Source organism: Urocitellus parryii, chromosome 5 (genome assembly GCF_045843805.1).
Source record: "Urocitellus parryii isolate mUroPar1 chromosome 5, mUroPar1.hap1, whole genome shotgun sequence".
Lineage (NCBI taxonomy): Eukaryota > Metazoa > Chordata > Mammalia > Rodentia > Sciuridae > Urocitellus > Urocitellus parryii.
The window spans coordinates 99,878,873-99,950,961 of record NC_135535.1 but is presented as its reverse complement, the minus strand read 5'-3'; the positions used below and the strand labels follow the sequence as shown (position 1 = coordinate 99,950,961).

General features: G+C 34.8%; 2 protein-coding genes and 1 pseudogene across 2 annotated transcripts in view; all 3 read left to right on the top strand.

Annotated features, from left to right (window-relative positions):
* The first annotated feature begins 9,412 nt into the window (after window positions 1-9,412).
* LOC113198227 (poly(rC)-binding protein 2-like) lies at window positions 9,413-13,682 on the top strand (annotated as a pseudogene).
* Window positions 13,683-17,259: 3,577 nt separating this feature from the next.
* On the top strand, window positions 17,260-33,786 carry Clec2d (C-type lectin domain family 2 member D). Its single transcript, XM_026410883.2, has 5 exons — window positions 17,260-17,596; window positions 24,467-24,592; window positions 29,315-29,493; window positions 30,055-30,161; window positions 31,639-33,786. The coding sequence occupies exons 1-5, from the start codon at window positions 17,518-17,520 to the stop codon at window positions 31,784-31,786; spliced, it is 639 nt and encodes a 212-aa protein (XP_026266668.2). The 5' UTR covers window positions 17,260-17,517; the 3' UTR covers window positions 31,787-33,786.
* Window positions 33,787-65,842: 32,056 nt separating this feature from the next.
* LOC113198226 (killer cell lectin-like receptor subfamily F member 1) overlaps window positions 65,843-72,089 on the top strand; it is an 11,863-nt gene continuing 5,616 nt past the window's right edge. The window contains exons 1-3 of the mRNA XM_026410875.2: window positions 65,843-65,948; window positions 66,804-66,902; window positions 67,953-68,084. Of these exons, the coding sequence (XP_026266660.2) occupies window positions 65,843-65,948; window positions 66,804-66,902; window positions 67,953-68,084 (337 nt within the window). The remainder of the gene's footprint in view (window positions 65,949-66,803; window positions 66,903-67,952; window positions 68,085-72,089) is intronic.

Genomic DNA, 72,089 nt, shown 5'->3' with positions numbered 1-72,089 from the left:
GGCTTGTGTCTCCCCCCACACACACACACACAAATCTTCATGCTCTAGACAGTGTGATGCTGTACATCATAAGGTCTTCACCAGAGACTAAACTGATGGGAGCACCTGAACTTGGACTTTCAGCCACCCAAACTGTGGGATAAGAAAACCTCTTTTCTTTATATTTTCCCCAACCTCAGTTTTTTCACCATAGGAACCAAAAATGAATCAATACAGATGACATATCCAAAGTGCTGAAAAACAAATTAATGTCAAACAAGAATACTGTGTTCAGCAAACTTCCCCTCAAAATAAAGGAGAAATTAAGACTTTTTCAAATACGCAAAATCAGAGAGAGTGAGTTCATTATTACTAGACCTGCTTCAAAAGTAATGATAAAGTATTCTTTGGAATCAAAACAATAATAAGCAGCAAAACAAAATCATTAAACTACAAATATGAGCAAATATCATAACCCATGCAATTATCATTTTGGTATAGAAATTTCAAATGAGAAAACTATACAAGAAGTATAGTATTATGCTGTACAACATAAAAGAATTTTCAATTTCAATAACATGAAGTGTTGGAGTGGTGGATCTGCAAAGATGTACTGTGTTTGTATGTGATTAAATTGCTATCAGTTTAAAACAGAATGTTATATCTTTAGGATGATTTAAATAATTGCAACCATAATCACAAATTATCTGTAGAATAAACAACAGGAAATAAGAGAATTCAAGACTATAACTACAAAAAATCAATAAAGAATATCAGTAAAAGAGTAAATGAGTGAGGAAAAAAGCCACAACTCTACACAAAACGAACAAAATGGCAGAACAGGTCCTTTTCCATGAGTAATTACTTTAAATATAAGTTAATAAAACTTTGCAATCATAGGACATAAGCTTGCTGAATGGATAAAAAAGCAAGATCCAATTAAATGCTAAAAGATTTACTTTAGACCTAAGAATATATTGAATATTGAAAAATATTCTATGTGAATTGTAACAAAATGAGAGCAAGATTGGTGTATTAATATCAGGCAAATGACCTAAATAAAAACCATTACAAAAGACAAAGAAGGACATTTGATAAGGAAAATAAGGCTAGTTTCTTAAGAATAATGTCAATTATGAATACTTAGGTACTAAAACTATGATTCCTGAATATATGAAGCTAATTTTAAAAGAATTAAAAAGTGAAATAGATACAATACTAGAAGGAAATCCCAATACCCCATAATCAATACTTGACAAAAGAACCAGACAGAAGATCAATAAGGAAATAAAGGACTAGAAGAACACTAGGATCCAACTGGACCTATCAGACAAGTACAGAATACTCCAACCACCACCACCACCAGAATATACATTCTTTCTTAGGGCACCTAGAACATTCTGCAGGATACAGCATATATGAAGCCATGAAAGAACATTAACAAGTTTAAAAAATTTGAAATGAGGGCTGGGGTTGTTGCTCAGCAGTAGAGCACTTGCCTAGCATGTGCAAGGCCCTGGGTTCAATCCTCAGCACCACATAAGAATAAATAAAACATAAAATAAAGGTATTGTGTCCCACTACAACTAAAAAAATAAATATTAAAAAAATTGAAATGATACAAAGTGCCTTTTCCAGTCATAGTGAAGTAAATTGATAATCCATAGCTTAAGAAAAAGTGGAAATTCCACAGATTTTTAGAATTGAAATAATTCACTCTTAGAGCTGGAGTTGTAGTTCAGTGGTGAGGCACAGGGTTCAATTCTCAGCACCACATATGAATAAGTAAATAAAAAAGGTCCATTAATAACTAATAAAAGTATTTAAAAATATAATTCATCCTTAAGAATTCAAAGGATCCAAGAATAAGTCACAGTGTCAATTAGGAAATAACTTGAGACAAATGTAATCAAAACCCAATATACCAAAATTCATTTGCAGTAAAAACAGTGTTAAAATGGAAGTTCATAGCTGTAAAGGGACAGATTAAAAGAAAAGAAGAAATATATTGAACACCTACTTACTGGTTTACAACTCAAGAAACTAGAAAATAAGAACAAACTAAACTCAATTTTAGGAGAAAGAAGCAGGGGAAATAACAAAGATTAATAAGGAGATAAATATAATAGAAAAAAAATAGTAGAAAAAAATCAACAACATTGAGACTGTGTGGTGAGCCATTTCTGTGTACTGTGGCCGCCATTACAAGATGGCGCTGGTCTCCGCTGTAGTCTGTGACAAACAACTCCTTATCAGAATGAGTTGGCACGCTGTGATTTGGCACCCTATGAGAAAAGTCCACGTGGCAGTTGTGCATTGGGGCTTTATCTGCTTTATTAAGGCTGGGGCACACGGGAGTAAAAAGAAACAAGCTAAAAGACATGTCAAAACAAAGGCCTGAATAAACTGCTGAAGGAAGAATCCTGTGTCGTGTTTCCTTTGCTGGCGAGGGGTTGTGGCAAGACTGTTTTTGAAAAAATCTACAAAAGCTTTAAACCTTTAGCTACAGTCTGATTAAGAGAAAAAAAGAGAAGATTCAAACAACTGCAATCAGAAACAAACAAACAAACAAAAAAGGACATTAGAACAAATGTCACAGAAATATAAAGGATTATATGAACAATTGTGTGACAAAAACTGGATAAGTTAGATGAGAAGAAAAAATTCTTAGAAACAAACAAACTACCAAGAATGGAACACGGAGAAACAGACTATATGAATAGACAAATTACTAGTGTGAAGACTGAATCAATAAAGAAAAACTCCCACAAAGGGAAAAGTACTAGACCAAATGGCTTCACTGGAGAAATCAACCAAACTTTTAAGAAAAAATTAACATCAATCGTCCTGAAATTTTCCAAAAAAAAAAAAAAAAAAATTGAAGAGGAAGGAATGTTCCCAAGTAGTACTAAGAGGTCAGCATTATATGATACAAATTCAAGCAAAGACACCACAAAGAAAGAAAGTTACAGACCAATTTCCATGATAAATGGATATGTCACTACATTGTTATTACTACAACAAAATATCTGAGACTGTATAAGTATTAAAACAAAGAGACTTATACTTCTGGAGATTGGAGGGTTGCATTGGATACAAAGTATCCAGGTGGAACAGGGCATCATGTGACAAAAGGCAGACAGTGTGCCTGTATATGTCTCTTCTGTTCTCCTCCATCTTCTTATAAAGCCACTTCTAACAATCATGGAACCTCCACCCTGATGAACTTGTCTAATTTTACTCATCCCCTGAATGTCCCACTTCCAAAACATAGTTGGACTAAGCTCCAATCCTCTTGCAATGAGTATTAAATTTCAACATATCAACATTTGAGGAGCACTAAAACCATAGCCAAACCATAGCCATGCTGATGGATAAGTACTCAACAAAAGTTTAGCAAACCAAATTCAGCAGTTTAATAAAGGGTTATGCAACATGAGCAAAATGAGATTTATTCCTGGAAATCAAAGATGTTTCATCACATGAAATTCAATGTAATACATGACATTAACAGAATGAAGAACAAAAATCACATATTTTTTGATGAAGAAACACCATTGGACAAGATTTAACAAATTTAAACTTATTTTCATGAGAACTTATTTTAAACTTATTTTCATGAAAAAACAAACTAGGAAAATAACCACATATAAAAATAATGCAGACCATTTATGAAAGGCTAACAATTAATATTAATGGTAAAAATGATAGCTTTCCCTTTAAAAGCAGAAACAAAGTAAGAATGCCTACTATCACTACATCTATTCAACCTGGTGCTGAAAGTTCCATCCAGAGAAATTAGGCAAGGTGACAAAAAGGCATAAGATTGAAAAAAAAAAATGGTCTCTATCACCAGAGATGATCTTACACCTAGAAAACCCTAAAGATTTCACTCACATACACATACACAAAAAACTTCTATGTAAAAAAAAAAAAAAGAACTAAGGAAGAAATTCAACAATATCACTGTGACAAGAACAATTTTGCAGTAGAAAAAGTTTACTTGGGAGTTCATGGTTTCAGAGATCTCGGTCCATAGACAGCTAACTTCATTTCTAGGGCCTCAAGGTGAGGCAGAACATCATGGCAGTAGAGTATGGTGAAGAGAAGTGGCTTAAGACATCACATCAGAAAGCAGAGAGAGGAGAGAGAGAGAGAGAGAGAGAGAGAGAGAGAGAGAGAGAGAGAGAGAGAGAGAGAGAGAGAGAGAGAGACTGACTCCACTTGCCAGATAGAGAATATATATCCTTCCTAAAGGCACTCTCTCCCCAAAGACCTACCCCTTCCAGCCACACCCAATCTGCTTTCATATACCATTCACTTAATCCCACCAGGGGATTAATTCACTGATTGGGTTAAGGCTCTCATAACCCAGTCATTTCACCTCTAAACCATCTTGCTTCATCTCACACATGAGCTTTGGGATACACCTTACATCCAAACCATAATAACAGAACACAAAATCAACATGAAGTAATAAAGTGTGTTTCTATACACTATTATGTATAATTATAATTCATCTATTAAAAAATCAGCCAATGAATTTTGAAGAAAAAAAATAAAAATAGAATTACCACAGGAGCCAGGATTACCACCCCTAGGTAGATACTAATAATAATTGAAAGCAGGTTCTCTCTGTTATGGTTTGAATATATCCTACCCCAAATTCATATTGAAATGTAATCCTGTTATGGTAGTAATTAGTCATGAAAACCAAATCATAAGGACCTTGCCTTCATGAATGGCAATACCTTATATAAGGGCTAAAAGTAGTTTAGGCTCTTTTTGCCCTTCTGTTTTCTGCCATGTGAGGTCACGTCATTTATCCCTCATGCCTTTCACCTCTTCCATCATGTGAGGATGCAGCAAGAAGGCTCTCTCAAGACACCAAATACTGGCACCCTGATCTTGGACTTACAAGCTTCCAGAACTGTAACAAATAAATTTCTGTTCTTTAGAAATTACCCAGCTTGGGATATTTTGTTATAGCTCAAAAAGAGAATAAGTTTCAGAAAGGTAGTTTCATATCCTTGCTCATTGTAGCACTAGTCATAAGAACTGAAATGTGGAGCAACCCAAGTATTGTTAATTGGTAGATGAATGGAAAAAACTTAGCATCAACATACAATGGAATATTATTTGGCCTTAAAAAGAAAGGAAATTTTGACATTTGCTCCAATATGGATGAACCTTGAGAACATTATGCTAAGTGAAGACTTAAAAAAAAGTCAAACACTGTATGAACCTACTTCTATGAAATACCTAGAGAAATTTAATTCAGAGACAAAAAGTAGCATACTGCTTTCTGGGGGTTTGCCTGCAGTGGAGTGAAGAAGTATGTTTTAAAAGGTACATAGTTTCAGTTTTGCAATGTGGAAGAGTTCTGGAGATCTGTTTCGTAGCAGTGTCAATATACTCAACACTACTATACACTGAAAAATGGTTAAAATGGTAAATTTTATTTTGTGCATTTTTGCCACAATAAAAGATTTACAAATGAAATTTTTCATAAATGAGGGAAATCTAGTGTTTTGTAATGACAAATAAGGAAAGATAGGCACATTCTCTGAAAATACTGAAGATGTAAGAACAGTGTAGTCCCAGCAGCTCTTTCCTATTCACATATTTGAAAAATGACTCATTGAAGGAGTGCAATAGAACAATGGAGATGGAAGAGTGAGACTTTAAGGAGTATGTGGAAATCTCACCTTGCTCATGGTCTACCTCATTTGACATTGACCCAAGAGTCTGTGTACACCATAACTAGCTCATTCAAATATGGGATTATAAGCAAACAATTCCTTCTCTCTGTGTATTCCTACATTTTGCACATACAACATCATATGATTGCAATAGAGTAACTTCAATTTTTATTCATTTTGCTGTTACATCAAAAATTTCCCTTGACTCATGTCTGTCTTTATAGTGCCAAAAATAATTGCACAAATCAAGTTGAAAGAAGAAGAAATACGTGAGGGAATATGTGAAGGAGGAAGGAAGTGAAAATAATAAGCATAAGATAAGCACATATTCTTATATGTGGGAAATGGATATAAAACCCCTTCTTTATCTGTTTGCTAGGGCTTACATAAAAGTATCACAGATGGACTGGCTCAAACAACAGAAATTCTCAGAGTTCTGGAGTCTAGACGTCTCAAACTGGAGTGTGGGCAAAGTGGGTTTCTTCAGACACCTTTGTCCTGGGTTTTAAGTGGCCGTTTTCTCTGTGTGTCTCCACATGGTCTTCCCTTTATGTCTCTGTGTCCTGTTCTCCTCTTTTTTGGTGTGTCAGGATGCCAGTCATATTATGTGATAGCTCACCCTATCAGCCTCATTTTAACTTAGCCTCATTTTAAGTTAATGAAGCTGTTAAGGGACAGATTCTTTGAAGTTTTCATTTCAATTTACAGTCACATTCTGAAGTACCAACATATGAAGTTTGGGGGGAATGTGACACGATTTAGTTAATAAAATATTCAAATGAATTTTACACATTTAAGCCAGTCTAGTAATTATATTTGTCTGAAAAAGCTGATTTTTGTGTACATATGTGATTGGGTATTATAACTGAATTTACAGCTATTAATATAAGCAGATCCTACAGCAAAAGTTCATGGTTTCTGGCCAGCTGCAGTGACTCATGCCTGTAATCCCAGCAGTTCTAGAGGCTGAGGCAGGAGGATCATGAGTTCAAAGCCAGCCTCAGCAAAAGTGAGGTGCTAAGCAACTCAGCGAGACACTGTCTATAAATAAAATACAAAATTGGGCTGGGGATGTGACTCAGTGATTGAGTGCACCTGAGTTCAACTCCCAGTACCCTCCTGTCAAAAAAAAAAAAAAAAAGTTCATGGTTTCCAAACACCACTGAATAGCCTTCAAGTTCTTAGAAATCCTTTCAAATAGATGACTCTTCTACAGCTTGTTCTGTAATAAATTATGTAATTATTCAGAATATTTCAAAATTAGGTTGACAGAAAAAAACATTGCCTATATGATTTTGCTGTTTAAAGTTCATAAGTTTCTAACTGTGAACAAAAGGAGGTCACTTGCCTTTATGTTCAACAGGAAATACTTACCACAAAAGCCTCTAGAGAAGTCCCAGAACAAGCCACCAAGAGGCTCTGGTTTTTAACATCATACAAGGTAGAAAAATACATAAAACAATCCTCTATATTGTTTATTAATATATATTTATGGCAAATGTATACAAAGCAAGCACACAAATAATATGTAAAAATCTCATTAGATACTATTTCTGAGAAAAAGTAAAGGGGAAATATCTTTATTCAGATATATAAATTTTATTTGTTCATTTTCACCCTGACACATAGGAAACATTGGCAAATGTGTGAATACATGTCATATGGGGGAGCCATATTGTTTTAAATCTCTCATTTATCTGTAGTTTATTTTCCTTTGAGTCCCAAGTATGTACTTATTTTCAATATTTTTGGTGATTTGCTTAATGAATTTTATAATCAATAATGTCTCTTTTACACAAGCATCAATTTAAATTAATATGTGATTTTATTCCATTTACTGTTGTCAATATTTCGGTTTCTCCATAATTTTATCACCTTATTTTTTTTGTGTGTGTAAGTGTGTCTGGGTGCATATATATGTTTGCATATGTGTATTTTAGTTACCTTTTGGTATGTTATCTCTGCTTAATATGTGTGCATTGTGTGTTGTTTCCATATACTTCTTTTCAAAATTTGAAAAGTTATGTTGCTAAAGTTACCACCTCTGTAACTATGTCAATTCTTATCTATTTTTATTACTTCCTAACATTATATTTGTATTTCTCTAGTTTCATAATTTAACAGGCAAAAATACTACTTACTAACTTTTGCATTCTATTCCATGGAATCATACTTCCTTTTTTTTTTTTTTTTTAGGTCAACTTCATACATGCTTTTGACTTGAATGGACTAAGACATTCTAGCGCAACGAGTTTGCTGTTCTAGAAAGAGCCCTATACAACTGGTTTGGGTTGCAACTGTTAATGGTATCATAAGAATTCTCTGACCATAAGTTTTTATAGACTCGATTGTATGGGACCAAGGCCCAGTTTTCCCATTTACTTTTTCTGTTAGCTTAGGCAAGATATTGAAACCCTTTAAATCTGCTTTTTGTCAGAACAAGCTGAGGTAATAGTGCTCTAGGAAAACTGAGACAATATTTGTAATAGAGCTTCTGGCCTATGGTAGGCCCATGCCTAGGATGCTCAATGTATATTGGCTACACTACCTTAAGCAGTCCCTGTAAATTAATACATGGACAGAACATGTGGAACATTGCAGTCATTCAAAAAATATCATTCAATAAATTTGTAAAGCGGGAGACAAAATCATATATTCTCTCTCTCTCTCTCTCTCTCTCTCTCTCTCTCTCTCTCTCTCTCTGTCTCTCTCTCTAATCTGGAAGGAGTTTCTCAGTTTTAGTTCTGTAAAGGAAGCACTAATGTTTATCACAGGACATAAAACCTGGTTTGAACAGTCAACAACTTGATTTCTGTCTGCATGATGTGGAGTCAGGGAGCTAAATCGACACCTTGTCCTGGTTGCTCCAACTCCTGCCTTGTCCTGTAACCTGATCCTGGAGACACCATCTATTGAAAATCCCATAAAGCCTTAATTCTCTCCATCTATTTGTGAGATGAATTTTTCTTTATTCATCGTTCAGCTACACCAGAGGCAGGAGGGAAGCCCCAGGACAGCTCACCACCCCTCCATTATTTTCCTAAAACACTCCTTCCAACCAGGGAAGTTTCTTCCCACATTTAATCATCTTTGAAGTCACACAGTTGCTCCTTTCTTTTTGCCCAGTGCCAGGCTCAGAAAAAGTCAAGCTTTGGGCAGAATAACTCTTCATCTTTGAAGAAATCAGAGTAAAGATTCTTAAATCAGTCCCAGGTCATTGGTCTGAGACCCTTCTTGGGCCTAATCATAAGCCCTAGGATGTGGGGTGTGAGGCAGGGAGGTGGAGCCTAATCACATGCTTGCTTCACCCTGGGGGTATTTCCCCCTTCATATTGTGCTGTACCCCACTTCCTTACCCAAAGCAGATTTCTACTGATCCCCCTTTCTCCTCCTGCACTGGAGGGTGATTCTTCTAGGGTCTATGGGCATTGGTTTCTTTTACCAATCTGGCTGCAAGTGTTTCTGTCTATTTCAACCCTGGAAGTTTCTGCAAGTTCCTACCAGCAGGGTAGGCCTCACCTGGATGGTTTTTCATAATGTAGAATTCCATACCCAATGAATATAGATCTGAATTAAAAAATTAGATCTCCAAGTGATTTGCAAGTTTATTGACCTTTTAGAACCCTTATGTAAATAAAAAAATGATGCAAATCATCTGGTCCATTATTTTCACTTAGTGGGATCTCTGGCTGCTTACCTGAGGAGGTGGATGGGTGATAGGGAGCGGGGACATGAACACTGACACGCTCCCCAAGAGTTTGTAGTTGATGTTTGTCAGTCCATTTGAAAGTATTTGTACGTAGAGAAATGGAGAAGTTATCCCCAGAATGAAATTTCTTTTGTGGATGTTCAAAGGATCATTGTTTTCTTTTCTTTTCTACAGAACATGTAGACCAACAGTTCCCAGCAGAGGGCGCTACAATGTCCTTCATTCTGTACACACACCTGTATACTGAAGTCAGAGAGTTGAAGTTATTGGGAAAACATTTAAATCATCATTATTGTTTTTGATGAAACAATATCTGCATTATTTGTGGATTGTTTTCTTGACTTTATCAGTGAGTGAATAACAACAGTAAATTATGTTTTCTAACTCTAAAATTCTGAATTCTTTCACAACCTACAGTACCACTTGGTTGCTCTTAGAATACCAGAAATACCAAATCATAGATATTACCTACTTCCAAGATTTTTCTGAGCCTGGGATTCATGCTTAGAAAGGCTTCTGTTTAAATAGTCAGCCTAAATTCAAGTAAGTTAAAACAATATTCATTATGTTGCTTTGCTAATAGTCTGTGGCTTCTGCAAAATGTAACCCATACTATCTGGACTTTATTTATTTATTTGTGGTGCTTGGGATTGAACCCAGCCTTGTGCATGTGAGGCAAGCACTCTCCCAACTGAGCTATATCACCAGGCCCTATTTAGACTTTATAGAGTTAAATAAAATAGTCTATCACATCTTTAGCTAGAAACTTTTAGGGAGAGTTAATAACAGGATCACTCTGAGCAAGATTTAAACATGTATACGATGATCTGAATGGCCTTAGGTACCCTTAAAATGGACTTCACTGTAGACAGTTTTCCTCCGGACTGTATAGTTTCTGAATCTCTTAGAGAATTTACTTGAGAAAATTTACCATTGTAAATTCTTTTCCCCTTATATTTTGAAATGTAAATCTTTAGTCTTTGGACAGAAAGATTGCAGGAATATTTCTCTGCAAGCCATCCCTTTGAAATATAATCAACAAAGATAGTTTCTCTGTCAATCAGTGTAGGAGGGTAGAATCTGATTTACATAAGTCCCAGTCAGTCAACACAGATGGTCTAATCATGGAGCCCTTCCTCTAGCTCTTAAAATTATCCAAGACTTTTCCATAAGTACCCCCTAGGGCTTGTGGACTCTACTATCATTTGTCCAGTGGAGTTGAATTTCATCTTTCTCCCCTTTGCTCCAGCTGATCTCTAGGGATGGAATGCTCACATCTCCATGCTTTACATTCTCAAGGAACCTTCCCAGACCCTTCAGTCTAATGTTGCTTCCAAGATGTTCTATCCCAGCCATGTTTGTCATGCCTAACACTCTCTGAAATCACCTTCACTTTGCTGCATTTTTAGTATTGCCCACTTCATAGCTGCTGGAATGAGATTTCTAAGACAGCAGCACATTTCCTGTCTTATTCACAGCTCTTTATAGCCTAGTACCCAGCAAGCACACAATAATATATATGGATAAAATAACTGAATTGCATTTCCAAGCGATGTGACAGCACATGATACACAGTAATAAATAGTGAATTTTGTTTTGTGAGTGTTTGATATATTTCAGTTTAGTAACACAAATCTTGTAGCTATCTAGACTTTTACTAACTAGAATTGATTTTATGAATGACCCATTTTTTTTATAAAGACAACAGTTTGCTCTGCAAAAGTTCTGCAGCTTCAAAGAAAGCTCTCCTCTTTCAGAATTAATTTCAAACCTAATAGACTAGCATGAAACTAAAGAAAAATGGGAGAGTCCAATTGTGGTGTAGACAGTGACTCCTATGGCATAGTAGTAGATCTTATATGCTTTAGAGTCAGATAGACGGAATGTTGAATCATACATAGCTGTGCGGTTAGTATCTGTAACATAAGAAAGCTATTAAGCATAAGCTTCAATTTCTTTCATAAAATGAGACTTTGTGTCATTGTTGCAAGAATTAACTGAGATAAGAATATCATTATGACCATTTAATAAACAGCAATCAAACTTCTATCTGTAATAAAATATCTGTCTTCCCTCCAATACATCACAGGCTGACACTTTTATAAAACACAATAAAAAGGAACTGTTACAGAAATACATTTTTCAAAAAGAGAAAAGAAGACCAAGAAAATAATTCATTTTAAAATTATATTCCATAGTCATAAAATTATATTTCAACAGATATGATCAGAACAAAAATACAAAGAGAAAAGAATATAAAACTATGTGCTTATTGATAACTGTTATGAAGAATTACTATTACATTCCAAACTTTAACATTCTGAAACTATAACTGTTCCTAAGTTGGAGTGAAGTTTTATTTCTCATAATAAATGTATACCTCTGCAGTTTTAATGAATTTTATTTTATTTATAAAAATATGTGAAGTTTTAATTTGACAAATGAGTTTGACTACAGAAGTAATAGTTTGTTTTTAAATTTTAAAAACTTTTAAATTATTTATTTTAAATTAAGAACTAAAATCTGTACATATTAATTTGTACTATGTGATATTTTGATACGTGGATACAATATGAAATGTTTAAATCAGCTTCAGCAGGTTTATCTCATCAACTTTTGTGGTGAAAATTTTCAAAATATTTTTAGCTAGTTTTCTGAAACATTTAATTCATTATTATTATTATCTATAGTCACTCTCCTCTGCAATGGTATTCGTTTCATTTCAATGCCACTCATAATAGAGGAACCAATTTCAAATATATATATATATATATATATATATATGTATATATGTCTCCAGGAGACTAAAGCAAGATGCTTTAAGATAATTTCAACAAGCTAAGATTATTTATCTTTAAATCTTATTAAAAGTAATTTGAAATAATACTGTATTTTCAAATTTTGTCTTTAATAACTTATTAATTACAACTTACAACAAATTATCTTTCAAATTTTATAGTTAATTTTTACTGTCTTAAGAAAATGAGAGACCAGCAGAGGTGGTGGCCTGAGCAGCCTCAGTCTGTGCCCTCTCCCTCCCGCCCAATCTCCCTCCAGCCTTCCCCCACCTGGGCCTCTTTCCCCCCTTCCTCCTCCACCCCATCCTTCCTTTCCTGCCCTCCCCTGTTGGTGGGTCCCCTGTGCCTTCCTGCTCACTCTAATTGTTCCTCTCCTGGCCTGCAGCCTTCCTTTCTGGCCAGCTCCCCTCTTCCCCCCCCCCCCCCCCCCCCCCGCAGTGGTCTCTCATCTGCAGTGTTTGGCTTTCACCCCCACCAGTGACCAAAGACTTGACCACTCAAAGTCCAGCTCCCCATAACGCTGCTCACCAGTGTGACTGAAGGTGGATTCAATGTCACTCTCACCATTGGGTACTTATGCCTGGAAAGGAAGCTGGCAGTCTCATGGGAAAGAAAGCAGAATCAGTTAGGAAGATGGACGAGGAGAGTGATGCCCATATCAACATCTCAGAAGGGAATTGTCCTGGGAGAATTATCACTTTGGCTGGACCCACTAATACCATCTTCACAGCCTTTGCTATGATGGTGGACAAACCAGAAGGGACATCAACAGCTCTCTGACCAATAGCACAGCTGCCAGTTGAACCCCTATCACTCTGAGGCCCTGCAAGTCAGTGTGGCTCTCTCATGGGAAAAGATTAAGGAAATTATGAGAGTGTACAGGGACTCAAGTCCAGGTGGCAGGGGATATGCTCCCCAATTCATCTGAACCGGCCATCTCTACTGCTGGTATTCCTCAATCCATTATTGAGTGTGTCAAAACAGATCTGCAATGTCACATTGGAGACTCTCTCCCTGTCCCCGCCCCAAAGGACGTGACCGTCTTCTATTGGCCCAAGCCCTTAAATTCTCCCATCATCTTTGCCGGTGATCAGGCCTGTATTATTCAAGGATGGTATACTCCACAGCCAGATTTGACCACGCTGCACCAGTTGGCAGTGCAACAGTCTCATTTTCCTATGACGCATGACAACACTGGATTCAGTGGCATTGGACCCAGCTCTCTGAGGTGAAAGGCTATGGGCAGGTTTGTATGCATCTGCTTAGACTACTTCTCATGAACTCACCATTCCAAACAACTTGATCAGCTGCATAATCGGTCATCAAGGTGAGATCCATCAGATGTATGGGGCGCAGATCAAAATTGCAAACCCCGTGGAAGGATCTACTGATAGGCAAGTTACCATCCCTGGATTTGCTGCCAGTATTATCTTGGCTCAGTATCTAAACAATGTCAGGCTTTCCTTGGAGATGAGTGGCATGAGGAGCAGCTAGAATAATGCAGATTCATCCGTAATCCCTTTCTGTTGTTCACCATGATCCATCTGTGTAGTTTCTGGACAGTCAACGATTCCAGGTTGTAAATAATTTGTAAATTTTCAGTTTCTACACACTTTATCATTCACTTGTGATTTTTAAGTTAAAGCATTTTAATTCTTTTCTCTGTTCTGCCATCAATGCTGAGATGTATATTTAGTTTTATAAGCTTCTCCTTTTTTTTGGCTCATGAATTTTTCTGTTTGTCATGGAAATGTAAGAGTGGACTATTAACATATTTCAGTTTAGTGCTGTAATGTCAGGAATTTAAAAAAAATTAATCTTTGATATAATGAGAGCAACTATGAAGAGAGTAGGAAGGAAGAGCAGGAAGAAAAGATTAACTTTAAACAGAGACATGAGATGGGAGGGAAAGGGAGAGAAAAGGGAAATTGCATGGAAATGAAGGGAGACTCTCATTGCTATACAAAATTACATATAAGAGGTTGTGAGGGGAATGGGAAAATAAACAAGAAGAGAAATGAATTACAGTAGATGCGGTAGAGAGAGAAGATGGGAGGGGAGGGAAGGGGGGATAGTAGGGGATAAGAAAGGTAGCAGAATACAACAATTACTAATAGGGCATTATGTAAAATTGTGGATGTGTAACCGACGTGATTCTGCAATCTGCATTTGGGGTAAAATTGGGAGTTCATAACCCACTTCAATCTAATGTATGAAATATGATATGTCAAGAGCTTTGTAATGTTGTGAACAACCAATAAAAAAAAGAAAAAACAAAAAAAAAAGAATTGAATCAACCATCAAAAAAAATAAAAAAAAATTAAAAAAAAATAAAAGATGGAATGGAGCATCACACTTTTTAGTATGGCCTACTGCTCATGCCTCATGTGAAACTCATGCCGATAGTGATCCACCACTGACTAAAATAGTATTGTGTTAGTTCATATCATGTTCAGTAAAGTGAGTCCACAGGCTTAGACATCATGAAAATGTCAACTTGTTATTTACTTTCAATTCTGTATTTAACTCATCTTTAACTGGTAATATAGTTTTATGGGTTGCCACTGGTCCACGATTATACTTCAAACTCTATCACTCTAAGGCAAAAAAAGAGATAAATAAATTGTTATTTCTATGATAGGATCTTTTTTTAAATGTATTTAATACCTTTATTTTATTTGTTTATTTTCCTTAATGTGGTGCTGACATTCGAACCCAGTGCCTCACACATGCTAGACAAGCATGCTACCACTGAGCTGCTACCAGTGAGCCACAACTCCAGTCCCTGATGAGGCTCTAATTATCACAGTAACTCTGGATATGCTACTATATAGGCAGGTCAATAAAATCCCAGAAATGTTTTTTTATTCAATGAAAGAAATTTTAGTTTTTATGTACTCTTTTGTAGGCCTTTTTATTAATTTCACCATCTAGCACTTTACATATCACCTTTCACACATATGTTTGCAATTTGTTTACTTGATTAGATCATAAGAAATAAAGCAGATTTGAGCCAGCTTCCACAACCTTTTCAAATAATTATTTCACTCAAAATCCATTTACATTTTGTGGGTCTGTCATAAAAAAATCTGTGATCACATGCCATTTATGTACCCTCCTCCTTATAAGCAAAAGATTATAATACATGAGGTAGAACGTTGCCTTTCTTCTGAGGACAAGAGAATTCTGAATGCAGCTCCAGGAATTAATATTGCTATGCCCATGAAATAATTTTTTTCTGAATTTATAAAATAGGCATTGATTAAAACTGCCTTCCCTGATGATGTTCCTGAGAAGTGTAGTCAACATGCAAGGCCTGCAGTCAGATCCTTTATGCCAGTCTTCTGGAGTTTCAAAAAAGACAAAACAAAAAAGGTTGATTTTAAACTATTGTTATGCACTCAAAGTCAGTTCCCATAGCCACTTTTCTTTATAAAAGGCATGCTATACTAGGTATACCTATAGAATTTCATTATTTTTATAGAGAAATGGGTGAGTTTTCTTATTTCTGAAAAAAATTCTTACTCAAAAAAGTGAAAAATCCCTAATATGCAATAATTAAACAGGTATATTTATATGTATTATATAATGAAAAGTATCTTTCCCATTTCCAAAAACAATCAGGAGAGGAACGAATAGCTAAATACCATTTTTTAAAATTAAAAACGGGAACAAAAGTCTATGTTCCAAGTAGCTAATGAGTTCAACTATTGGATAAAATTAATATTATACATACATATAAATAGTAAAATATTTCATAGGGAATAAACTAATAAATTTAATTTTTAACATCATATTTACTTTCCTTCACCTCCCACGAGAATAAAAAATTACAGCAAGTCATTGAGGTGCTACTTCTGAAATGTGACAGAAACCAGTGCATTCCCACTGAATGAAATTGTAATCTGTATCCCGTGGCAGAGGACATCTGTCTTTCTATTTACAAGCAGCAGCAAACTACAAAGTGGAAGATGATTAGAGGTTCCTATGTCACAAGGCTGAAAACAACTCACTGAAAGACATCTGCTTTTCTTTCTTTTTTAAAAGTGTAATAGACTTTATTTTAGAGTAGTGTTACAGTTTGGATATAGATAGGCTCCTGTGTCAAATTGTCCCCAGGGCAGTAATTTTCAGAGTCCAGGAAGTGATTGGATCATGAGGGCTCTGACCTCATCGGGTCAGTGATTGGTTAATAATATAAACAAGTGGGTAAAACCACAGAAGAGATGACTGTTGGTGGCTCACTCTCTCAGTCTCAAGATGAGTAGCTGTGCTCCACCAGCAGTCTGGCTTCATCAAAGGCCCACAGTCACGGCGGTAAGTGACCACAGACTGAACCTCTGAAAACCTAAGCTAAAATAAAATTTTCCTCCTTTAGATGAATAGTTTCACCGTCTAAAATGTAATCCCTTGTGCTCCACATACACATTTTTCTCTGCTCCCAGTTCAGAAATCTGGCCTGGATCTAAGCCTCTGCTTGGTTTCCCTGATTCCCCAGGGTCTGCCCCCAAATTGGGACAGGGGTGTCCCTCCACCATTCCTCATCACAGGGTTAGGGGGTCCAGCAGATCTAGGAACAGGAGCTGCCAGACAGAGGAGGGTTAAGTGTCCTTGGCCAGCCTACAAAGCCTTGCCTCCCTGTTTTCCAGTTTCCAGGGTTTTCTCCTCATCCAGAGACATGAAACACAAAAATATGGAAACCGAAAGCAAACCCACCACGGAGTGCTGGTGAGACTGGCAGGCTCAGCCCAGAGGGCAGAGACCTGTAGCAGGAGTGTGGACCAAGAGAAAGGTCAGGATGAGTGACTTGGACACCTTAGGCTTACCTATTCCCCCTGTCCCTGAAGATCACTTCCTTGATTGCATGATACCTGAGCTTGAAAGGATATTTAGATACATTTTATCCTTTCTCTAAAAGCTGATTTCAGAAGATTAAAACTGGCCCTTTTTATTTCATCTTGGAAGGAGAGAGGTCTCTGAAGTTAAAATAAATAAACAAATAAAAATTAAAAAAAACATTTTAGAAAAGTTAAAAAAGCATTTTAAAATCTTAAAGCATTCATCAGTTTAACTTATTTTGTTTATATTCCTCTTAATTTGCTTCCCTAGTTCCTCTCTTTTGAAATGTTCCTTCTCTCAGAGCCAGAAACTTGTCAGTTAGTAAATCATTCTGATAATTTGCTTGAATAAGTCGTTTCAAAGTCCCTCCCAGGGCGGGGTATCGGTTTCATAGTGCTCTTCAGTTCCTGCTCTGAGCAGCTGTGCTCCACCAGCATACCTTCTTCACCAAGAGATCACTAGAGATCTCCTCCCCTGTCTGAGCACCAAGATGACAGCTGCAGAGGCTTCAGTGGAAATGTTAAAGACAGACCTTAGATTCACGGATGGCCTGGAGAAAGCAGGACCTGGTAAAGTAAAAGATGACATTTGAAAAATACTGAAGGGGATATTTTTACTCTCCAGCCTCCAAATCACAAAGGGAGCTGAACTTCAGGCATGTTAGTACTTTACAGACTCCATAGAAGGTGATATGTTGCAGGAGGGACAGGGTAGGTGGGAGGATAGATATAGAATTGTTACATTGGTTATTGTATCATGGTATATGTTACTTAAATATTTCTGAAGCAAGATAAATGAAGAGTGAAGTTGATTACAAGAGGAGGAGGAAACTGTTCCTTGTGTTCAGACCTCTAGTACTCACCTTTGCCTATGTCTCTGGCAATTTACACACTGTTAAGTCACACTGTGACTTTCAGTAATATGCTCTTTATATCCCAGGGTGATGGCAGACTCCAATGCCAATGACTGTAATACATTTACCAAGACAATTTACCCTTCGAAAGCTGGGACATTAAGTTTGCTGATCCTTTGTAATTAAAGAGAAATGTAGGGATTTCAGAGTGAGGGAGGGAATCTGAACTGTTCCATCAGCAAATCCTTTGTCATTTTCACTTTATGGTAAAATATATGAGATGTTATATGAGAAAGAAGAACAACATAATGGATACTTCTATTGCAGTCCAGAAAAAGGGAAGTGAACCTAGCAAAAAATGAAGTGAAATACCTGTTTTTCTAAAAGAAGAAAATGAACTAAACATATGTATTCCCTTCCCCCCTGTTAGTTTATCAGTTTATTTTCTTCTTTTGTTTGAGTGCACAGGATTTTGGATTTCCTGGAAAATGAGGTGGGTTCAAACTTAACAAAAAAGAAAATTCTTGAGGAATATTAATGTTTATCAGCTAAGCCCATAAGTGTTTCCATAAGGAGAACTTAGTATTTCATCAACCATCAAATTGGTCAAATGTTGACCAGTATTAACTATTTCAAATGTGAAACTTATGTTTCTAAATACAAATGTTACAAAATTGCTACTAGTTTGTAATTTCCTCATTACTAAAACTTAACTGCTTTTATAAGCCAAGTAAGTTGTTTGGATCATAAAACTATAAAATTAAAATTAAACCAGTAATATGGTTCATTTTTTCCTCTGAGAGATGAATTCTATTCTGTTTTCTAAGAATTTGAAGATTATCAGGTACAAAGTATCTCTTGAGAAGAGATAAGAAAAGTACACAGTATAAGGAAGGTAAAAGAAAAATAAATATTTACAATTACTATGCATTAATTAAAAGTAAAAATTCAATGTCAAATATGAACATCAAATGGAATAAATGCCAAGTATCATAAATAAGTATCTTTCCAGCTGTTAGTAATATGTAAGAAAGTTCTAGTGTTGAGTCCTATTGGATATTTGAAATATCTGTTAGAAGACATTTTAGGTACCTGTTTTTTAGCATTACCCTCAAAGTCTCCAGCTTTTTGACTTTTAGCTTTTTGATTGATCCATAATAATTATATGCACTTATAAGGTACACTGTGTTGTTTAATTCTTGTATACATTGGTAATAATAAAGTCAGCACAATTAGCATATCCATCACTTTAAACTTTTGTGTTCTTTGTGATGAATATATTAAAAGTTCTCTCTTCTAGCTACTGAGACATATACTGTGTTTTTGTTAACTATATCCCCTCTGCTATGCCATTGAACACCAGCAGTTCTTCCTCCTATCTGTAACACTGTACATTTTCCATCTTCTTCCCACCACTCTCCCCAGTCTCTGGTAAGAGACATGAGCCCTCCTTTCCTCTTATATGTCATTTTGTATAACCCTGAGGATCGCCTTCCATTTCCATGCGATTTCCCTTCTCACTCCCTTTCCCTGATGTATTAAGAACTATGTAATGTTTTGAACGACCAATAATAATAAAAAAAAAATTAAAAAAAAGAGACATGAGCATTTCAAAGTTATTGCAGCATTATTCACAATAGCCCAGATATGGAATCAGCTTAAACATGCATCAAGGGATGAACTGTTAAAGAAAATGTGACATATACACAATGGATTACTATGCACCAACAAAAAGGATGAAATAATGTAATTGGTGACAACATAGAGGAACCTAGAAAACATTATTTTATGTGAAATGTCAGGCCCAGGAAGACAAACACTGCAAGGCTTTGAACATATGTGTAATATCATGGAAGTTTTATATTTTAAAATAATAGACTTTAAACTCTTTAGATTACAACCAAAGAAAAAGTTCATACAGGGACCAGATAGAAAAAAAAAAATTAAGAGCCAGTATTACTTTCTTGGAGTTGGAGAGAATATTTAAACACAATGCAAAAGCCATCAGTCATAATCAACTCCATTCCTTTCAAATTTGAATGAGTTGCATTAAATTAATTCAAGGACTATGTGTGTGGGGGGATGATGGGGTGAATAAGAAATGCATATGAAACAAGATTGCTTATATGTTGATAATTTTGAAAATTGTTGAAAAGGTAATAGATACTTAAGCACTTATTGTATTTTTTTTCTTTTTGTATATGCTTGAGGTTTTTTTATGTCAAAAAAGTAAGTAGAAAAAAGCAAGAAGAGATACATTACAAGGAAAAGGATAAGAGAAAGGAGAAACTTTTAGAAGACTAGTCAGAGGAGCAAGTAGGAGTTTTACAGAAATTCAAAGGAAATTTTTATACTATCTTAATGACAATGAAAAATATACTAAAATTAGGATGCACTGAGTTGTTAAGATACTTTTACTATAGAACTAAAAATAATGAATGCTGAGATTTTTATGTCAACCTAAAATCCAAATGACATAACACCATGCTTAAAATCAGATATCCTACATATCTTTGTTCTTGTGTATGGTTTAAGCTGAGGCTCCCTGGTTTCTTTGGAGTTGTTTGCAGAATGAGTATAATGTAATAGAGAAATGGAACTCATTAGGAACTTTTCTAAAAGCATAACTTATATTCAGTAAAACTAACTTTTTTGGTGTATGGATTTTGAGTTTTGACAAACACATATAATCATGAAGTCACTGTCACAATCAAGGTAAAGATCCATAACCCACTCCCAATCCCCTCAGGCCCCTTTAGAGACATTCCCCTCCTCTGCTCCCAGCCCTTACCAACTGCTGGTCTGTTTTCTATTTGCTTTTCCAGAACATTACATAAATAGAATCCTGAAGTAGAGTCTGCAGTAATGCATTTGAGATTGATGCACATTATGGTATGGATGGATAGTTTGTCATCTACAAACAAATTTGGATTTAGAAAAGGAGAGACTTAATTCAAAAGGACCAATGATACAGGAATAATACTCCAATTTCAAAACATGCAGTGTCTCAAAAATCAAACAGGAAGAGGCATTGGTTTTATAAAAGAGGTTAGAAAATGTTAGCAAAAAATATGTGAGTGAGAGAGCGAGAGAGCAGCTTTGTAGTTAAGATCATCCAAGTGAGCTTGTAAAGGATTTTGCACATTGCGGCTCTGGTGCTTGTTTAATCTCTTGAGCAAGTCTGACTTTAGGAGCCCCTGGGAAAGAAACTTGAAACTTGACACAGATTTGGTCAAGTCTGTACAAGGTTGTAATAAAGTGTTTTTTTTTTTCTTTGCTTTGCTTTTTCATACCCCCCTCCCCTTTATTTTTAACTTTTTCTCATTTTTTCCCCATAAATCCTGGTGATTTTTTAATCTCTCTGCAGCTGAAAAATATTTGAATCATTGCAAATTTTTCAGTTTTTAATGATTATCAATAAAATAATAAAACTTCAATAAATATTTATGTATAGGTTTTTATGTAAAGTCAAGTTTGTTCCCCTTGTGTAGAATACCTAGGGGCAAGCTGCACAGGACATATGGCAAATGACTGTTTACCATTTTGCCTTTCTAAACACAGTAGAAGGACATTCCATTTGCATCTGTTCTTCACCAACATTTGCTGTTGTGACTTTGTTTAGTTTTGTTTGCCACTCTGAGAATCATATGGTGATTCTCAAAAGTCTTTCATCAAGCATTTCTCAAAAGTCTTAACATCAAGCATATTTTATGTGTTTATTTACCACTATGATATTGTCTTTATTGTTGTTACTTTGTAAGTCATGAAATCTAGTACTCTTATTTCTCCAAATTTGATCTTTTTTTTTTCAAAATAATTTGGCTATTGGTTCTTTTACATTTTCACATAATTAAAAAGTGACCTTCTTGATTTCTACAAAAAATAAAGTAAATCATGCTGAAGTGTTTACTGGAATTGCACTGGATTATAAACCTGTTTGGAAATAGTTTGAATATTCCACCCATGAGTTGAATATTCCAATCTATGAACATCTTTTATTTCTTTCTTGATTTAGATCTTCTTTGAGCTGTTTATTATTTTTGAATATAGTTTTTATTATACTGATTATGAACATATTTTGATAGGATTACAATTAAGTATTTATCTTAACTGGTGTCACTACAAATCGAACTGATTTTGTATTTTAATTTGCATTTGAAAATTGCTAGTATACGAAAATTGAAATGATTTTTAAAGATTAGCATTACATCCTACAGTTTTGGATACAATGTAATAAATTTCATTTATTACATCTAATAGCATTTTGCTGATTCCTTGAGGTCATGGTCACATACCAGGCTGAATGGGATACAGCTGCAGGGAAAAAATGCTGCTCTTGCAGAGGGCCATGCTGAGCACCATCAACCAGACACCGGTGGTGCTGCAGGTGCGGGGCCTGATGAGCTCCCAGGTGCAGATGGGCGGCCACCCTACTGAGGTCCTGTGCCTCCTGAACATGGTGCTGCCAGAGGCGCGCCTGGTGGACGAGGAGTAGGGGAGATCATGGGAGACCTGCGGGATGAGTGCAGCAAGTGCAGCTCCTCATGTCTATCGGGATCCCCTGGATACATATGGTGTCCAGGTGGGTGCTGGCTGCAGCAGGATTATTGTGGAGCTCACCTCTGTGTGACTGCCAGAAAGCCATGCAGGACTTTCTCAAATCTGCCAACAGTCAGGTTGTCACAAAATATTGTGACCCTGACTCTTACCACCAGCAAGATTTATGGTAGAGGTGGCCTGGGGAGGGTGGGGGCAGGGCTGGTTGGAGGCTTCTCTCTCCACCTGTCCCCCTCTCCCTCCCCCTCTGAAGATGATGGGCAGAGAAGTGACAGGGAAATGACAGCCTGACAGCCAGCAGCACCTGGAATGGCAGCAATTAAGTGTGGGGGGTGGAGGGGTGAGAGGTTAGGGAAGGGAAGGGACTGAAGTGCACACAGGCCCACACAGACAAGCACCACACAGACACAGAGGGAGGGGGTTGGGATGGAGAGGGGCCCACAGCAGGGCAGGTAGGATCCCCAGGGCCTCTCCCAAAACAGCCTCCCTCACCTTAGACCCCTTTCTCCTCCCCATAGTAGGATCACACTGTGTTTATATTTCATGGCCAAATTACTTTGGATTTTGTTGACTGGCCCTTAGTGCCCTGCCCTCTCCCCTTTGCAGGACCACAGCCCCCTCCTCTGTTCCTCCCTGGTCCCAGCTCTGTCTTTCCTTGTTTCTTAGTTGGTTCTCTTTGGCCTTCCCCAAGAGGCTCCCACCCGCACAATCCCCAGGCCCCTGTCCCTCTCTTCCTCTCTGGGGCAGTTTCATATTTGCTAAGACAATTTTGCTCATTAAATATTTTGTTGTATTTTTTTTAAAAATTAAAAAGAGTAAAAATTTTCTCATGTTTTTGCTGCATTTCTTGGGATGCTCCTGTGTCCTCTCTTTTCTTATTCTGTTAAAATGCTACATTACATCCAGTCAGAATGGCAATTATCCAGAATACGAGTAACAATCAAAGTTGCCAAGGATGTGGGGAAAAGAGACATTCCTGGTGGAACTGCAAACTGGTGCAACCACTCTGAAAGTAGTATGGAGGTTCCTCAGGAAACTTGGAATGGAACCACTACTCCTTAGAATATATCCAAAGGACTTAAAATCATCATACTATAGTGATGAGGACACATCAATATTTAGATCAGCTCAATTCACAATAGCTAAAGTATGAAACCAACCTAGGTGCCCTTCAACAGATGGATGGATAAAGAAAATATGGTATATTTAATATGATGGAATATTACTCAGCCATAAAGAAGAATAAAAATATGGCATTTTCCGGAAAATGGATTGAACTGAGAACTCTCGTGTTAATCCCCAAAAACCAAAGGCCAAATGTTCTTTCTAATATAGAGATAACTCACAATAGATGATGGTGGGGAGTGTAAATTCATCATATTGTACAGAGAGGAATGGTGGGAAGAAAGGAGAGATGGAAATGGGAAAGAGAGTAGAATGCATTTGCTATAACTTTCCTATGTTCATGATTGCTGTAACTCCACATCATGTACAACCACAACAATGGGAAGTTCTACTCCATGTATATAGGATATGTTAAAATACATTCTACTGTCATGTATAACTAAAAAGAACAGATAAAAAATTTAAAAAGGAAGAAATTAGGCCATAAGTTGTTTTACTTAAAGGGCATGTGAAAAAAAAACACTTCTCTTTAAAAAAATAAATCTAGCCTTTTAAATAGAAAAAAAGATGAATTACTTTTATTTATCTTGTAATGTATCCCTTAGTACTTCTAGCCAGTTTATTTATTATGGAGGCAAATCTGGATTGTTTATATGTCTCTTCTTCTTCCTGATTTGTCTTAACTTTCATTGTCTCTTATTCCAAAAATTGAAAAATCCTATAGAGAAAAAGTTCCATTTCCCTTGTCTTTAGCCCTCTGGATATTATTGATGGACAGGATCTTTTGTAGAACAGACTTGCACTAGGAGAGTATAAACTAAACTTGGAGTTGATTCTGTGTCTAATCAATTTTCTTCCTCCCTAAGAGTTTCATGAGATTGTATTTGGTATTTATGTTTTGCAGCTAAAAGTCTTCAAGGAAAACTTCTATCAGTTATATATCCTGTAACTCCTATCAAAATTTATTTGTGCTTTTTCATTATCTCAGTCCTAATTGCAAGTGTCATTGCACTTTCCATTATTTTGTCAGGTAAGTTACTTTTCCTCCAAACTATGCAATATCTTGTACACATTTATATTGCCAATAAATATTTATTTAATTTTGAGCTATGTTATGTGTCAGGCACTGTATAAAGTGCTTGAGGTATATCAGTAAATAAAACACACAAAAAACAATCCCTGCTGTCTTCAAAGTTAATTTCTAGCAGGTGGATACAGGTAAGAATAAGTAAGGGTAAGAGTGAAACAGGTTGTAATATTTGTAGGGTAGCAATGTGATCTTCTTTGGGAAGTTATTTAGCAACATTTTGAAGGGGATGGAAAAGTCATGGTTTCCTGTGGAACTCTTCCAGACAGAAAAATGTAAAGCGAAGCCCTAAGACTTTGGGAGTGTGCTGTAGATAAAGCCGAATAAGAATGGAGAAGAGTAATATAATAGGGGAAGGTACAGCATCCCCTCATTACCTGTGGTTTCAATTACACATGGTCAACTGTTTTCCAAAAATATTAAGTGGAAAATTATCAGATTGTCTGTCATGGTATCTGTGTTCTACTCATCTTTATTTTACTTAATAATGCCCCAAAAGCACAAAAATAGTAATATTGGCAATTTGAACATACCTAAGAGAAGCCATAAAGGCTGTATTTTAAGTAAAAAGATCAAACTTTACCAGTGGTTGAATGTATGTATAGAAAAAACCTAGTATATATAGGGTTTAGTATTATCCATAGTTGCAGACATCCACTGGGGACTTGGAATATATCCTTCATGGATAGCAGGAGTCTTCCAAGCTATTTAAAAACTGGCTTTTATTCTGAATGCAACAGAAAGAGAAAAGTGGCAGCATTGAACTTTAATGGCTGAATAATTGACTTCCATACTAAGAATACACTGTTAGGGGACCAGGATAAAAGCAGGAAGACTTGTCAGGAAAATCTTGTAGAAATCAACTTGAAAGAGGATGGCTTAGGCCTGATGATAACAGTGAAGGTGTGGGCAACATAGATATTTTAGAGGTTGAACCAACAGTATTTCAGATGAGATTGGATATAGAGTCTTGGGAAAAGAAAGGTCGACAATAATTTTAAGCATTTTCTTTTGAGCTGTAGAAATAACATAATTGTAATTCACTGATATGAGCAAAGATATGGGTGTAGAAATTCCATTTATGTGACTAATTCCTGAAATTTCCCAATTAGACTTTTCATTCCTTTAAAGAAAAAAATGAGGTGTCTACTTGAAATATTCTCAGGTAGAGGCATATCCTTTGACCTTAAGTATTTATATCTTATATTTAAGCAGATTGAGAATGCAGGAAAGTGTGGGGAACTACAAATGTCTGAATATCATGCTGAGCAAAATAAGCCAATCCCAGAAAACCAAAGACTGAATGTTTTTTCTAATATGAGGATCTAATTCACAATAAGGCAGGGGGCACTAGAGAACAATAGAGTTACCTTAGATTAGGTAGAGGGACGTGAAGAGAGGGGAAGGGAGGGAATGTGGGGATAGGAAAGATAGAATGAACAGACATTATTACTTTATGTATATATGTGACTGCATGACCAATGTGATTCTACTAAATGTACACCCAGAAAAATGAGAAATTATATCCCATCTATATATGATATATCAAAGTGCATAAATGCATTCAATTGTCATGTGTACCTAATTAAAACAAATAAAAAATTAATTTAAAAAATTCATCCTTTATACATACAGGTAATAGGTCACCAGCTTTGTTTGGGATATGTTAAAGGACTGCTCAGGTAGAGATGATTTAACACAAGAAAATACAAAATATGTGTATTTTGGTTTATAAATTGTTTTTCAAATTATTGTTGTTCATACAAATTATACTATTATACTATCTTATTATTATTATTTTTTTTTTGGTGGGGAAGATTGAACTAAGGTCTAAACCACTGAGCCACATCTCCAGACTTCTTAATATTTTATTTAGAGACAGGGTCTCAATAAGTTACTTAGGGCCTTGATAAGTTGCAAAGGCTGGCTTTCAACTCATAGTCCTCCTGTCTCAGCCTCCCAAGCCATCCTACAACTTCTAAAACATGACCTAAAATAATTTGAAAAACTACATATTACCTGACATTTTTCATCAGATATTTAAATAGTTGTAAATGATGTAACTTCTAGCACATCGTAAATGTTGGCGTATTAAAATTCATCTTTATATTGTCCTTTTAAATATATCTGTTGGAATATAAATTTTGTCATGATTTGAAACACACCATTATCTATTTTTTTTTTTTTGTATAAAGATCAACCATGGGTCTGGGAGTGTAACTCAGTAGTAGAGTGCTTGTCTAGCTTACATGAAGACTTGGGATTGATTCCCCCACCATAAAATGAATGAATGAATGAGTGAATGAATGTATTAGTGAATAATTAAAAATTGATAATAAAAAATACATGAACCAAAACTTTCTTAATCTTAGAAAAGTCTAGTTGGTTTGTTTTTTTCAAAAGTATTTCTCTTCTAGAATTTTATCATAATGTGAGAATGTCTTTGTATTTTTAAAAGTTTATTTCTTCATGTTTAATATTTTTCATTCACTTAATATGTATATATACATTGAAATTTCATTTTTAAAAAATCATATGATAAATTACCGGGTGAGGTGGCTCATGCCTGTAATCTCAGAGGCTCGGGAGGCTGAGACAAGAGAATTTCGAGTTCAAAGCCAGCCTCAACAACAGCAAGGTACTAAGCAACTCTGTGAGACCCTGTCTCTAAATAAAATACAAAATAGGGCTGGGGATGAGGTTCAGTGGTCAAGTGCCCCTGAGTTCAATCCCCACTACCAAAAAAAAAAAAAAAAAATCATATGATAAGCCTTTCTTAAAATAAATTTTCCAGATTATTTAGAATTATAGCTTTAATAACCATTTAATATAAATTTTGATAATTATCAAAAGAAAATAATTTATATATTTAAAAAATTGTGATTTAATTCATATGCTGCTCTCAATAATTTGCCATAATGTAATATTATGTATAGCTCAAAATATGAATATGTATTAGTTGGGGAATATGACATAAAAAGTATACTAATTCTTCTCTAAATACCTGCACATAGTCTACTTAATTCTGATATTTGCCCACCATATTAATTAAGTTAAATGATGTATAATACCTCAGAGACTTTTCCATTAAGAAAACTAATCCTCTGATGAAATTTTTTTTCTATGAACATGAGAGTTGTCTAATCTACTAAACCCTCCCCCAAGATTTAATTGGAATAGCAGTTAGCATATAATTTTAGTTTTTGTTAATAAAAACATATATTAAACATTTTATATGAAGAAATAAGAAGAGAATTTACTATCATTGGAGTAAAAATTTCATAAAACTATTTAATATGAAAAAACATATTATTTCATTAAATTAGCCTTAAGTAGCTCAATTAATAATGCAAAAGTCTAAAAAAGTCAGGTAAATGTTTTGCCAAAAGTTTTATTTATTGTCACCTAAAATACTTAACAGTCTCTGAAAAATAATTGTTATATTAAAATATATCAGTGATACTGATCTTACAGCTATTTGCTTTTATCCTATTACCTAGTGACTCATTCTAGGGATAAGAATTAAGAATAATTGTAAAGAATTGCCTACTATTAAATCTAAGAGAAAATAAGTTTTGATATTTGATAGCTCTTACCTGATCTCTTTTTGTTTTGTTTTCACTAAACATTCCAAAAAGCAATGCATGATTTTTAGACATTAAGGGAGGGAAAAGGTAGAGCTATGGAATGAAAGTATCTGTTCCTCCAATAAGATATACTCTGAAATCTTGTTGGTTTCAAGACATCTAACAATGGCCAATGGCCAAAATATTTTTACCTGCACAAGCAGTGGAATTTGGGTTTCCTCTGCATGGAGTGGGCTGGCTGGGGCATAAAGCTAAGAAAAGAAGGCGGTGGAAAGAAACACAATACACAGAAAGTAATTTTAGAAAGCGGGGGGTGGGATGGCTTCTTGACATTAAGGGCAGAGTTTCCACACTGGGAACAGACAGAGCAAGAGCTGAGAGCCTGTGTTTGGTTTATTTGTATGGGGTAAACATCAAAGGTTTTTTCCATAGAATGTTCTTCTGCCAAATAAGGTATGAAGTGGGCTGTCCAGCCCCAATGGGTTGTGCCTAATTCTGGAGCTACCAGCGGCAGTCGAGGGAGGGCAGAGATCTGGAGTCTACACATTAGAATGCAAGGATTATTCCCAAGGGCAGACCTAGGTCCCCCATGGCTTGGTACCAAGTAAAAGACCACTCAAGTAGCTTCATGGGTGGCGTACCACATTTACATACATTTAACAGAACACACACACACACACACACACACACACACACACACAATCAGAAAATTTAGGAAAACCTAGACTGTACTTTGGGTATTAGAAACAGTATTTTGAACAGTGTCAAACTTTGTGTACTGGAAGCTTTGCATCCCTGAAGAAATGCATAATAGTAAAATCCAGGACAAGGAAGGAATTTCCCTTTCTGTTGTAAAAAGCAGGGAGGATGACCCCAGAAATGGGAGCAGATTCCCAACTTGAAGGTCACTGGACAGATAATGATTACACTTGGGATAAGACTTGATGATAAGTCAGAAAAGCAACAATCCATATGCATACTTCAAAATAGACCATGGGATTGTAGACAGAAAAAAAAGTGAATAAAAGAGATGAAAAAGTTGACTTATTGTCATTCCTTTTGGTTGTCTCAATTTTAGCAAAAAAGACAGAGCCAATCGTAGAGAACCTTATTATTGCTGCCTGCCCAAAAGATTGGATTGGATTTGGAAACAAGTGTTTTTATTTTTCTGAAGACGTAGGGAATTGGACATTCAGCCAGACTTTTTGTGCTTCCTTAGCATCCAATCTTGCTCAGTTTGAAAGCCAAGAGGAACTGGTAAGAAAAGTTTTTGGGTCACTTTTTTCTTTAGAATTCTTTGCTCTCTGAGTGGTTTAGACTGCATAAAGTTAAAGCTGAAATATGAGAAAGGATCCCATCTCAGACAGAACTTGGGGCATGAGATACATATTAGTGTATGCCATTTCTTGAGGATATATTCTTGGCCTGGAACTCTGCAAGTCATTTCAGATACATTGATATACTAACCTGCAAGATTAGATATACTGTTCTTTTACTCAAAAGTATGCTAACCAGATAACTTGTCATCTTCATTGACATATTGTTGGATATTGAAGGTGGGCACTAAAAACATTGTGCTGGAATGACAGCCATAGGCTGTGACTTCCCCAAATTTGAACATATGGTCATTTATGAAGAAATATAGGATCACAGATATTAGATGACTTAACTGAGAATTGAGGACTGGTCTAACTTTGAAGTCTATGTTTCTCAATTATATCATGCTGCCACCTCTAAAATAGAAGTCTCTAGAGAAGATAAAATCAAGATCTTTCTGAAAAACAGAAACATGTTTTCACTTTCTGTGTTTTATAACAGAATTTTCTGAAAAGATATAAAGGGCTTTCGGATCATTGGATTGGCCTTAACAGAGAATCATCACATCACATTTGGAGGTGGACAGACAACACTGAATATAAAGCTTTGTAAGTTTTCAGATTTCTTTTTCTTCCATTGAATTCATGTGTGGTTATATGTGTAACTTGTGAATGGGATGAGAAAGGTATTCACAAGGAAAGTGAATTGTACTAACAGATAAGAAATTTGAATCCTGGACTCAGCAGTAGACAGTGTCCTGAGTATACTCAAGGCCCAAGATTCAATCCCCATTAAATTCCACACTCCCTAAAAATGTTAATATTTTTATATTCTTCCATTGAGTACCTGTTCTTTGGAAAGAACATCCCTAACTGTGATTTCACTTGACATCTTTAGCAGGATGACAGCATCCCACATAGTTCTTGCTTTCTCACGCACTGATTTAGAACTTTGCTGATAAACAGAGAGGGCTGTAATATCTTAGGAAGCCAGTGTCAAAGGACTGATATCTGTAAGACTCTCAAGTCCACTCTTTCGACTGCTGCATCCATTCATAAGAGCAAAGTTTCCAGAGAAACATGGGGAATATCTTCTAATGTTTTATTATCAGAAGGAAATCAGTGCATAAATCCACTTGATGGATTAATAATTTTAATGGATACTTGGTAACTGCAGGCAGGTGGGAGATGGCTAGAGGAAGTAGATACATTGACATACTAACCTGAAACACTGGATACACTGTTCTCCTTCTAATCGGAAATACAGTAATCAGATAATTTCTCATCCACAATGGCATGTGTTGTATATTAAAAGTGGGCATTAAAAGCACTGTGCTGGAATGACAGGCCTAGGCTGCGACTTTCCCAAAGTTGTATATATGACACACACTTGGGGGTGTGCCCTTGGGGACTCTACCTAGTTCTTGGCCCCTTCCCCTATGCCTGCCTCTGCTCCCTGAGTATCATGAGCTGAGCAATTTACCTCTGCCATGCCCTTCTACCATAATGCTCTTCCTCACATCAGGCCCAAAGCAACAGACCTAGTTGACCATGGACTGAAACCTCTGAAACAATAAGAAGTCCTACCTCCTTTAATTTGTTGTTTGAACTATGAACATTTCAATGGTGGTGCTTTGAAAGTAATCATTACATTGGAATGGGTAAAATATAGGGGCATGATCACTTTCATCAAAAAAAAAATTAAATTCTCTTAGGAATTTAGTACTAAGTTATTTTTTAAAAATTTCATCCATTTATGAAACAATTGGAGAAAAGACAAAAAAATAAACTTCAGGGAAGTCCACCAGTGACAAAAGTTTGGAGACAGCGGCAAGCATCAGTTAAATACCTAATCAATAACATAAGTGGGTTTGATAATAGATAAATGATAAACTTGTGTTACTCAAGCAAAGACCCTGAGAATGTAAAGGAAACTAAATGCAGAAATAATGTAAACTACCAATGACTGACACATTTCTCTTGTTCACATTCAAAAACATGGAGGGTTGATGCTGGACAGTGTAGTGGAGAAGAAAATGAGAATGTCCAACCTATGAATATTTAATACTTTTGTGTCTGGTTTTAGGTTTTCCATCAGAGGAGATGGCGAATGTGCCTACCTGAATGATAATGGAATCAGCAGTGCCAGGCACTACACAGATAGGAAGTGGATTTGTAGCAAGCCAAACAGCTATTTCCACAAGTGCCAAATCATGTCAAGTTCTTTAAAATAAAGCAGGATGGAGGGATATTTTGTAACTTGTTATATACAGTTGCTGCTCCATTTTTGCTTTTACTTAGCACTAGGAACATGCATTCGCAAATTTATTGACAACAACGAAGTGGCAAATTATACTTGCCCTGTCATAGTACAGGGATTTGGAAGGGTATGATTCTAAATTAGATAGGTGTTTTGGTATGAGTTCATAACTTATATTTTGAACCTGGAATATAATCAAAATCAGTGAACTCTACTTCTATGAACTAATATTAAACTTTTCTTATATAGTCACTACTTGCTTTGAATGCATGTGACAATAAAAATGAGTAGACAACTGAAATTATGCAAATTATTTAATAGTCAATGAAAAATTATAATTGGCTTGAGACCTTTAACATTTTCTTAAATCCATTCAAAATTTTCTTAATAATAAATCATTATTATTTTTTTTTGTGTGTGGATTGGGGAGTGAACCCAGGGCCTTGTGCATGTAAGGCAAGCACTCTACCAACTGAGCTATATCCCCAGCCCTAAATGAAAATTTAATAAGTACTAAAATTAATATTTATTATATATTCTAAAATATTACAAGCAGTGACAAAGTGTTTTTTACACTTTAATTTTCAATGTTCATATTGGCATAATAAATAAATGCTATACTATATTTATAAACAAATGTCATTTTATTTTACCCTTGAATTGAAAATCTTGGTTGAATTTAAAATCAAACGACAGACAATTACTTGAGCTCTTCATTCACTGGATACCTAATTTCAAAATGGTTTATTTATTATTCAGTTTTGAAAACAAAATATGCTACACTGTACTGATGAGTCCCAAAAAGGACGAAATAACAAGTTACAATTCATCCCTTCCATCTTTCCTACTTTATTGATATGTTGATTTCTCCTTATAATTCTTTTTAAATTTAAATTTCTCTATATAGAAGCTAAAGGGAAAAAGAGTTAAAGAAAAACAGGATCTCATAAAAATAGAAGTGAGACAAATAAAGGAAGAGGATTGAGGGGGGTGAGGGGAGGGTGTGGGGAAGGACTAGGGAATGAAATTAACCAAATATGCTATATTCATGTAATTCTTTCACTGTAGCTCTAATAAAGATTTATTGGCTTAATTGGTTTACAATTTATTTTATTTCGGGTTTCATAATCTAATGCATAATGTACTTCTCTATCCCCAGAGACTAGCACAGCATGTAAATACAGATGTGTTCAAAACATACCTGTGGAATGAAGCAGTGTCTTCATGACTATGAGATTCTGTCTTATTGGCTTAGTTTCAGGTATTTTTCTCACAAAAATAAAGTTAATTTTCAAAAAAAAATAAGAAAGAAAAGATAAGCAGATTTTATATTGATAAACAGTGTGGGACTAACTCACAAATGAAATTTGAGTAAAATTATGACACTTACTGACCTAGTATTCTTTTAAAAACTAGTTTCTAAACATTATTTGCCACCTATGATCTTGATAAGTTGTGTAGCCCTCTACCAGAGTTTCTTCATATGAAAACTCAATATACTAATTTCAGCGCCACTGGTGAATTGTAAGACTCAAATAAAATTGTGCATGGAACTTTCTTGCTAATCTGTATACCTGACTTATGTTAACTTTTTGATAAAACTGTTCTTTCATTATTGCTCAGTGGAAATAAAAGTAAAACTAACACCAAAAGTTCAACCTTCAAAATGATCCTGCTATAAGTAAGCAACAGGAAGTCCGTGTGCTATTCAAATAAAATTTTATTAGTTCGGGGAATTCACCACTAGTTGAATTAATCATTCAAAGCACATGTGGGGAATTCTTCTTTACAGGAACTAGCCTGCACAAGTAAATGCTTTACAACATATTACAGACACAGTCTCAGGTACTTGGGATTCACCCATTTTCCCACATTAAATCCATTCTGATTTATTCTTTACATTGCAACTGAACTAATATTCTAATCCAACATACAATCAGGTCATTCTCTGCATAAAACTTTTCAAAGGTTCCTATTTTGCACTTAGTATACAATTTAAATTTGTAATTATAATCAAGTCCATATAATGCCACTGGTTTTTTTCCCATCTTCTTCTCTCAGTCATTCCCTTCATAATCTTCTAAATTTGACACACACAAAAAAATCAACCAAAGAAATTCTATCTCTAGTTAATTTTCTGCTCATGTATAGAACCCTAGCTTCTGGAAGGGTCTCAGAAGAAGCAACTTGTTAAGCCAGAAACTCCACTGAACTATCACGTCTATTTTCTATTGATGTTTTTATAATTCTTAAAGTAATCAGGTCATGGCTACCCCAAAGTCATTGTTTTAAAGCCCCATTAGTCACTATGGTTCCAAAGACTTCGGGATCAACTCTAGTTGTGGAAAACAGAGTTGCAAATATAGAGAAGTAGTTTTGTTCTGCTCTTCCTTGTTCTTTGTTTAATCAACAGTTTCTACCCATGTGCTTTATGACCTCTATGTTACTTCCCCAATGTAAATCTTTTTTTTTTCCCATCCCTGTGCTACTTCCCCAATCTAAATCTTTTTTTTATATTGTTTCTCTTAATCAATTTTCTCATTTCCCAATCAGAATGCAGCTACATGCAGGAAGAGCCACTGTGCCTTTTCCTTCATTATGTTCTTAGTGCTTTGTGTAGTCCCTGGTAGATGGTAAGGGCTCCATAAATGTCTAGTAAATGAATTAATCTATTTGAATACAGATTTTTGTCATATTTTTAAAACATCATATGTAGTCTTAATAGTTTGTGGCACATTTTCTTAAAAACATGCATGTTAAGATATTTCTTTAAAACATCTTCTATGGCATGGAATGTACTTCACAGACTTCTGCTTTGTGTCAAGGGAAGTACAGCAGTGATACAAAATCTCCCCCAAATGCCCAGAAACATTTAAGAGTTCCTGATATTAGGGGATAGTTTCAAGCTTTTCACTATGAAATATAATGTTAGCTATAGGTTTTTATTTCTTTTGTTTTTTTACATATTCTTGGTCAAAGTGAGAAAGTCTCTCTATTTTTAGTTTCCTGACCTTCTTTTATTTAATCATGGTGTTGGGTTTTGTCAAATGCTTTGCATTGGTATGATTAAGTGATTTTGTTTTTACTCAACTGATATCATAGGTTCCATTAACTGGTTTTTGAATGTTAAACCAGCCTTGTATTACTAAGGTAAATCCCACTTGACTGTGGTGTATAATTCTTTCCACACACTTACTTTGGTCATTGAGGTTTTGTATCTATATGTCATGAGACATACTGGTTTGTAGTCTTCTTTTCTTGTAATGCCTTTATCTGGCTTTACTATTAGGGTAATGTTAACCTCACAGATGGAATTAAGAAGTATTCTCTTTCTGTGTCTATCTTCTGAAAGCCCTCATAGAGAATTCTATTTATGTCCTTTCTCACTTTCAACACAATTATGCTCATCCTTTGTTAAACTCTCTTAGTCACTAAGTTGCCAAATTCCACACTAGTGATTATAGAGTTTAGCTTGGAGCACAGATTGAGTACAGAGAAAAGAATGTGGATTTCCACTGCTTGGGTTTGAATGCTACCTCTATTACTTATGAAGCTTTGGAACTTTGGACAACTCTAATTGTGTTTCACTTTACTGAGAGTTGTTATAATGAATAAGCAAGTGTGTATATGGTAATTTGGGCAATAATTTTAGCATACCAATATGTGTTACTTTTCATAAAATGTAAAAAATTAGTTAAAATACATTATTAAAAGTGAGATTATATTGCTAAAAACATAAACATGTCCTAAAATACATTTGTTGGACACTTCTTAATGGAAAAAAATCTCCCATGTTCTCAGTTCTTAGCCCAGTAACTTGTACAAAGTAAGTGTTCTATAAATAATTGTTAACTGAAAAATTTCCACATCATTTAATTCTTTTGAATGAAATACTAAACATCTTGGCTTTATTTTCCAGTATCTATCCCCATTGATTTCCATGCTAAAGTTTCCAAGAGAGACATTTCCTTCCAAAAGTTATAAAGGGCTTTTGATCCAGTGGTTAGGTTCATACACATATCACCACCAGGCTATCTGAGCTTAAATTCTAAATCTGCCAGTGTGAACTGAAGAACTGTGAGAAAATTACTTCAAGTCTTATTCCTAAATTCCTCATCTGTTAAATGGATAGGATAAATCTACTTCATGAACTTGTGAGGATAAATAAGTTATTATACAAAAAGTATGTAGGCTGATGCCTCCTACTTAATACAATATTTAAAAGAAAAACTTTTTGTCATTTTCTGTCTCTTTTATATGTTGTAAACCCATTGTCTAACATCTGAGGAACTACTTTGGAAACCTCAGTAGTCCATTGTTTATTCTGTATTTTAAATTCTCAAAATATTTGGAAAGAACTTATTTTAAGACTTGTAGAAAGCACTAAATATGAAGCATACATAAAATAACTTCTGCAGCACGTGCCTGTGATCCCAGCAGCTCTGGAGGCTGAGGCAGGAGGATCTGGAGTTTAAAGCCAGCCTCAGCAATAGAGAGGAACTAAGCATCTCAGTGAGACCATGTCTCAAATAAAATACAAAATAGGGCTGGGGATGTGGCTCAGAGGTTGAGGGCCCCTAATTTTGATCCTCAGTACAAACAAACAAAAAACTTTTCAATAGACTTTACCCTTGCCAATGACTTTTCCCCTCATTCTGAGTCAGTTGTGTAATTGGTTGACTCTACCCTCTGAGGCCATCAGGGGATGATTTCAGTGTACTTTCCCAACAGACTGTTTCTTTATGACCTGGGTTGTAAAAGGTTATTCATTATTTTACGGGACACATAGAATTTATATTTAACTGTATAGTGTAAAGATAATAGAATAATTCATTCTGTATTAATAATTTACTATATTAAGGTACTAATCGGATTAAATAATTTCACAGAAATAAAGTACTTAGATCACATGTGATGCAAAGGAAACCTTCAATATCAAAATAGGATATGTTTATAACCAACATTATTGTTATTCGTATCATCTTTCATGAGAATGGTATCTGTTACAGATATATAGATTTCAAGGGTCAAAATTTAACCATCATGGTCACGCTGGGTTAAAATACTGAAAGTAGGTTTGTTTCTGATAAACTTTGGACAGAAACTCTTAGCAAAAAAAAAAAAAAAAAATTGCTCAATTTCTCTACCTACGCTTAAATTTTGCAAAACAAATATGAAGAGGACTTAGGCAATGTTTGTCGTCGATTATTATTACCAGAATTGACCTTTGTATTATTTGATGCTCAAACAAAACTCAGGAAACCATTTGGTGGAATAAAACAAAGCTGGCGTCGAGGAAGACAGAAGAGACTTGCTTGTCTGTCTCAATTCACCATCCCTAGGAGATTCGGGGGAGCCAACAGATTTTATGAGATGATATGGAATACTGGGACAAAAGGCAGGAAATATACAACTGAGATTTAGTTAGGCTGTGCTAGCCAGAGAATTGTGTATAATTCTGCTTTGTCACTGTTGTTGGTGTCCGTCCAGATTTTGAGAACAGTTTCATTTTCCATTCTGAGCGTAAAGAAACTGGGAAGCATAAAAACAAAATACCAGGAAATTGGAAAGCAAAAAACATGTTTGGGGCTGGGATGGTGGCTCAGTGGTAGAGTGCTTGCCTAGCATGTGTGAGGCAATGGGTTTGATTCTCAGCATGGCATGTACATAAAATAAGTGAATAAATAAAGGTCCATCAACAACTAAAAAAAAAAAAAAAAGTCCAGTCTTTTCATTTCTAAGGCACCCAATTACAGTATGTGCAGGCTTTCTTATCTAATCTTGAGGCTTATATTTGGTTTTATTTCCATAACACATATGTTGCATGAATAAACACAGAACAGATGGTTCAAAGTACCGGAGTCTGAAATAGAACTAGATGTACTTCATGCTTTTACAATTATGTCAAAGTGGATTCTACTGTCTTATATAATTAAAAAGGACCAATAAAAAATTAATAAAAGTTACTAAGTGACTGTGTCACAATGAAGGCACAGAAGAGTCATGGACATGTTTTCTAGCTATTCTCCCATGTTTCAGTCTTTCTTTTTCGTTGTTGTTGGTTTTTGTTTTCAAAATAAATTGATATACAGTATTAATTCTTAGTGAGAATGCCACAGAAGGACTTGAGCTATAAAGATCGCTTTAGAGCCATGCAACCCTTCTCCCAATTCCACTGCCAAACTGGGTAGGAACCTGAAATCTGCTCCCTGTTAATATGTTCAGAATTAATATTTTTTTGAGATAATATAGAATTTTGCATTTGCAAAAAACCACACTCATGTATCACTTAAGGTTGGAGATACATTCTAAGAAATGTGGTGCTAGGTTATTTCATCATTTTACAAATATCACAGAGTGTATTTATATAGAGATGGCCAGGACATCACTAGGTGATGTGATCCCATGGGACTACTTCATAGATGCTGTCCATCATTGACCAAAACACTGTTATGTGGTGCTTGACTAATACAGAGAAATTCCATATACTTTCCCACCGATTTCCTCCAATGGAAACATTGGCCACAATATAGTGCAATATCAAAAACATAAACAGAAAACTGATATTAATACAACACACCAACATTATTCAGATTTCACCCATTTACCTATACTCATTTGAGCGTGCTTGTGTATTTAGCTGTATATGATCATATCCAATCTGTAGATTCCTGTGTCCATCAATCCAGGCAGGATACAGAACAGCAGCCAGGCTTGATGGTGTACACGTGCAATCACAGCCACTCTGAAGGTTGATGCAGGAGAATCACAAGTTCAAGGTGAGACTGTGAGACTTATTGGGGATTGAACCCAGGGCACTTTACCACTGAGCTTTTTTTTTTTTTTTAAATTTTGAGATAGGGTCTTGCAAAGTTGTTGAGGCTGGCCTCAAACTTGTGGTTTTCTTCCTTGGCATCCTGAATTGCTGATATTTGAGGCATGCACCATCATGCTCAGCTATTATTATTATTATTTCACAGTGCTGGGGATTGAACCTGGAGCCTCGCACATGTTAAGCAAGTACTGTACCTCTGAGCTACATCCCAGTATGTATAATATATATATATATATATATATATATATATATATATATATATATAATTTATATATAATTTATACATAATTTATACATATAATCACTATATATATATATAGATATATAGATATATATAATCAGTCCTTGATAAGAATCTTGAGCAAAATAGACCATCTCCATTTTATGATCTTTGTTCAAAGAACTTAACACCTGAGTCACAACTCAGGGGAATATTAACTTTTGTTTCAAACATGTCTGTGGTCTCAAAAAAACTGCTAGCCAGAACTTAGTCTTGCATGATGCTTGATAGAGCTTGAAACTGCACACTGTCTTCTTGTTCCAGTACTTTATAGTTTCTAAGGTCAAGGGGTTGGGTATAGAACTATACCAGTCATTAGGTTGTTCCACCTGAGGGCTAAAATGCTCCCACACTCTGCTTTGTGATATCTGGACTCTGCAGTTTTGCTTTGCCAGCTGGTTTCCTGAAGTTTCTGTTACAGGATGTGTGACAGGATGTAGATAGCAGCCTGTTCCCTGCTCTGAGTTACCCCATGATATACAGAACAGTAGGCCTCAGGCTGTGCCTAGCCCTGAGCTACTCCATTTTATAAAGCAGAAGTTTGCCATGAGTTACTGAGGTAGAATGGCTCTCTACCTTGTTTGTACAGGTAGACAACTACCATCTGAATAGCACATCCATAAGGCACAAACTGATAATAATACTAATAAAAATGACCACCCATGAACTTATCAAATTATTCAGAAGCACCCCCATATCAGAAAAACCAGGCCTACGAACTTATCAAACATAAAAAACCACTGAATGGAGCAACCACAGCCAAATGAGGCATTGGATGTAGCTTAATGAGCACCGTGCTTACAGACCTAACTTGGGTTTTTTTACTTACTCTGCCTTGTTCCTATAGCTCATTCGCTTTGTGTCCTGCTAAGCAAAGCCCTTTGACTGCTTAGGAAAATACCAGAGACTATGAACAACAGCAACACAATTAGGCAATTGTGGGCAGCATTTCTTCACTCTTTCCCCTAGGCCCTGTAGTTTCCTGGGCCAGTAATGAAAGCTAGTTTTACTTGCTATGCAACATTGAGAAACCAGTTTCCTTGACTATGAAAGGATAGAATTACTGGAAACCATGTATAAATTATGGGATTGTTTGAGACATAATTAGTCAGGGAGGCTACTTTTCTGGGAAATGCTGGCTGAAATCCCCCAGTTCCTGAAAGCTGAGACCATGCTGGCACCCTGCCTTAGCTCACAGTCCGAAGTTCAACTGCAGCTACTCTGAGATGGGCGTAACCTGCCAAGCCCCAAACAACTTGTTTTCCCCATTCTTATTCTGTTTTCCTCAAGAACCCTGGCACACTGAAAACTTTTGATGTATGTCCCCTTAAATAAAGGATTTGGTCTTTTTCCCTTGTTCAGTTCCAGTTCCTATCGGGGCTGGAAGATCCACCAGGCACCTCTCTTTTAAGACTGTTTTCTCTCTGTTGTCTTCTGTTCCTTATTGATTATTTTCAGACTTTTTATTTTCCAAGCCAGTTCACATCCAAGCGGGAATCTGCTCTACCAGGGTGCTGATAACCCCAGCAGATAATAATTAAAGAATAAGTATTAATATTAAGTAGATGAGACATGTAATGAATTTTATATTTAGACTGAATTATTGTTCATATCCTTATATTTTCACTTTTGTTTCCTCTCCTTTTTCTGTTAACCTTGAGCCCAAGCCAGGGCCTTGGACATCCCAGGCACTGATAAGATCTTTAAGTTGTTATCCAAAATACTGAAAGGCACTGGTTCTGGTCAGAGCTCAAATTCTTTATTCCTTCGTATAAACTCCATACTCCACTTCCTTGGTGTAGTATAGCCAGGCAGAAGATCAGTTTTCTCTTGCCATCCATTACAAGTACATGCTGCAGTGCTCTTTAAGTTCCCCTAATAAGTGCCCTGGCTTTTCACCCTGGAGTTCAGTGCTTTCTCCTTTGGAATCCCCAGGAATCCCATATCAGTATGGTTTGAGGCAGTCCCTTGTGAGTATTCTCCTCCTTCCAATTCTAGGGTATTTCCAGCTTTGGGTTGTATGGGTAGAAATACTTTATTAAAGGTCAATTTTTGAGAAATGCTCACAACTGTAAAGAATGTGAGCTCTGTTTATTCAGATCCAAGTCTTCACTGATGAAGAAGAAAGTTCATTCTAAACAGTGTTTACCTTGAACTGCGGTACATTTTAATCTCTGAAAATAGGCCAAGAGAAATAGTCGTAGAGAAAACAAAAAATTTCTGAAAAATGCCATAGAAATCACTTCAGTAAATATATGACTTGCCATTTAAATAAACATCTTAAACCTTTGAACTAAAAATTATGAAAATCAAAAGAGAAAATAAATAGCTTGCTTGATTCAGAACAATGGTTCCTATTCATAATATCCATTGCCCTCAAGCAAGGTAACACAGTATCTTTGTAATATTATCTGAAGACTTTCATGTTTGAGATGTGGGAGGATTCTTTATGAATAAAAATAAAAGCTTCAAAAGAGCTAAGTTTTTTCTTGGTGAAAATGGGGAGAGATTGAAAAACTGGGGGAAGATACAGAAATGGGGAAAGAGGAATCTCTAAGGCTGAGTTCTAGAGGGTGGAGGGGAAATTAAGGAAACAGTTGTTGCTTTGTAGTGAAGAAACACTGAATGCCTCATGGAAGATATTTTTAGAGAAATGATGCATTCTGTGCACTGTGAGCTTCCCCTTCAAACTTCTCCAGATACCGTTGTGTAGCATGTGTGTGAGCACATGTGCTACTAATGCTCTGGAATGAATCTATTTGTTATGGGAAATCAGAATGGTGTTGAGTCCTGCTTCAAAGATGTCACAGGGTGAAGGTAAGAGCTACTTATAGGAATAGCTAAGAACCAATTTTAGTCAGTATTTTGTCATAGGACCAAGAAGATACAACTATATACCCTGTGTGAAAAGCAGGTTACTCCCTGCTTGAGAAAGAAAACAAGAAAAATCTCCTAGTAAAGTGATACTTTGTTTTTCCTTTTAAATAGCAGATTTTCTGAAGTTTTTTGAAAGTAAATTTTTGACAGTTTTTTTAAAGTAAAAGTCATTTAGCTTCCTGCTAATAGAACCCTAGAAGACCTAGGAAATTAACCTTTATTATACCTCTGTTTAATACATCTATGGAGTAAAAAGCCTGAGAATTTCCTGTCAAAAGAAAGGAATGAAGAAGATAGTTCTAGAGAAAGCAATAAGACAGGGAGACAGAATTTTTGTCAGAGGAATATGGGGTAAGGTTATTTGGAAAAGGAGGTTGGATTAGCTTTCTATTACTGTAACAAAATACCTGAGACAATCACCTTCAGAGGGGAAAAGTATATTTTGATCCATGGTTTCCATGGTTAGTTGGCTTCTTTGCTTTAGGGCTTCTGTTGAGGCAAAACGTTGGGGCTGGGTGCTTGTGGTGGAGCAAAGCTGCTCACCTCATGGTAGCCAAGAAGTAAAAGAGAGACAGCATGAGATTCTAATCACACAACCTCCTTCAGAGGTGTGCCTCCAATGATCTAACTTTCTTCCATTGGGCCTACATATTAATGTTTCTACCACTTCACTTCCCCATTATGCCACAGGAAGAGGACTAAGCTTTTAGCACTTGGGTCTTTTAGAAATATTTAAGATTCAAATCATAGCTGAATTTATTTGGAAACTACTTGACGTCCTTCTGACTGAAAAACTACTTCCAGACTTTTCTCACATCTTTTTAAATTTTTCATTATTAAAAAAAAAAGAGGGGGGCTGGGGTTGTGGCTCAGAGGAAAGAGCACTAGCCTAGCCTAGCATTTGTGGTGCTGAGGATCGAACCTAGCACTGGGTTCGATCCTCAGCACCACATAAAAATAAAATAAAGATATTGTGTCCATCTACAACTAAAAAAACCCCAAATGTTTAAAAAAAACTACTCAAAGCCAGACTATGAGTGATAAGACTTCTCAGAAATTCACTTCTCTATACTCAGAAAACCCTCATCCACTTCCTCTACACCCTGAATTTCCTCTCAAAATATTCTGTGGTCAATATTCAGTTGGCTGGAGGAACCTATCTGTTCCATTTCCCAGAAAACAAAAGAGTGGCAAGCATATAAATTGCTCACAGAATGACTCAAAATACCATTCTGTTTTAGGAAAAACATGGTCCTGGGGAGTAAGAACCAGTTGGAACAGGCAGAGGGTGCTTTATGACTTAAGAAAGAAGCAGACAGATCTGGAACTGCTGAAAGTCTAATTTATTGGGGATTTACAGATGGAGGCGTGTCTGGGCATGGGATAAGACAGGCAGATTTCTGCACCTCAAGCCAAGTGGGAGGAGTTTATAAGCTGAGCCAAACATAGGTGAGCTGGCCAACCAGGATGTATCTGGCCTTTTTCAAAAGTTATTAACGGATTCAAAAGTCAGTTAAGAAACATTTCCGGCATTAGTGCCTAGAACACCATGCTTCCTGGACTCTTAATGACTTTGTTTGCTTTGTAGGGCTTGGGATATGTGCCTGGGACAAATGGAGGGACAAATGCTGATTATAACCACTACGGCTGGAGTCATATCAAGCTGCCTCCCTATACCTTTTTAAAATGTGCTCTTTTTTTTATGTCACAGAAAGGAATAGCATTAGAATATAATTGCAAAGAAAATTCCTCTTCTAATTAGTAAATGAAGATTATGGGCATTTTTTTTCACGTATTCAAGTCTTTACCAATTCATTTGGATGCTAGGTAGTCATTGCATCTGCAAGTTTTTCTTTACAGATTGTTCTGCTCTTAGGTTTTATTTCATCTCTTCGAAAATCATTATCGGACTTCTCATAAGGCTTTATCTCTGATGGACAAAATTGAGCTCTAGAGACCTCTAGTGGAAAAAGGAAAATAAGACAATGAGAAGAAAGCATGGTTTGCCTTGAGTGAAACTCTGAAGAATGTTGGGTTTCTACAGCCCTCTGTACCACCTTTCGGGGTTCTTTCCACCTCCTGGTTCATACTTGAAAATCTTGAGGCTCCTGACCTGTTGTTGTCCTCTGCCAGGCTTATCTTTTTTTACAATGTCACACATCTCATATTTTTCTTTATCATAAGTTATTCCACCCAACCTCACTAGTCTTGTGTCCTTTCATCTAAAAGCTGATGGGAATAAAACAATCAAGGTTTTCAGGATAACTTAAATCCTAACTAAATCAACCTAAATAAGTATTTAGAAAAGTTAAGGATACCTCTGGGTTAAATATACAAGCTTTAGTCATAACTGCACTTCCATGATTGCAAGTATCAGCCATTTCTATGCTCCTTTTACAGCAAACATCTTCAAAAGAGTTGTCTATCATATTCTGCTTTACATTTACTCTCCTTTCATTGTGTGTGTGTGTGTGTGTGTGTGTGTGTGTGTGTGTTTGGGGGAAGGATAGCCACTTTACCACTGAGCTATATTCCTGGTCCTTTTTAAGACAGGATCTTGCTAAATAGCTGAGGCTTGCATCCAACTCTTGCCTCAGTCTCCAAAGTTGCTGAGATTACTGGTGTTCACCACGGCACCAGCTTCCTTCCTTTCTTTGTTGAACCCACCTGGATAACTGTGTTTTTTTTCTTTCTACCACTTCCTCAAAATTACTCCTGTCAAAGTCACCAGTGTTCTCCATTTAGTCAAAATAAGAATCAAAGTGCCTCCTATCTCAACCTCTCTCTGGTCTCTGCCTCCCTCACTGACATGCAGCCAGCCTCATCCCCACTTCCCCATGAAGGTTGGGAGGAGGTAGCAAGAGGTCTGTACTCCAGGAAGGAAAATGGGTCAGAGTTGGGGAAAGAATTCACAGCTCAACACTCGGGAAACCCCACTTGCAGGTGAGGAGGAGGCACTGGGCTGAGATGATGCCATTTTCTCTATTCTAGTCCTGGCCTAACGGTCCAACTGCCAGTGCACTGAGATGGTAAGGATGGGGGAGGACAAAACACGTGCGAGGGCACACAGCTCACTGTGCTTGTGCTGCGGGGAGATAAAGCACTGGAGAAAAAAAAAAAAAAAAAAACAACTACAACTGTGCACCACTTCCTCCAGCTTAAACTGAATGTTTCTTCAGTTGACTGTTTTGCAGAAACCTCTACTTTCATCATGGAACAGAAAGAAGCACGAGAAGGATGTTACTCGTGGGAAGAGGGGTTCATATCTACTACCATCTAGGTAACCTTCTGCTGCCCTTAATACTTTTGTGTGTACAATACCCTAAAATCCATCAAGCTGCAAGGTTAATCTGTAGTCAGCTGTAAAGATAATATCATTACTTCTAAACCAAATTATCCTGTTGAAGTGGAGAAGATAATTTTCAAGATAAAAAAAATGGATCAGATAAAAATCTAGCCCTATAATAGTAGAAAACTATTTTTAAGAAAACACAGAGGGGCTGGGGATGTGGCTCAGGTGGTGGCGCGCTTGCTTGGCATTCATGCAGCCCGGGTTCGATCCTCGGCACCACATACAAACAGGGATGTTGTGTCTGCCGAGAACTAAAAGATAAATATTAAGAAGGTTCTCTCTCTCTCTCTCTCTCTCTCTCTCTCTCTCTCTCTCTCTCTTAAAAAAAAAAAACAGAGTTCTGTCTCTTGGGTGGACTGAGGTGAAGCTGTCTTCATCCAGGAGAAGGGACACCTTCTGTAATTCAACATAGGATGGTACCTTATTTTATAGCAGTACCCTCCCAACATGCACACAGGCATCCAGGGGTGCTTTGTCTCATTTGTACAAAGGACAAAGCTAGAAGAGATCTTCCCACCAACTCTCAGAGTCCACAGGAAGCAAGGATCCAACTCTCTTCAGTCATATCTGGCAAGACACCTGCAAGTCATAGGCCCCTGAGGTTTACTTGAAGTGAGTGCCTAAACAATGGCACCATGAACTGTGAAAGGGTCATGGGGGTGGTTGATTATATAAGCTCCACTTAAGACTGGCAGGCCTCCTCTGACTTTGCTCAGAAAGGAAGTGACTTTGCCAAGAGCATCCAGCACAGAGGCCTGGGAATTATGGTGGAGGGCACAGGCTGCCTGGGGGGAATCCTCAGCTCTCTGCATATTACCTTTTGGACCCTGGGATGCTATTCAACTACTTGAATTACATTTCTGTCTTCTATAAAATGAGCCAAACAAATAACTGTAGCTATCATCTACAGACAGTTATGTTTAGCTCTCAGGCTTGTCCAAAGGCTGAAATCACCCAGGAGTCAGAGTTTGTGCTTCAGTGAAGAAGGACTACCTCAGAGTCCCATGGGGAAAGGAGGTCACCAGTCACCTTAGACTACTTGCACCTCAAAGGCCAGACAACTGGATTGATAAGAATCCAGTTGCTTCTTATATAAAGAATCATCCATTTTACAGATGACTACAAATCTAAGCAAAAACCCTCAAGAGAAATTACAAGAGCACACATACAGAGAACTGGAATTACTCACCTTACACCAAAAATCTCACCTTGGGAATGGAGGAAGCATCAGCAGCACAGTGCAATGCACAGTTACACTATTAGACCATGCAGTGGCTGATCTTCTGAAATATACTCCAGATGGATTAGAGACAACCCCATCTGTGCCAAATTTGTGGACACAATCAATAATTTAGAAATTAAAACTTAGATTGAAGATTTGAAACTTCCTCCTCCTGACCGAAAAATAAATAAATAAATAAGAACCATCTGCATTCACCAAGAGAGTCAATACTGCTCCTAATACTGTGAAATAGTGTATAGGGGTTGACAGTTATCATGCTGCTTCCCCCAAAGCAAACTTTTTATTTTTTTATATAAAAAAATTAACTTTGTTCCACAACCTCATTAAAAAAACAAACAAACAAACAATGATGACATCTGTCAGAAACTCGCAGACATCTCTACAGAGTCCTCTGATAACTGAAAACTGCCTCTTCTCACTATCAGTCAGTTGTGCTAAATCTGGACACTGAAAGTTTTCAGTTCCTCCTTAGTGTACCTGAGTTGTGCCTCTTCTTTCATTGTAGTGAAAAGGTCACAGTCTTTCAGTTAAACATATATGACTCCTTGTGAGTCACCTAGTGACTACCAAGCCTCCTGTCAGAACAGAGGAAGGGCTGCCTAGTTCTGTCAATAAACTAATAGACATCCCAACATTCAAGAAAATAGCTCCTCTTATAATGAACAGTAATACCAATCACTGCAGCCAGCTGTTTGACCATCATTTATCCAAACTTATTTACATTCCCAGGATAGATGTGATAGTTTTCTGCCTGCACTCCATTCTGGAGAGATTGCTGCCAGATTGAATGAACTTACTTATCCTTGAAATATATAGTATCTATGAATGGATGTCCTGATGCATGGGGTAGCTATTAAATGCTGGATTTCCATCTTCCTAACCAACCACCACCACCACACACACACACACACACACACACACACACACACACACACACACTTAGTATTAAAATATAAGAATTTGTGCTATGACTTTTAATACCTAAAGAATATATTTATAATTTATAGTTATCTTGCTTAAGAACTTCATGATAGGGTATAATTGATTTTCTTTTCCTTCAATAAGAAATAATCACCTTTTGTTGATTTCATTTGCTGCTTTATTGATCACCTACATGTTCCACAATGGTGACTTCAACAAAAGGATAAAGAAAGATTATATTTGTAAGGTACATTAATAGCTAAGTAAGCATACATCTGATATTTGCTATCGTATTCCTATTCTTTACATACAAATGTTTGTAAGTTATGCTAAAGATTATTTTATAGTGAAATAAGGATTTGCAAAACCACACAAGTAAAATAATGGACTTAGTTTAACTCTGTTTTCAATGATGAATTATTTAGTGTGGAAGTTCAATTTTATATTTTATTTATTACCAAATTAGTATGTAATTAATGGAAATCTCAAAGTTCTTAAAATATTATTAATATGTAATATTCGATTTTTATAACTTTAGAATGTGAATTCCATAAGGAGAATTTCAAACAAATATTTTCTATATTAGAGGTTCTTATGAATTCTATGTAAGAAGTCTTAAAGAAGTTTTTGTGAACATTACTATATTATGATAATTATATCACAGTTGATATGAAGAAAAGAATAAGGGTCAATTTTTATTCATATAAAAAATGGAAAACTATTTGGAGTTTCAGAAATTCTGGTGCTTATTGTAGTAAAATGATAAAGTAAAATCATTGTGTACATATGCAATGAACACCAGATGAGAGTCCTGGCAAATAGCACAAATCTAGATATTATAAAAGACAAAGAGAATAAATGTTTTGAAAAATAATTTTTTAAATATTAGCATCTGGTCTTACATAATAATTTCATTTTATCATTTCATTAGAATTTTTGAAACATACTTACAGACATTCATTGAAGGCAGGACTGTTAAGAAAAGCAATCCTGGGCAGGGGTTGTGGCTCAGTGATGGAATGCTTGCATAACACATCTGAGGCACTGAGTTTGATCCACAGCACAACATGAAAATAAATAAATAAAGGTATTATGTCCATGTATAACTAAAAATATTTAAAAAAAAATAAGAAAAACCAAAACAAAACAAAAGTAAAGAAAAACAATCCTAATTTGTTGGTTTATAATCACTCTGGCATCTTGTTCATGCCTTGCAGATTGAATTGGTTACTTAATCTCAAAGTTTTTATCAAACAAGCAGCCTGGGGAGTTAAGTTGGATTTCATTAAACCTACTGAGAACTGAACTACTTAATTTTACTAAGCCACTATGGAAAAAGTTTCTTTCTGATGTAATAAAAGCAAGATATTAAAAAAAAGAAAAAAGAAAGAAAAATGATCACTTATTCAAGCATCATCAGCATTTGACACTCTTGATTAGTCCCTCTTTGAAATCCTTTCTTTCTTTTTTCTTTTTTGGGTTCCAGGGATTGAACTCAGGGGCACTCAACCACTGAGCCACATCCCCAGCCCTATTTTGTATTTTATTTAGAGACAGAGTCTCACTGAGTTATTAAGCACCTCCCTTTTGCTGAGGCTGGCTTTGAACTCAAGGATCCTTCTGCTCAGTCTCATGAACTCCTGGGATTACAGGTGTGCACCACTGCACCTGGTGAAATTCTTTCTTTACAAGCCAATATATTTCTTTCTGGATTCTTCTTTCATTGTTTGCTTCTCAGATTCCTCTGCTGATACCTTTTCTACTTTCTGGTCTCTAAAATATGTAGCACCTCAGCCCTTGAGATTGGCTTACCTGGTTCTTCTATGAGTTGATGACAATCACATTTGTATTTGCCAGTCCTAGCCCATTGCCTAAAGTTCAGCCTAATGTATTTGGCTAGATGCCTCACAGTCCTGTAATGATATGTAATGCATTTAACTTGATTCAAGTTGAAAATCTAATTCTATCAAAACATGAATACCATTACTATTTCCTGACATTCAAATACCTATTTTGTAGTTATTAATTACCCAGATAAAACAAATTAATAGTTTATTTTTTTTTATTTTTGATTAGTCCTAATGACTTTTTTAAAATTAAAATGAAAAATAAAAGATTGTTCTTTGAGAGTTGGACTGTATTGGCAATATTGTAAACATAAGCAAAAATCATAAGAACCTCCTGATCAGAATATAGCTGTAAGTATTTTTGAACTTTTTTCATGAAAAATGTTGTGCTAAAGCTAATGTGTAGTTGAAGAAACCTAAAACAGAAAAGGGTATTAGTCTAGTGATAAAGTAAGAATAAATATAAAATTTGACAAATACTAAAGCAGTATTAAACTATTTGGTCTTATCCTCATTGGTTTTCTCTGTACACAGAAGAGTGGGGGATTTTTAGTAAGCTTGCTTGCCTTATTTATGTCCTCCTCTAATTCAGCACAGGAAGAGAATTCACAGTAAGGAAGATGTGTGCTTTTGGTTTCTGTGATGGTACATCAGTGTAAATCAATATAGTTGCATTCCTAGGTGTATCTGTTCTTCTGTTTATTTTAGTTTGTTTAAGTTGATTTCCTGGGCACAGAAAAATTCTGCATCTTCAAATCAAAGGGTCACAATCTTGATTTGGATATTCAGTTCAGTCAGAGCAAGGCTTCATTAAAATGGAAAAAGAAGGAGGAGGAAAACAAACCACTCCAGACATTGACCCATCACTAACAGCTAGATCTGATGTTGGTAGGAGTAGATATGGCATTGACAGTTACATTTTGAGTATTTCCTGTTGAACACAAAGACTATCAGAGAACACTATGTCAGGTCATCTTGTGACTGTGATAAAATGATACCAATAGCCCCTCCTAACAGAACAAGACAACAAAATAAAAGCTAAGACTGTTTCATAACGATCTCAAAACACAACAAAATCAAATCACAAAACTCAAAAATACTGATTTCTGTCCCTCATTCATGCCCCCTATACCCTACTAATACACTGATGCTGTTTCTTTCAGATAACAGCAACAGCTTTAACCTTACTTTATTTTTACCTATTTTGAGATAAGCTTCCTTAAGGAAGCTTCCTTAATTCCTGTCATTGAATTACCCTTGCTTCCAGACAGGACTCAGTACAACACACTTTCTTGAATCCTCTCCCAAATCACCTCTATAAGCCAAAATGTGGTAGTCTTTTTTTTTAATTTAATTTAATTTTTTAAAGAGAGAGAGAGAATTTTTAATATGTATTTTTTAGTTTTCGGTGGACACAACATCTTTATTTTATTTTTATATGGTGCTGAGGATCGAACCCAGCGCCCTGCATATGCCAGGCGAATGTGCTACCACTTAAGCCACATCCCCAGGTCAGTCTTTTTAAAAAGACTTCTCTTTCTGAGAAGCCCACGTGATTCCCCAAGGAATATAATCTTTATTATTACAAGGAGAAATAAAGCACATTTATTTAATTGTTGATGAGTTTCAGCTCATCTTTGGACACAGGTCATCCTTTGGCAGGTGCAGAAGTTACATCCATCATAGGATAATCTGTCTCTAATTTCATTACTTGCCATTAAGAAATAAAAAAATCAATTCATATTTTACTATAGCTATAATCTTATAATATTCTATTATTCAAATTTTTCATAGTTTACTGAATTCTACTTGGATACTTACAGTATTTCCAGTGTTTTCTACACTCAAGTCTTGGGAATAAAACTGTTTGGTCAAATTATTTAAATATTTTTAAATATAATAAGTAGTTACCTTTTTAATCACCTAAATAATAATAATACTTAAATGATAAGTTAGCATTTTAACTACTACCATACTGTTTCTAAAAAAATTTTATGACTACAGATTATGTAATGACATTTTAGAACATGTAAAAAATACTACTTAACATTTTTATGTCCATCTGAGAGAGAAAAAAATCATAATGTACCTTCGTTGTAGAAGTGATTTTAGTTTATTTGATTTATGGTTTGGTTGAGCAAAATCTCATATATTGAATTATTATTTATATTTATCTTTATGAATAATTTGCTCACATTATTTTCTATATAAGTCTATTAAAACATCAGAATCTTGTGTTCAAGTTCCAATAGGGAAATGCTGAAGTAGAAGAAAATAGCATTAAGTTTAAAGAAGAATCTTTGCTAAGTAAGTTTTTTGAGAGGGATATCATGGAGCAGTGATAGACAAAAAGAGCAATTGCTTGGGCATCCAGGCTGGCCAAACTGAACCTTGGCAAGCAATGAGTGGGCTGCATTATGGTCAGAGCCTCCTCGTTTCCTATATTAGTTCTTTGTATAATTGATGTGTTCATTTTTTTAAATAGTCATGGAAAACATTTTTATATTTTTATATTTAGAGATTTTTATCTAGAGAGTTAAATATGTTGAACATAAGAATTTTTCCCACTACAAATCTGCTTATTTTATTTTGGTGTATAATATATTCCTTAGAATTTATATTCAGCTCAATACATTTATTTTCCATTAACTTATTATGCCATAGTTAAAGAACATTTAATACTTTCATATAAACTTATATATTTACAGATTCCCTCTATAATTTCATTCATCTGTTCATTTAGATTTGCATTCTACAAATTGTCCAAGTTTTAAAATATGTTTAACATATGATGAGAATTTTTGGTCCACTTAGTCCTTGCTGAATTATCTTTGAAATGGTTGCTGTTTATTCTTGTTATCTCTGGGGTTGGGGATGTGGCTCAAGCGGTAGCATGCTCGCCTGGCATGCGTGTGGCCCGGGTTGGATCCTCAGCACCATGTACAAACAAAGATGTTGTGTCCACCGAAAACTAAAAAATAAACATTAAAGAAATTCTCTCTCTCTCTCTCTCTCTCTCTCAAAAAAAAACTATTCTTGTTATCTCAATAATTATGAATACTTATTGCTCACTTTGTTTGCAAATTTGGAGAGTTAGCTAAAATAAGAACTTTTCAGATTACATTTCTTCTGTTTTGTCTCCTAACATTATTTCTCTTTTGCCCAGAGAAGTGTGTTTATAAAATGCGTATCTTTCTGTCTTCTCATCCTTGACTAGAGATAGAGCCTGACATGGAATAGGATATCATTAAATCTAAAGGGATAGCCCTTCATTTCTAGGCATGTTTATTAAAGAACTGGCAACTTTCAGAACACAGATCTCTAGTATAAAACTAGAGGGTAGATTTGTGATACTACAATTTCTAGTTTCTGTCAGTTTTGCCAAATACTGCTGTCTTCACCCAGTGTGTAAACTCTGGAGGCCAGTGGAAGAGGACCACAAAGCCCACTCAATTTAACGTACAAGAAGGTATGTGGGGCAACAGGTCCAATCCTTGTATTACTGCTCTTGCAGGACTCTAAGAAGGTGGATCTTAAAACCAAAAGTGATGCAATAGGGCTTTTTTGCTGAGCTTGTAATACCAGCCCTCTAGATGGAGGTGTGGGCTATCTTCTAACCTTAGTTATAATTCTACAGCTTCTTTTTCCCATTTATACAGTTGTGTTGCAGCCAGTGTGCACAAGTGAAAGGAATCCTCACCTCAAGCAGAGGATCCTTCTGTCTGCCTGTACTGTTCCTGGTGCAGTTTCTTAAATTAATATGGCTTTAACATCTGTGCCTATTTTAGAGACTGTCATTAGAAGAGGTCAAAGTTACTTTTTAATTCCCTACAGGTAGTGGAATTCCTGCTGACCACTAGAAAATGTTTTAACTCTATCCCATCAATTAATACAGCTGTAGGAATTTCTTCTATATTTTGACACATATACATTTTATAATTTACAATACCATTATGGGCTTTATGCAAGTAATATGTATAGAGGGATATTTTAATGATAGTTTTGAAGGCTAAGCTATCCTTTGGATTTTTTTTTTCATTTTAAATGTATGCTGTCATTTGCCTTTAAATTTATTTACTTGATCTCATTTATGAAGATCCATATATGACCACACTTGTGAAAAGAGGAATATTTTCAGGTTCTCCTTAAATACTGTCATCCCATTTAGTCTTACTTCACTTGGATATTAATGTCTGTACCTCTTACCAACATATGCATTGAAGAGGGCTAGTGTTCACCATTGCCTACAAGGGGGGGGAAACTACTTCAATGAAGAAGAATTAAATAAGTCTTTAATCTTCTTAAATCCCAAGAAAGAGGAAATAGTTATGTTATAGGTACTCAAAAATATAAGTTGATGTCACTTGGGGGAAGCATAATACATTAGATAAAACCGGACTTTGACACATTAAGGATTTGAATACAAATTTACATAATGTTATTAACTCTGTGACTTGAAACAAATCAGGTAAATTTTTCAAATCAGTATCAAGTGGAAATAGCACTATCTTGACTATATTTCATGAGAACTTTAAGAATCACTTAAAAACTGTTACAATATCTTCTACTTCAACATGTTCTCATTCCAAAGGTTCTTTCTTATTCTCCAAACTTTCATTTACAAAATCATGGAAGATGATATGCCGTTAAAATCATGGTATTTGCAGGTAAATGGATGGAGTTGGAGAATATTATTCTAAGTGAAGTAAGCCAATCCCCCAAAAAACAAATGCTTAATGTTTTCTCTGATATTTGGATGCTGATCCATAATGGGGATGGGGAGGAGCATGGAAGGAAGGGAGGAACTTTAAATAGGGCAAAGGGAAGGGAAGGGAAGGGAGGGGGCTAGGGGGTAGGAAAGATGGTGAGATGGACATCATTATGCTAAGTACACTTATGAAGACATGAATGGTATGACTCTGTGTACAACCAGAGATATGAAAAATTGTGCTCTATAGGATGTACTATGAATTGAAACGCATTCTGCTGTCATGTATAACAAATTAGAATAAGTTAATAAATTTTTTAAAAAAGAAAGCAATAAACATTAAAAGCAGTAGTTCCGTTCAAAAATAGAAAATCAAAAGAAGAATCAAAGAATGAAACATGTTTCATAGATGGATGAATTAAGTAAAAAAAAATCAAGGTACAGTTGTGCTAAAAAATTTTGTGGAAAAATAATAACCCCCATAAAAATCTCACCATTTTTTCCTTCTAAGAATTGCTGCATTTAAAAAATTGTATCTTAAATTTTAAGCATAAAATAAACTTGTTTTTAATTGTTTGTAGATTTTTATGATGAACACTAACTCCTCTTCCCCACATGTACATTAAATAATATAATTATTATTAACTCCTACTTTTAAGTTGGTTTATATATAAAACCTCTTTCCAGTTCCAATTACACAATGAAGAGCTCCTCTACATATTAAGGTAATTTATTAAGAAAAAATAAAATCAGACTTAAGAACTGCTAAAATAGTTCAACATAACTTAATACATTTTCCTTAACTCTCTGCCTCCTCTTTTATTTAGCACTCTTCTGAATTTTATTCTAATTTTCATAGTTTTTTATCTTGCTTTTTTTTATAGCTTGGCCACTTAAGTCTTTTATTTTATTTTATGTTTTTCCATATTTTATTGGTGCATTATAGTTCTACATATTGACAGGATTATTGTGACATATTCAAATATTCACAAAATTTAACAACATAATTTGGTCAACATCACTCTCCAGCATTGACCTCCTTCCTGCCCACCTTTGACCACTTGGTCTTTTTCTTCTACTGATCTCCCTTTCCCTAACACTTAGCTCTTAAATGATTTATTTTTAACTTTATTCATTAAATATTATGGTTGCATTTATTATATATCTGGCTATTGATCTGTCTGTACATTTATCTGTCTATGCAGTAGCTTTCTTCTTTCACATGATTATTTTGTTTATGAGATCCAACCATACCATAGGTAGCTGGATATATCATTAGTTTCAATTACTCCAATAGTTTTCTAGCCTTCTTCTTTTTATAGACAAATCAGGTGTTTCCTATTGTTCAGGTCTTTAAAAGAGACAACTACAATAATGTTCTTATGTGTGTATCCTGGTAAATATAATCACTAGTCATACTCTAGCATTTCTAAGAAAAAGACCTTAGAATTGCATATTTCTTGAGAATTCTTCTCAACTTACCTACTTTACTAGGTAATATTAAACTGTCCTTGAAAATGATTGTCTAGTCCCACTATGATGGCCCATTGTTCCTATTGCTTCAACAATTCCATTGACATTTGGTAGTATCAGGATGTGTTAAACTGTGCCAAAAGTATTTAATGCTATTATAGGTTGGTAAAATTTTTCGTATTTTTCTAATTATGAATGAAGACAATCACCTTGTAAAATGTGCAGTAGCCATTTGGACTCTCTTTTTGTGAAGGACTTTTCAAGTTTTTATTCATTTTGCCTGTGAGTTGACTACTTCCTATAGTTTGTTGGTTTTTTTTTTTAATATACTTGATGCTAGTATATTTTATATTGTTAAGTGTTGCAAATATATTTTCTAATTTGTTGATTTTAATAGTTTTATGATTTTTAATAAGAGTCTTAATATAAAAAAGGCAATTTTACAATTTTATTTTTAGTGTCTTGTGTAAGAAATATTTTTACCTAAAGTTATGGAAATATTCTCTTAATTTTCTAAGGATTTATTATTTTGCCTTATAATTTTATATCTAATCCACACATAATATCCAGAACATTCTTTTTAAAATAGACATTCCACATAATATCCCAAATCTACTGGTTTAGAAATTTTAGGATTGAGGACCAATAATCTAAATTTTATAAAAAAAAAAACTGATGACAAATTCAGAACAATGCTTATGTTTATAGTAGATTGCAGTTTCAAAGTTATAAATTTGTGCTCATTTCATCACCTCATTACAAATTCAAATTCTATGGTTAAAACACCGTAGCTATTTCAACATTTTATTCAATATATATTGCCATATGCTATCTTCTAAATCATGTGGGGTCAACAAATCAAAATTATATGTTAAGAGATTTTCATCATAATTGAGAGGCACCATTTAAAAAAAATGTTTAGTCCTATAAACTCATAGTTAATTCTCAATTATATTGAGTTTTCATTAGCACAATAAAACAAAGGACAGTTTTACAACATGTGATCAGGTGCAGCAAACAAATCTTATAAAGCTGTGGCTCAGCCCTGCTTTTCTCTGATGAGAAAATTGTTAACAAGAGATGCTAATTTTGGCTTTCACAGAAATTGGCCTCAGTTCTCTGAGTACTGCTTCCTTCCTTCCAGCGCGTGGTTATAGCAAGTGGTTAATTTGAAAGACTTAGCTATTATTTTAAATCACTCTAATGGCAAAGAATCATACCATTCAGCCCTACTAGCCGGTCCCTGAGTCCACTACCATCTACTTATTTGTTTTCTAATAATTAACTTTCCTCTCTAGTTTTTAAGCATTAAGGGGTCCTCCTATGTCTGATTCCTTCCCAGTTACTTAAATCTCTATAGCGTACCCATTTATAATTAACATTTACTATCAACCCTACATTGGGATCATATTTTTCTGTCCAGGACCAAGGAGTCAAGGTGGGAGTTGGCTCTGGTCCGGGACTAGGAGGGGGACACCAAAACCTACCTCCAATCATATAGACCGGCCCATAGGGCCCCATGACTGTTGGCATAGGCCTATATTTTTTATTATTCTTTTCCTTATGACCTACTTTAGCAGGAAGGGTCTTTGGGCTTTCAGGAGTAGTTACTTGAGGCTTACAATGATTAAATAAACTGTAATTATACCTCTATGAGTGATGCAAATTGTAATTCATTAGGGAAAAATATAGGTAGCATAAATTTTTAATAATGTTTTGATGGGATATATTTAATTATTTTGATATATTTATAAAAAAATAAAATGACATAACTTTGATAGTCTTGTATTTGAATATAGGACCAGGGTAACTCCTCATAATGTACAACCACAAGAATGGGATCCTAAATTGAATCAGTTATACTCTATGTATGTATAATTTGCCCAAGTACATTCTACTTTTATGTATAACTAGAAAGTACAAAATAACTAAAAAGTACCAATAACTAAAAAGTACAAATAAAAAAAGAATAAAATGATTTTAAGGCATCAAACTTACTCCTCATCTGATTAAAATAAAAATAAATTCAAACATGAATGAATGGGATATGATCTAAGTGTTGACATAATAGCATAATAAATTTCTCAGGCTTCAAATTGTATGTAAACCATCATGAAGAACAGTTGAAGCTTTTCCTTCCTTAGATATTTTAATATCTAGTATGAGTTCAGTGATTCTCAGTAAATTTACATTGGTTCACTGAGTCATTAATTGACTCAGGCTTCTATCCTATTATTTTTTCCATACAAACTACCAGTAAAAAATATTGATTTCTGCTTCAGAGCTAAAAAATTCTCTAAATAGAATATATATATGTATTATACATATAATTGCATATATAATTGTATGTAGATTATATATATGTAACAGAAATATATTACATATGTATTTATCTATGCATATATAATTATATATAGATTCTCTTTAGAGACTCTTTTATATCAGTAATATATGTACTATATATGTATAGTGTATAATGTATCATATATATGTGAATATATAATATGTAGATTCTCTCACACATCTATAAACTCAACATTGTACAAGCCACTTTTATTGTCATGAAAGCAGATTATTCATTCTTATGTTTGCTTTCTGCTCTATGTCATTGGTTCTCTTCATTATAAATATACACATATTTCTTTCCCACACTGCTATGGCCTCAAAAAGTATTTATAAATATCTTTGCACTGGATTTTTTTTTAAAAAATGTCCTTTTAGATTTATTTGCATTGACAGTGTTTTCTTTTTTTTCTTTTTTTTCATCTTTGTGAGAATGAGGATGTTCATATTGTAATACTGTTTGTGAAATTATTTCCACTGGATATAAGGACTTCCTTTAAACATTTAAAACTATTTTTCATATGTATAAACAGTCCATAGTAAAAGAGAGGGTGACCAACGCAGATTCTACAATGCCTAGAAAAGCCATCAGCTGCTTTCCTTTTAACTCACACCTGTAGTTGGAATTCCTAGTGATTAGTTAAAATTCCAGCCCCAAAAAGTCAAAGGTAGAATGTTTTCTCTTTTTTTAAAATTTTTTATTATTAGTTGTTCAAAACATTACAAAGCTCTTGACATATCATATTTCATACATTTGGTTCAAGCGGATTATGAACTCCCATTTTTACCTCATATTTTCTGATGTTTTAATTATGATTTGGTTTCTACATTAAGCCAGGATGAAGCAATAGTGAATGCGTTTAACCTTTTGTCTGAAAAAAAATCTCAAAATGCTCAGACTACTCAGCAAATGGAGAAGCAGTTCACAGGAACACAGCCCGTCAGCCACTGTATAATCATGACCTCTGAAAAATGGGAATAAGTAAGGCTTTCCTTTCAGCTTACCAAATTAATAATGTGTTCAGGCTTTTGTGTGGCAAGGGAGACTCCAGACAAGGCTAGCCCATTCTGGCTTTCTCCCTGAGTTAAGTAGAATCCTGTTGACCAGATAAACTGAGGCTGCTAGGGTTTTCAGGACAGAATACAAGAGAGGGGAGAATTACTGCAATATTTTTGATGGTCATATTTGTAAGTGTAATCCTAAATGTCTTTTCTTATGCTTATTAACTATTTGTATATCTCATTTGAAAAATGTCTATTTTGTATAACTTATATATTTTAGATTATATTCTTTGATTTATTATTAAACTGTGAGCCTGCTTTATATATTTAGAATAAAACTACTTTATCAAAAGTGTAATTTACAACCATTTTCTCCTAATCCATGGTATGTCCTAGCTGACATTTATAGAATACTCCATTTAGTAACTGCTTAATAAACATTCTTTTCAAGTGAATACACTAGTACAATGTGTAATGCAGATACAGTACCAATTCTTCACAATTTCTAAAAGGAAACGAAAAGAGAATATTTCCTAACTCTTTCTGTAAAGTCAGCATAACTATTTATACAGAAAGCAAATAAACACATTAAAAGAAAGGAAAACAACAGATCAGTATCTCTCATGAACAGACAACATCCTCTACAAAGCAACAGCAAATTGAATAAAAATGTACAAAAGAACTGCAACATGAACAATTGGGCTTTAGTCCAAGTATTTAAGGATGGTTCAACAGTTAAAACTCAATAAATTTAATCCACATGTTAATATGCTAAGAAAACAAAACATTATCATGTCAACAGAAATTTGACAAAATCTAATACCCATCAATGGTACAAATGCTGTGCAAATAAAGTAGTATTTTCTCAACTTGATTTAAAAAAAACTTATAAAGAAACCTACTGTTAATGTCATAGTTCATGGTTAAAAAAGAATGCTTTTCCCTTTTGGATCAGGAATAAGACAAAAATGTCTACTCTTACTACTCTCTTCCACACTGAATTGTAAGTATTAGCTCATGCAAGAATATAAGGACAGAAAAGGTACACAAATTTAAAAAAATTATTTTCTTTATCAGATGGCATGATTGCTATGTAGACCTCTCCATAAAAGTATAAACATAAATTATTCCTGGAACTAAGTAGTAAGTGCAGCAAATTTTCAGTAGTCAATGTTAATACAAAAACATCAGTTATTTTCCTATGTACTATCAATGAACAATTGAAATTTAACATTTATAAGTACCACTCACAATAGCACCAAAACAATAAACATTTTTAGACATAAATCTAACATACATGAAATATCTATTTGGAAAACTATAAACTGAAAATATGAAAGAAATCACATATCTTAAAAACAGATAATCTATGTTCACGGGTTGGAAGACTCATGATGATTTAGGTGTCAATTCTTTCTGACTTATCTGTAGTGTGCACTCTCAAATGACTTGAAACTATTTTGTAGGCAATGGCCAACTGATTTTAAGTATAGAGAAAGGCAAAATGCTGGAGCAGTCAACACAATGTGTAAAGGAACACCTGTGGAGGAATACCTGTGAGGAGGTGCACAAAGAGCAGACACAGACACAGGATATGAGCAGACAGACAGGATGGAGGGGCGGGGGAGTGAGTGAAGTGATGTGGTAAAGAAGTATAAAAGTGAAGTGTTTGCTCCTCCCTCCTGCTGAGTTTTATTAACTCATAAAAGGTTACATATTACCCATCACACCTGACTACACTCTAATCAGTATTCCTTTGAGTGCCTGCCAACTAAGATAAGGTCCTAGTTGATATAAGGAAACCAGGTAGTTATCTTAATAGCCTCAGGAGAAAACTGCTGGGCATTTTAATCATGGGAATCAGGCTGCCAGTAAACCCCAGGGAGTTTGCTCACTGGGGGAACAGTTCCCTATTTCCATGGTCAGAATACGTGCAACAATGCTGAGGAAGAAGAACAAAGTTGGAGGATTCATACTATGTAATTTCAAGACTTATTGTAAGCTAAAGTATTCAAAATAGCATTGTATTGAGGTAGAATACAGAAATAAGAAAAGGTAGAAAGGAGACGTTCCTTTCTCAGAAATTCCTCAGAACTCTCTAAATGTACCTGTCCACTATTAATTAACCTCCTAGTAATTAGATGAAACAACAACAACAAAAAAGAGATGATATAATGAGAGACCTATAATTTATGGGAATTTCTGGTGCCGTCTGTGGATCAGATAACAAAGACCTGTCAGTCTAACATTCCAGAGATTGACTGAAACCACCAGAAACTGTCTTTGAGATTGCTGGACTGATAACATTCCTTCATACTTTTCCATACACAACCCTCACCAAATGTTCTTTAAAAGAAGTGCTGGGTACACCTAAAATACTTCTCTCAGTCTCAAAGTGGCCCACATTCTCAGCTGAATGAGCATTCCTTGTTTCACTCTCAAAGACATCTCTCTCTTTACACTGCCCCAATTTTCCCTTGAATTTTTATCTTCTCTCCTAAGTAACCCTCAATCTATGCCTCTGACTGGTGAATGTTGAAATTCTTTACTGTCACATATACAAAGAATCCTACTGGTCCTGAGTAGAATTCCCTCCTCTCTCTCAGAACTCCTTGGACACTTCTTTGGAGACAAGTCTTCTTCTGTTATCAGTGAACAAACTGATATACAACTCAACAGAACAAAATAGGAACACCTTCATTGAAACAGTAAACTCATTTTTGAGAAAGGGCAAAAGGTGACGTTGTAGGAAAAGGAGTTACTTTCTATCTATTCATCTGTCATTTATTTCATATATATGTCTATATATATATGAAATAAATATATATATTTATATATTTATATATGTGGCAAATGGTACCAGGAAACCTGTATATCCACTTGTAAAAAACAAACACAAAAGAACCCAGATGCAAATTTTATATCTGAAGCAATTTTTAATTCAAGCAATCATAGAACCAAGTATAAAATGAAAAAAAAATCTATAAAACTTCTGGAACAAAACAAGAAGATAATCTACATGACCTTTATTTAGCGAGGAGATTTTAGACACAACACCAAAAGTACAATCCATGAACAAAAGAAAATAAGATGGATTTTATTTAAATTTAAAAATTCTGGGGTGCAAAAGATATATTTAAAAGAATAAAAACATAAATTACAAACTAGTAGATAATAGTTGTGAGATACATACCATCTGATAACAAAAAACAAGTTCTTAAGATATGTAGAAAACACCTACCTTCTGATGATAAGAAAACAAAAAACCCAAATAGAAATTGAATAAAAGATCTGAACAGACATTTTATCAAAGAAGATAGACGAACAATTAGCACATGAAAAAAATGTTCCACATCATTTTTCATTAGAAAAATGAGAATGAAAACAACTCAGAGATACCACTAGGACCTTTTTAGAATGCTAACATTCAAAATGCTGTCAACACCCATTGATGATGAGAAGAGGGAGAGACAAAGCCTCAGTCATTGTTAGTGGGAAGCAAAATGACTTTGAAAGACAGCTTTGCAGTTCCTTACAAAGATAAACAGAGTCCATCATATGACCATGTAGCCAAAATTCTAGGCATTTACCCAACATGTTTGAGAATTTAAATCCATACAAAAGCCTACATATGAGTGTTTATAGTACTTTTACTTGTAATTGCCCCAAACTAAAAAATAGCTAAGATGTCCTTCAATAAGTGAATAAATAAGCAAGCTGCCTGCATATGTTCCTATGATGAATTCAGCAATAAAAGAACATGAACTATCAAACTATAAAAGCATATTTATAAATTTTAAATGTGTATGGCATATTGAAAGAAACCAGTCTGAAAAGGCTTTATAATGCATGAGTCCATACATTATCTGGATAGTTTAGAGATGCCAAATATATCAGGAGTTACCAGCATTTAGGAGAGCTATAGAGTTGAAAGATGAAGAACTTGGAAGTTTTTTGAGCATGTACAATATAATTATGGTATAATATCTGTGAAAACTCATAAGACTTTATGACAGAAAGAGTGAACATTAATTCATGCAAATTTAAAAATCAATTTGGGGGTTAAGAATTCTAGGATGATATTCAGAAAGTGCCAAAAGAATTTAACTTCATTACAAATGCATAAGCAGCCTCACTGAAGGTGAGGGTGTTGCTGATCTAAGTAACTTAGAAATGAGTAGAAACTGTAGGACAAAAGGAACTGTGCATATTAAGCACTATGATCTAGTTGATAAAATAGTTTCTTATGAGGTTTAAGGAAACAATTTCCAAGCCATTAAATATGCATGTTGAAATCAAAAAATTAAGCAAATTAAGTATGATGGTAATGTTACCGCTGTTGACCGGTGATGAGTTCTTGCTTCCCCAATGTTGAAGTATAACACCAGAGAAGCACACCGAGGCAAGTTTAGAGTGGAAAATAGAAGTTTATTAAAGGACAGCAGAAAAGACTTCTCCCGGAGGAAGAAGGGGACCCAAGAGATGGAATCCATGGAAGTGCAGGTTGTTTCCCCTTTTTATAGTTTTCTGTGATGGAATGTAGGTGGAAAGGCCCAAGGGTTGGAACACAGGTGGGCCAAAGAAGTAATCTGGGCAGGAAGGACTTCTGAGTTAGCAACTTCTGCTGGGGCTGTTCATTAACACTTCTTTGGGATGGCCTATCTTCAAACCTGTTGAGGGCTGTTTCCTAAACTTCATTAACACTTCAAGAGTTGCTCGATTTGCATTTCTCTGACTGCTAGCGATGGTGAGCATTTTTTCATGTACTTGTTGATTGATTGTATGTCCTCCTCTGAGAAGTGTCTGTTCAGGTCCTTGGCCCATTTATTGATTGGGTTATTTGTTATCTTATTGTCTAATTTTTTGAGTTCTTTGTATATTCTGGTTATTAGGGCTCTATCTGAAGTGTGTGGAGTAAAGATTTGTTCCCAGGATGTAGGCTCCCTATTTATCTCTCTTATTGTTTCTTTTGCTGAGAAAAAACTTTTTAGTTCGAGTAAGTCCCATTTGTTGATTCTATTTGTTAACTCTAGCGCTATGGGTGTCCTATTGAGGAATTTGGAGCAAAACTACCCTAAGATACCATCTCACTCCAGTAAGACTGGCAGCCATTAGGAAGTCAAACAACAATAAGTGCTGGAGAGGAAAAGGGCACTCTTGTTCATTGCTGGTGGGACTGCAAATTGGTGCAGCCAATTTGGAAAGCAGTATGGAGATTTCTCGGAAAGCTGGGAATGGAACCACCATTTGACCCAGCTATTCCCCTTCTGGGTCTATTCCCTAAAGCCCTAACAAGAGCATGCTACAGGGACACTGCTACATTGATGTTCATAGCAGCTCAATTCACGATAGCAAGACTGTGGAACCAGCCTAGATGCCCTTCAATAGATGAATGGATAAAAAAAATGTGGCATTTATACACTATGGAGTATTACTCTGCATTAAAAAATGACAAAATTATAGAATTTGGAGGGAAATGGATGGCATTAGAGCAGATTATGCTAAGTGAAGCTAGTCAATCTTTAAAAAACAAATACCAAATGACTCCTTTGATATAAGGGGTGTAAACAAGGACAGGGTAGGGACGAAGAGCTTGAGAAGAATATTTACAGTAAACAGGGATGAGAGGTGGGAGGGAAAGGGAGTGAGAAGGGAAATTGCATGGAAATGGAAGGCGATCCTCAGGGTTATACAAAATGTCATATAAGAGGTAAGGAGGGGTAAGTCAAGAGAATACAAATGGAAGACATGATTTACAGTAGAAGGGGTAGAGAGAGAAAAGGGGAGGGGAGGGGAGGGGAGGGGAGGGGGGATAGTAGACAATAGGACAGACAGCAGAATACATCAGACACTAGAAAGGCAATATGTCAATCAATGGAAGGGTAACTGATGTGATACAGCAATTTGTATACGGGGTAAAAGCGGGAGTTCATAATCCACTTGAATCAAACCGTGTAATATGATGTATTAAGAACTATGTAATGTTATGAACGACCAATAAAAAAAAAAAAAAAAAAAGAGTTGCTCGACTTTTCCAGGAATTCATTCTCATGGCCTCCATTTTAGATTTCACTCAATATTAGACCCGATTTACCTAACTACACGGACTACCTAACTTTAAATCTGGCTTCAGTAATAGTCCTGTTGATTTTTTATTATTGGAGTGGGAGGTTATAGAATTGTGAGGCAAGAGGCTAGAAGTATTCATGTGCATTGGAAATGCAGACAGCTGTGTGAACTGAACTCATGAAGTCAACTGATAGAGCTCCCAATGGCCAAAGACAGAAAAATGTGGGCTTCAAAAAAAGTAGTACTGATTAGAATTATAAAATAAATATAAGTAGATATATACTAAAATAAAGGAGTAAATAAATAGAAAAGTAGGTAAATATTCCCAGGAGAATTCTGAAAATGTCTTCACAGTGTCTACATACAACCCAATCCTTTCCTTGCAATGCATATATTGGGCTTCTTCCAAAGAGTACAGTTTGGAAATGGGGAGGGGAGAGAATAACTTTACATTAAATAAACTTTTAAACCCTATCTCAGCCAGTTGATTAATAGAAACAGTGAGAATCCATATTGATAATATATACCCTCAAAAAGGTGATGAGACTGACAATTTATCTCAGCAGTCTTCTTCCAAAAACCTATAACCCATGTATAATAATGTAAAGAATAGCAGACTATTCAAATTTGGGAATATTCTACAAAATATTTGACCATTATTTTTTCAAAACTTTCAAAGTCATCAAAAATAAAGAGTAAGAAACATTACAACTAAGGATATGAATATGAGAGCTAAATGTATTGTGGTATTCTATATGGGATCCTCAAAGAAAAGATATTAGGTAAAAACTGAGGATTTTTCAATATAGACTTTAATTAACAGTAATGTGTCAATATTAATTCAGTAATTTTGGTATATGTATCATATTAACCTAATGAGAATTTTTTGTACTATTTTTATAATTTTGCTACAAATACAGAACTATGACAAAAAGCATTTCATGTACGACAGAGAGGTCCCTTCCCTTTTTAAACCATATCCTTTGTGGTTTTAGAGTGGTAAGCTTTGTTTCAACAAGACATTTTGTAGGCACTGATTGTTTTTGTCAAATAATGTCTCTATTTCCACCTCATTCAAAAATGGATTTTTCCATTTATGGAATGGTTGGACAAAACACAGAAAGATCTATACTTCAAAAGCCAAGAAAACATTCCTATCATTGCCATCACAAGTGGACATATAAAGGTAAGAGCTTATAACTCCCATTGTACTACCAATTATGCATCTATAATTCTTGGGGAGAATTTCAATTCTGTTATCAATAAGAACATTTAAGAACTTGAACTACAGCCTAGTGTTAAGAAATGTTGCTACCTTATTTTGAAATAATATATTTGCAATAGCTGTCTTACTGGTACACTGTGTTATCTATCTCTGCAATTCACACACCCAGCCCAGTTCCTGGCAATAATAATGTTTATAAATATTATTAAAATGAATATAATGAATACATTTTTACCCTGGATTGAAGATTATGAAATTCTTATAATGTTTATTTGTTAAATCAAATATATATAATTATAAAGATGAGCATGTAAGTTTTATTTCATGAATTAATACAAATGTGTTTTAATTTATATAATATTTGGGAAAATGAAAATGGCTACAACATTCAGTTTTGCTTGTGTATCTCCTTTAGACAATCATTTCAACTTTCACTCAGTTATTTTGATACTACTTAAATATAATACAAGTAATTCAGTCAAGATGTAAATGAATATAAATGATAAATTTTAGTTGGAATATTTTGTTTGATCAACTAATATTCACCCATTCTCTGTATGAATTATGGTTTGGGAACAAAAGTGTTAATATAAAAAGGATATTTAATAAGTATTAAATGAATGAAGTGTTTTGACTTTTTATAATCAATAAATCCAATTTTTAAAGATAATTACATACAAATTCATCTCAGGGTAATCTAACAGACTTTGTATGTTCCTTTATACCATGGAAAGACAATGTATACACTCAGAATTTTTCATTTATATGACACATTTTTATGTCTAAAAATTTTAGAAGAAAAATTATTCATTACAGATTACCCAGAGTGTCCAAAGTGGCATCAGACTGCTCTGAGACTGATGGGCATTGTACTTGTTATATTGGTGACCACAGTAATAGGACTAATCATTCGGGGTGAGTAAATTTAATGTTACATGTTTAGCTAGAGAGGTAAAAACATTTCCTTTGGAGTTTAACTTCTACATTCTCTGACTTCTTACATTTTTAAATGAAGTCCTCATACTCTTTTTTTTTCATTACTTTAATTATACTGACATTAAATGATACCACTTATGATTCCATTATAATTAGTTTTTGCCTATACAAAGGAAGCAGCAAATGTATTATTTTATTAAAAACTACTTTGTTCATACATTTACCTGCTTGGCAAATCTTTAGTGACTGTCACTGTTCTAGGAACTGAAGTTACATATTTTGGTGATAGCTCTATAAATTTTGTAGAAGTTGATTTGGTCCTTTCAGTAAAAATTTGGACTTTACAGGTGACCTGATGCTTTGGAGTTTTGAACAAAAATTATCAGCTACTTTAAAATATAAGCCCAAATTAAATTTAAGATCTTTAACTATGAAATGTAAATATGAGATATGTACAATTATATTCATAATTGTTTCTATTTGCTGTTACCTGCTACATGTTAGGAGTTATGTAAACACTTTATATACCATTTCTGAAACTTAAAAGAATGTGCAAGTTTGCTAATCATTTTCCATTTTACAGGGAAGAGCACACACAGAATTTCAAGATCACATGCATAATTCTAACCTATCAGACTAAAGAGATAAAAACTTACATTTAGTTTTATTTGGATAATGATACTTTTTGTTTCTACTTAAGTTTTTGTAGGAAGAAATTTCCCAAATCTCAAAATTCATATTTTTCTTGCAAATTTAAATGATCAGATTTCTTTTTTTTAATATTTACTTTTTAGTTGTACACAATACCTTTATTTTGATTATTTGTTTTTATGTGGTGCTGAGGATCAAACCCAGGGCCTCGCACGTGCTAAGCAAGTGCTCTACCGCTGAGCCACAACCCCAGCCTCTAAACAGATTTCTTGACAAGCAATTTGTGGATTCACTTGCAGTTTAATTGAAATAAATAATTAAAAGGCATACGCTTCCATTTATAGAAATATAATTACTGTTAATGTTTTTATTTATTAGTAAGTCAACAAAACATGCATTCCTTCAGTGATAACCACAGTGAGCAGATATTTAGTAATGAAAATGGAACCAAATATTGCAGTTGTATGAATACTTCTCCTAGAAAACAGCTGAACAATGCAAACTCCGCAGGTATGTGATTTTATTTCATTGTAATGTTGAGAAGGAAAGTCTTTTCCTCCATCCTCTTAGGGGTGGTCAGTAAGTAAGTCAAACTGATAAAAGATTAACAGAAGACAAGATTTTATTAGAACGGATATAGAAACTAAAGAGAGAATTAGCCAAATCTCTAACATGGTACCTAGCTTTCTAAGGAAAGACCAGGAGGAAGCCTCTATGAGAATAAAAGTAGATTTCTTTAAGAAAGACCTACAGGTTTTTCAGAAGAACAAACGAGGGATAAGAAAGTTTATAATAATATCTTATGTTTATCCTTGTGCAAATGGTCTTCTTGTCTTCTTTAGGGCCACTAACTTCTCAGGGAGAGGATGTTGGTAGTTGGTAGATTTATTCCCAGTCTTTTTCCTGGGAGTGACCCCCGTCCCCCACCACCACATACATGCACCACCCCATCCACAACCTGACCCATGAAGAAGGAAAGTATGCCGCCTCATTTCTTAGAAGTTTCTGCCTTTGGTCAGAGAAGGGGAGACTCCAGGATTCTTTCTGTCTGTTGAACCTCAAATGTCTTCATATTGAAATAATTTTTATGCAAAACTGGAATATTTGAGAAGGCACGTTTCCATCCTGGAATTTTCTAAAGTGTCTTCAGATGGTGGCATGTGTACAATGGGGGAAATTTAGTAGATTTCGTGTCATGCACACTAGTGTTATAGTCACTGTAATTCTTCTGTGTAGAGAAAGGATCAATGAACTTTATTTAGCTTGTGGGACTTCTTCAGATGGTCCAGGTAAGGATCTAGGCAGTCAAGTTTTAGTTTTCAGTGATACTCATTCTCAACTGAAACAACATTTCTCTCTGCAGTCATCTCCATTTCTATCAAAGATAATCAAAGTCAAATTATTTTGTTTACAAAAATAAATATCATTTAACTTGGCCTGATTATTTTCATAAGGGTAACAGGGAGCGTATTGATCATATAAGTCTTTTTTTTTTTTTGAGAGAGTGAGAGAGGAGAGAGTGAGAGAGAGAGAGAGAATTTTTAATATTTATTTTTTAGTTCTCGGCAGACACAACATCTTCTGTTGGTATGTGGTGCTGAGGATCGAACCCGGGCCGCACGCATGACAGGCGAGCGCGCTACCGCTTGAGCCACATCCTCAGCCCCGATATAAGTCTTTTAAAGGTTGCTTTGTTGGAATAAGGAAATCAAGTTGGACTCCTAGAAACCTCTTGAAGATAGGAAGCCAAATTACAAACTCTCCATCAGACCTCACTGGTAGTATCTATAGATATGAATGAATTCCTGTCTTTTTAGAGGCCCTTATGCATCTTCTGATTCTTGGGCTTGTCCAGAAGCAAGCTTCCTTATTCAAATATGAGTCTGAGAATACTATAAGCCATGTTTCAGGTCATTTTTTAAAATTGGTTCCACAAACTGAACCTTAGTTTTTGAAACTGTGCAGTTATATCTAATTTTATACACATTATTCTCAAACATGACGTTCCTGGTAAAATCTCATGGTTCTAATTATGTTCGGTTGCATAATTATTAAACAGCTAACTGAACTACCGTGAAGATAAAAATATTCAATTAGAATTTCCATATTTTGGAGACATTAGGAGAGGAAAAGAGATAAATTTTTTAGTTTTGTTTATAAAGTCATAACATACTCAGTTACATAAATTACACATAGCTGAGAAAAAAGAGACAAAAATTGCTTATATATTCAGAAATTAGGATATTAAAGAACCAGTAACATTTTGAGAGAATTTTATAAAAGAAATCATGATCATTTTTCTTTAGTTCATTTGGTCTCCTATAACTTTTTTCTTGTTCTACTTTATCTTGGGATAGCAGTTTTACCAGTTAGCTCCTTCATTAGTTCTGATTCTTTACCCAGTCCAATGCTGTGGACTTCAAATTATTTATGCAATGACACCAGAAATTCTTACTTTTTCCATGGGTCTTTTAGAAGACAAAGCCTTTTGAACTGTAATGAATTTTATGTTTTTAGGAAAGCATAAAACAGTAACTGTGAATAACAAAGGGCTTAAAAATGGCTATGGTTTAAGATTTGATGAGAATAATGCAATTGATAAAGATTTCTGGTTGTTTCTATGATACATATTTTAAGATAATAACTGCAATTCTGACAGATAATGTTACTCATAGAAATTTCATGTATAGTAGGGACATTGTTAAAATTTTAGTAACCTCATAACAATTCTGAAATATTTATATTAACAAATGTAACCCCATAGAAATATAACAAGAATAATTAAAGCCCCCTTCATATTTAACAAGGCTTCCCACACAATTTAGAATCTCAAATGAATCTAATTAGGTTAACATTTTTCAAAAGTAATGCCTTTAAGATTTTCTAGGTGCTCTCTGGGCAAAATTGTTTGTTTTTAATTTGATTTGGGAAAGGAGTCAAAAATATCCAAAAATTTGAATACTTAGGTAAACAGAATCATATATATCATGATAAAATAATACTTAGTCATATGTTTAACCCACATGGTAAAAAAGTTAAAAAGCAAATACAAAAGTTAACATGAATATTAAAAAACTTAGCTCTTTTCAGTGTTGTGAAAACTTAGTTTTCAGTAATCAGTCACGATAAACACAACATAAAGTAGTAGAATTTATTTGAATAAGGTTCAGAATCTGTTTCCTAAACAGATTACTTACAGGATAAAGAAACATATTTTATAATCTCTTATGAAGAATAAACAAAATTTCCAAGAAAATTTTATCATTTTAATAAAAGGAAAACAAAACTCTAGTTTTGCACTGCTATCCTATCAAAATCAAAATTCAGTTTAAAACTTAACAAAAAATCCGTTTAATTTCAGCCAACTTGACCATATGAGCTAAGATTCTTTCTATATGATAAAAGTATGTAAAAATACATATAATATATTTTAATTATATTGTTACAAAGTAGTAATATCAAAATCATATGTATTAGATATTTGTTTTTTATTCTCCAAAATGCCCATTTGTTAAGAAATAATAAAATAATAAAATGTTTATCATCTTGGCCCCTTTTAAAAATTAGGATGCCTATTTTTTTTCTTACTTGTAAGTTCCTATTATACCATAAAAAATTCTCAGATGTAATAACTATTTCCTAAGTAGAAAGTCTACCCCAAGCCATAAATTTTATACATTTTAAATGCATCATTCTAAGATAATTTCTAAGGCTTATGTAGATTTAGTATAATTTGTATATGTTATTTTGTGTTTTAAAGTGAGTGAAAGAATACAACATGAAAAATATAACTAATGTGCATGTTTATGATGATGCTTCTGGGTTAAAACTTTAGTCTTTCTCTACACTCCCTCAGCAGGTTACCTTAGGCACTACTGTCTTCCCCCATGCTTATGCTCCCATAGGTTTCTCTAGGTCACTTGGAGGCTCTCCTCCTCCTCCAGCAATGCAGTACTTAAGGACTTTTGTATAATGTATTTTACACTTTCCATTTTTATGTTTATATGTTTATATATCATTTGATATATCAGAAAAGTTTATGCACAAATTTATGGATATTTAAAAATACATAATATTTAAATAATGAAGTAATTAAAATTTAAATAAAATGTAATCAATAATTATATAGCTTAATATGTAAAACATATGGCATTAATTGAAACCTGTATGTACCCTTTCTGAATGTAGGTTTATTTTAATATCCATTTCAACTTTTCCCTTTTCATAGAGATACATTTGGTGGTCATTGAGACACATAGATACTGAGGTCATGGTAAATCATTTATTTTACAAATTTCTGATAATGTATGTATGGAATATATTTTTCTGTATCAAAAAGGAATTTTTAAAGGAATTGTTTTTTTTTTCCTCATCAGTTTTTTTTCCCCTGATATCTTTTATGTTCTCTTATTTCAAAGGTAACTCTCATATCCTTTGATTTTTAATTACTCAGAAATCTACTTGAGGATTCTAGTTAAAATTTTAAAAATGGTTGTCTGCTATAAAAAATAAAAT

Coding starts and splice junctions, on each gene's coding strand:
- Clec2d (XM_026410883.2), top strand. CDS start 17,518: ATGACAGCTGCAGAGGCTTCAGTGGAAATGTTAAAGACAGACCTTAGA. Junction 24,593..29,314: donor ACTTTCCATTATTTTGTCAG/GTAAGTTACTTT, acceptor TCTCAATTTTAG/CAAAAAAGACAGAGCCAATC. Junction 29,494..30,054: donor TTGAAAGCCAAGAGGAACTG/GTAAGAAAAGTT, acceptor GTTTTATAACAG/AATTTTCTGAAAAGATATAA.